The following is a 72,089-nucleotide window of genomic DNA, read 5'->3' as shown; positions in this document are numbered from 1 at the left end:
CAGTGTAGGGAGTATATCCTAACTATGGCTCATGACATCCCCCTAGATGTGCATCTGGGACAAACAAAAACATCGAGTAGGCTTGTCAGCCATTTCTATGGGCCCAATATGTCCCAGAAGGTGAAGTATTTTTGTAGCTCCTGTGTCACCTGCCAAGCCAGTGGTTCCCTTTGGAAGGGTTGGTGTGGACATTGTGGGTCCACTTGAGCCACCCACAGCCTCAGGGAATCAGGACATACTGGTAGTAGTGGATCATGCTCCCAGATGCCCTGAAGCGATTACCCTTAGGTCTACTACAACTCCTGCAGTTGCCAAGGCCCTGATTGGTATTTTTACCACTGTAGGGTTTCCTAAGGAGGTAGTTTCTGACAGAGGTAAAAACTTCATGTCAGCCTACCTAAAACACATGTGGAATGAGTGTGGGTTGACTTATGAATTCACCACAACAAGCCATCCACAAACCAATGGACTTGTTGAGAGATTCCACAGAACATTGAAGGGCATGATCATGGGGCTCCCTGAAAAACTCAAAAGGAGATGGGATGTCCTCCTGCCATGCTTGCCTTTTGCTTACAGAGAGGTACTTCAGAAGGGAGTAGGATTTTCCCCCTTTGAATTTCTGTTTGACCACCCTGTAAGGAGGCCACTGGCACTTGTAAAAGAGGGATGAGAGAGACCTCTCCATCAGCCTAAACAAGATATAGTGGGCTATGTGCTTTGCCTCCGCTCAAGCATGGCTGAGTACATAGAAAAGGCATCCAAAAACCTTGAGGCCAGCCAACAGCTCCAAAAGCAGTGGTATGACCAAAAGGCTGCAGTGGTAAAATTCAAACTAGGGCAGAAGTAATGGGTTCTAGAACCTATGGCTCCCAGGACACTTCAGGACAGATGGAGTGGCCCTTACCCTATCCTAGAAAAGAAGAGTGAGGTCTCCTACTTGTTAGACCTGGGCACTAGCAGGGCACCCAAAAGGGTGATCCATGTGAACTGCCTCAAACTCTATTGTGACAGGACAGATGTAACCATGCTGATGGTTACTGATGAGGAACAGGAAGCAGAGAGTGAACCTCTTCCGGACCTCCTCTCAAATGACCCTAAAGATGGGTCAGTTGCTGGAGTGCTCTATCCATACATCCTCACTGCCTAGCAGCAGGCTGACTGCAGGCAAGTCCTGCAACAATTTGCTGGACTGTTCTCTTTGACCCCTGGACAGACCTATCTGTGTACCCATGATGTGGACACAGGAGACCGTTTACCTGTCAAAACCAAAATATGCAAACAACCTAACCAAGTCAAAGAGAACATCAAAGTGGAAGTCTACAAGATGCTGTATTTAGGGGTTATTGAGCCCTCTGACAGTCCCTGGGCTAGCCCAGTGGTCTTAGTCCCCAAACCTCATTCCAAAGATGGCAAGAGAGAGGGATGAGGTTTTGTGTGAACTATAGGGGTCCCAACGCTGTCACTAAGACATATACTCACCCCACACCAAGAGCAGATGAACTGATTAACAAATTAGGTACAGCCAAATTCTTTAGTACCTTTGACTTAACTGCAGGGTACTGGCAAATTAAGATAGCGCCTGGAGCGAATGAAAAGACAGCATTCTCTACCCCTGATGGGCATTATCAGCTTACTGTTATGCCCTTTGGCTTAAAGAATACAACTGCCACCTTCCAAAGGCTGGTGAATCAAGTCCTTGCTAGCTTGAAGTCCTTAAGTGCAGCATATCTAGATGATATTGCTGTCTTCAGCTCCTCCTGGCAGACTCACCTAGTCCACCCGGGGAAGGTTTTGCAGGCCTTGCAATCAGCAGACCTCACTATTAAGGCATCAAAGTGTATACTTGGGCCACCTGGTAGGTGGAGGCCAAGTACAACCCTTACAGCTAAAGATCCACACAATTATGGACTGGGAAGCTCCAAAAACCCACACCAAAGTCAGGGCCTTCCTTGGATTTACTGGTTACTATAGGAGATGTGTGAAGGAGTATGGTTCCATTGCGACCCCCCTCACAGAATCGACCTCAAAGAAGATTCCAAAAAGGTAAACTGGACTCTTGACTGTCAAAATGCCATTAACACCATGAAGGAGGCAATGTACTCAACACCAGTTCTCAAAGCTCCAGATTATTCTAGGGAGTTCATTGTGCAGACAAATGCCTCTGAACATGGGATAGGAGCAGTCCTGTCCCAGACCAATGAAGATGGCCATGACCAGCCTGTTGCTTTCATTCGCAGGAGGTTACTCCCCAAGGAGCAGCATTGGAGTGCCATTGAGAGGGAGCCCTTTGCTGTGGTTTGGCCACTGAAATAGCTGAGACCATACTTGTTTGGTACTGACTTTATTATTCACACTGACCACAGACCTCTCAGATGGCTAATGCAAGTGAAAGGTGAGAGCCCTAAACTTTTGAGGTGGTCCATCTCCCTACAGGGAATAGACTTTTCAGTGGAACACAGACATGGGACTGCTCATGCCAATGCAGATGGCATTTCCAAGTTCTTCCACTTCGACAATGAAGACTCTTTTGCGAAAGGTTAGTCTCATACTCTATCATTTTGAAGGGGGTTGTGTAGGACAGCCCCTTATTGGCATGGTTACCTCCCCCCCACTTTTTGCCTGACATTGATGCCAACCTGACTGAGAGATTGCTGGGATCCTGCTAACCAGGCCCCAGCACCAGTGTTCTTTCCCAGAAACTGTATCATTGTTCCCGCAATTGGCACACCCCTGGCACCCAGTTAAATCCCTTGTAAAAGGTACCCATGGTACCAAGGGCCATGTTGTCAGGGAGAGTCCCCAAGGGCTACAGCATGTATTATGCCACCCTGGGGGACCCATCACCAAGCCTATGCACACTGCCATTGCAGCTTGTGTGTGCTGGTCAGGAGAAAAAGGGAAAGTCGACATGGCACCCTTCTCAGGGTGCAAAGCCCACAAACCACTGCCTGTAGCATAGGTAAGTCTCTCCTCTAGCAGGCCTTACAGCCCTAAGGCAGGGTGCACTGTACCACAGGTGAGGGCATAGCTGCATGAGCAATATGCCCCTACAGTGTCTAAGTCCATTCTTAGACATTGTAAGTGCAATGTAGCCATATATAGTACATGGGCTGGGAGTGTGTCATTACGAACTCCACAGCCCCATGATGGATTCACTGAAATCTGAGAAGTTTGGTATCAAACTTCTCAGCACAATTAACCTACACTGATGTCAGTGTTGGATTTATTGAGAAATGCACACGGAGGACATCTTAGACAAGCCTTAGAACACAGGCTTAGAACACCCCTAAATCCAGGATTTAAGGGCAACCCTGCACCTAACACCATCAGATTCCTAGTGACCTCACAGGAAGAGAGAAGAAGGACTGCTAAGCTGACCCCCCTCAGAGAAGATTGAAGACGCAAACTGACTTGGCCCCAAAGCTACCAGCCTGCCTCCAGCTTCCAAAGCCCTGCTAAAAGAAGGTGATGCATCCGGTAGGATCTTTGACCTCTTAAAAGCCTCAAGAGGATTTCCTGCACTTCAGAGGACCAAGAACTCCCGTGGACAGCAGCCTAGTCCAGAAGGAAACACCAACAAAGGACTCTAGAACCGGCTCGGATCCTCGAGTCCTGCCCACTCTGCACCTGACACCCACGGCCCGTGTCCTGGTGGCCCATCTGACTAGAGCTGGTCCCCAGACAATTCTGAGCAAGTGCCCACCCTGGGTTGAGCCCTCCTGTTCAACACGATGATGCCTGCGGCCTAAATCCGGAGGACCCCCCCCTAACTGCCACAGAACCAGATGAAGATTTCCGATGCCAAAAGGTACCCCTGCATTCACAGCTGGCTCTAGGGTGGTGCGACCGGTGCCACCGCAAGGGGTGCTAACTGTGGGAGTGGGCATCGTGTTTGCAAGTATAGTATAGTCTTAAAAGCCCCTAATGCAGCATTTCCTTGCCTTCATCAATTTTTGGGCGATAATAACATTGTCAAGAATACCCTGGCGATTAATGTGCTGCCTGGAGAGAGTTTTGGAGTTTTGTATAGTGGAGGTTTTAAGGTAGTGCAGGGGGGTCAAAATGCCTGCTGCAAAGGACATTTACCATGAGGATCACAAACTGCATATAATGCAAATAGGTCACTGGGTTACTGCTTTTGTCAGAGAGATTCTTTTGTTACTTACAGTTTATAAGTTAAACTCCTAATACAGAACAGTGAGCTATTAACTGTCATCAAAGAACAGCATGCGTTCCCCAAGGATCAGATTAGAGCTTTATTATTTGTTCCCAGTCCATCATTATCATAATGTTGCAAAAAGGGTTCATTTGGGTATAAATCAATTATAATTATTAAAGAGAACCCCCAATCATGTGTTATATTTTGAATTCTGAGTTTGTGCTTCTCCAGACAACGCACTCTTAAACTATACTGCCTATCAGTATGGATGACATGCGACTTTTACATCTTGTAGTGCTCTGTTTTAAGTAACATTTCTTGTACACTAATTTACACAGTTATGTTTGATTGACTCTGTGTAATGTGTGTGCACTGTAAAGTGCTCTGGCAACCTACACTGGAATGAGTGGTGCTACAAAACGAATTAAATACATCTGTGAGAGAGTGGCTGTGGAGACCTGAGAAGCACAGTTAAAGGGTGGTAGTGAGTGAATCTGTGGTGGACAGTGGTTGAGGTGGTCATGGGGGGGCGCCAACAAACACTGTCAGACAGGGTGCTACCAGCACTAAGGCCGTCCCTGCCTGCAACCGCAGCCTCCTGGCCTTGGGGAATCCGACCTTTGGTGCAACTACATCCAGCAGGCAGCCCTCCTCTGTGTCCAGCCTTTGGTTTCATGGAACCAACCCCCTGGACTTCATCTGCAGCATCTTTGTGGTCCCCTATGGTCCTCCTATAGGAAAGCATTGGAGCCCGATGCTGTGTTTGCACCCTGCACCTGGACGTCCCAGGCCACTGTGGGTGTGTGTTTGGTGCTGACCTGTGGCCCCCCTCTTGTGCTCCTCTAAACCCCCCAGGTCTACCCTGTGAAGACGGGGGTACTTACCTGGAACCAGACGTGATTCAGAATGTCCCCAGTCTCCATAGGAGCCCATGTTAAATTGATCTCAACTTTGACCTCTGCACCCTGCCAGCCTTGTGTTTAAGATGGTGGGTGTTGGGGTGAACTTGAACACCCAACTTGTGGACATCTTAACACCCGGAGACTGGAACTGTAGGTCTTGTACTTACCTTGAATCTGTGCTAACTCCCCCAGAACTGTTTCTGAAAATTGCACAGTATCAGCCTTTAAAACAAATATTTGTGAAAACCGTATAACTTACCAAATTGAAACAAAGCGGTATTGATACATATGTTGGATACTCACTTGCAAATTTACTTACCTGCATCTTGAATCTTGTGGTTCTAGAAATAAAGTAACAAAAATATATTTTTGCTACATAAAAACCATTGGCCTGGGGTTAGTCATTGAGTGTGTGCTTCCTTTATTGCCTGCGTGTGTACAACAAATGCTTTGCACTACCCTCTGATAAGCCTAATTGCTCAACCACACTACCACAAAAGAGAGCATTAGTATTATCTACTTTAGCCTCTGTTAAGCCTCTGGGGAATGCCTGGACTCTGTGCACACTATATCTCATTTCGGTATAGTATATACAGAACCAGCTTACATAAAACATAAAAAATATTAACAATTAAGGGACTGATTATGATCTTGGTGGATGGGATACTCTGTCACACAAATGACCGCTATCCTGCCCGCCGTATTAAAAGTTCCATTATATGCTATGGAACTTTAAGTACAGCGGACAGGATATCCATCACATGTGTGATGGAGTAACCCATCCACCAACATCGTAATCAGGCCGTAAGTTTCAAAACATTATATAAAGTACGATAAATTACTAAACAAATAAAATAAAATAAATGAAAAATACATTTACAAAAAATACAAATAAAAATATAAACAAACACTACACAATTAGAATTATTAATAATAAATATATTTAAACAATATTAGAAAATGTATTTAAACCTGAGAATAAAACATTCCCACTCCAGTTTATGCAGCAGAAGAGAAAGTGTTGAAATTCACAGGGGTAAAATGTACTATTCCCACTCCATTCTGTGCAACAGTAGGGAAAGCATAGATAACATATTTTAGCGTAGTGTGTAGAGGGTCGCTGGGAGGGTCGCTGGGAGTGTAAGAAAACACTCAGGGTGTCCAAGATACCCCACCCCAAGACCCTCTACACACTACACTTGGCCTGGGGTCCATTCATGGTTCGCATTCCACTTTTGGAGTATATGTTTTGTGTTGCCCCTAGGCCTATATCTTCCTAATGCATTCTATTGTGTTCTACATTGTTTGCACTACTTTTCTGTTACTTACCTGATTTTGGTTTGTGTGCATATAATGTGTGTATATTACTTACCTTCTAAGGGAGTATATCCACTGAGATACTTTTGGCATATTGTCACTAAAATAAAGTGCCTTTATTTTTAGTAACTCTGAGTATTGTGTTTTCGTATGATATAGTGCTATATGATATAAGTGGTATAGAAGGAGCTTTGCATGTCTCCTAGTTCAGCCTAAGCTGCTCTGCTATAGCTACCTCTATTAGCCAAAGCTGCTAGAACACCTCTATTCTACTAATAAGGGATAACTGGACCTGGCACAAGGTGTAAGTACCACAAGGTACCCACTATAAGCCAGGCCAGCCTCCTACATTGGTGGCAGCGGTGGGATGCATGGAATTGTCCCCCAAATACCAGAATGGTATTGGGGTGACAATTCCATGATCCTAGAAATGTTACATGGCCATGTTCGGAGTTACCATTGTGACGCTACATATAGGTATTGACCTATATGTAGTGCACACGTGTAATGGTGTCCCCGCACCCACAAAGTACAGGGAATTTGCCCTGAACAATGTGGGGGCACCTTGGCTAGTGCCAGGGTGCCCACACACTAAGTAACTTTGCACCTAACCTTCACCAAGTGAGGGTTAGACATATAGGTGACTTATAAGTTACGTATGTGCAGTGTAAAATGGCTGTGAAATAACGTGGACGTTATTCCACTCAGGCTGCAGTGGCAGTCCTGTGTAAGAATTGTCTGAGCTCCCTATGGGTGGCAAAAGAAATGCTGCAGCCCATAGGGATCTCCTGGAACCCCAATACCCTGGGTTCCTAGGTACCATATACAAGGGAATTATAAGGGTGTTCCAGTGTGCCAATGAGAATTGGTAAAATTAGTCACTAGCCTGTAGTGACAATTTTAAAAGCAGAGAGAGCATAAACACTGAGGTTCTGGTTAGCAGAGCCTCAGTGAAACAGTTAGGCACCACACAGGGAACACATACATGGCATACTTTATGAGCACTGGGGTCCTGACTAGCAGGATCCCAGTGACACGTAGGCAAAAAAACATACATACAGTAAAAATGGGGGTAACATGCCAGGCAAGATGGTACTTTGCTACATCCCCCCCCCCCAAGACTAACCTTGCCCAGATGAGTCTTCATTGCCTACGTGGAAATATCTGGAGAGTCCATCTGCATTGGAGTGGGTACTCCCAGGTCTATGTTCCACTGTATAGTCCATTCCCTGTAGGGATATGGACCACCTCAACAATTTAGGGTTTTCATCTTTCATTTGTTTTAGCCAAAGTAGAGGTTTGTGGTCTGTCTGAACAGTAAAGTGAGTACCCAACAGGTATGGTCTCAACTTTTTCAGTGCCCAGACCACAGCAAAGGCCTCCCTCTCTATGGCATACTAACGCTTTTCTCTAGGGGTCAACCTCCTGCTGATAAAAGCAGCAGGTTGATCCTGGCCCTCAGTATTCAGATGTGATAGCACTGCCCCAACCCCTAATTCAGAAGCATCAGTCTGGACTATGAATTTCTTGGAGTAGCAAGGGCTTTTTAGGACAGGTGCAGAGCACATGGCCTGTTTGAGCTCATCAAAAGCTTTATGACAGCTAGCTGTCCACAATACCTTTTTAGACATCTTTTTGCTAGTGAGATCATTAAGAGGGGCTGCTATGGAGCCATAATTCTTGACGAATCTCCTATAGTACCCTGTGAAGCCTAAAAAGGCTCTCACCTGGGTTTGAGTTGTAGGGGGAGTCCATTTCATAATGGTCTGGATCTTCCCCTGCAGTGGTGCAATCTGTTCCCCGCCTACCAGGTGGCCCAGATAAACCACTTTCCCCTGCCCTATCTGGCACATGGAGGCCTTGATAGTGAGGCCTGCCTTTTGCACGGCCTCCAAAAGTTTCCATAGGTGGACCAGGTGATCATCCCAGGTTGAGCTAAAGACAGCTATATCATCTAGATATGCTGCACTAAAAGCTTCCAACCCTTGCAGGACTGTGTTCACCAACCTTTGAAAAGTGGCAGGTGCATTTTTCAGACCAAAGGGCATTACTTTGAATTGATAGTGCCCTCCAATGGTTGAAAATGCAGTCTTTGGTTTAGCATCTTCTGATAACCTAATCTGCCAATACCCTGCAGTTAGATCAAAAGTGCTTAGATACTTGGCAGAAGCCAGTGTATCTCTGAGCGCATCTGCCCTGGGTATAGGGTAAGCATCTGTCTTGGTTACTTGGTTGAGCCCCCTACAGTCAACACAAAACCTCATCTCTCTTTTTCCATCTTTTCTGTGTGATTTAGGGACTAGCACCACTGGGCTAGCCCAGGGGCTTTCTGAAGGCTCAATCACTCCTAAGTTTAGAATGTTCTGAACCTCTTGTTTAATGCAGTCCCTGACACGGTAAACTGTCTCCAGTAACAATTGTATGCAAGTAGTGGTACCTGGTATCAGTTAGAAGAGTTCAGAAAACTGACTTAAAAGATTTATACAGTTATCTTTCGGCTCTGCAGTAAGACAATCTGCAAGTACTACTCTCTCCACTAAGCCATCAGCTTCAGTGGTGGAGAAGAGATCAGGGAGAGGGTCACTCTCTGCTTCCTGTCCCTCAGCAGTTGCCATGAGCAGGGTGAGATCAGCCCTGTCATAGTAGGATTTCAGGCGGTTGACATGGAGCACCCTATGGGGACTCCTGGCAGTGCCAAGGTCTACCAAATAGGTAACCTCACCCTTTTTTTCAACAATGAGATGGGGTCCACTCCAGTTGTCCTGGAGTGCTCTTGGGGCCACATGCTCCAATACCCACACCTTCTGTCCTGGGTGGTACTGAGTCAAGACAGCCTTCTGGTCATGCCATTGCTTTTGGCGCTCCTGGCTGGCCTGAAGGTTTTTACTGGCCTTTTTCACATACTCAGCCATTTGTGATCTTAGGCCAAGTACATAGCACACAATGTCCTGTTTAGGAGCTTTTAAAGGTTGTTTCCAACCCTCCTCAACAAGAGCAAGGGGACCTCTCACAGGGTGCTCAAAGAGGAGTTCAAAGGGGCTAAAGCCCACTCCTTTTTGGGGTACCTCCCTGTAAGCAAAACAGAGGCAAGGTAACAGGACATCCCATCTCCTTCTGAGTTTTTCAGAGAGTCCCATTATCATACCTTTGAGAGTTTTATTAAACCTCTCAACCAGACCATTTGTTTGTGGATGGTAAGGGGTGGTAAACTTATAAGTTACACCACATTCCTTCCACATTGCTTTGAGGTATGCAGACATGAAGTTACTACCTCTGTCTGATACCACTTCCTTAGGGAAACCCACTCTGGAAAAGATTCCCAGGAAGGCCTTTGCCACTGCAGGAGCTGTAGTGGTCCTTAAGGGGATGGCTTCAGGGTACCTAGTGGCATGGTCCACTACCACCAGGATAAATCTATTGCCTGAAGCTGTTAGAGGGTCAAGGGGGCCAACTATGTCAACCCCTACCCTTTCAAAGGGCACCCCAACCACTGGAAGTGGAATTAAGGGGGCCTTTGGGGTGCCACCAGTCTTGCCACTGGCTTGGCAGGTCAAACAAGAGCGACAAAACTCTTTTGTGTCCTCTGACATATGAGGCCAGTGAAACAGGGGAACAAGTCTGTCCCAAGTCTTACTTTGGCCCAAATGCCCAACCAAAGGAATGTCATGTGCCAAGGTAAGAAGAAACTCTCTGTACTGCAAGGGAATGACCAATCTCCTGGCAGCTCCAGGTTTAGGGTCCCTTGACTCAGTATACAAGAGGTTGTCTTCCCAATACACCTTATGGCTATCACTGACATCCCCATTCTGCTGCTTGACAGCTTGCTGTCTTAAACCCTCTAGTGTGGGGCAGGTCTGCTGTGCCACATTCAGCTCATCCCTAGCAGGCCCCCCTGCACCCAAAAGCTCAGCAGTGTCTGCTGACAGCTCATCTGGTGTAGGTTCTGCACAGGGAGAGGATTCATCTTCCTCAAAAGGGGAATCTTCTGGAAAGGGAGGGATAGTGGGCAAGGATTTACCCTTTCTACCCCTAGCTTTTGGGAGCACTTGGTCCATTGTTCCAGGATCCAAGTTTCCCTGTCCTTTTTGCTTTTTGGCCTGACCCCTTGTCAAAGCAAAAATATGCCCAGGAATGCCCAGCGTTGCTGCATGAGCCTCCAACTCCCCTTCAGCCCAAGCTGATGTCTCCAAATCATTGCCTAGTAAGCAATCTACAGGTAATTCAGTGGCTACCACAACTTTCTTTGGACCATTAACCCCCCCCCCCAGTTGAGATTCACAACAGTAATGGGGTGGCTAAGTGTGTTATTATGAGCATCAGTCACTTGGTACTGCTGACCAAGTAGGTGTTGATCAGGGTGAACCAGTTTCTCTATCACCATAGTTACACTGTCTCCTGTATCCCTGTAGGCTTCAACCTCAACACCGTTGATTAGGGGTAGTTGCTTGTACTTACCCATATTAAGGGGACAAGCACCCAAGGTGGCGAAGTCAATGCTACCATCAGAGACTAAAACAGCCTCTGTGGTCTCCCTAACAAGACCAACCCCAACTACACTGCCAATAGTATGCCCAGCTACACCCTTAGATTGGCTATTTGTAGGAGACTTCCCACCACCACTGCTATTACTAGGGGCACTAGAGGTTGCAGTTGGGGTTGTGGTGGTGGTGGGAGGTTTGGTGTTTTTTTTTGGACAAGTGGAATCACTTGCCCAATGGCCTTTTACTTTACATAAATAACACCAAGGCTTTTTCTGATTGTTAGAAGAGGATTTGGACCCACCACCCCCAGAGGATTGTTGTGGGCCTGATGAAGACTCAGAATGTTTTTTATCTTTGTCCCCACCCCTGTCAGAAGACTTACCATCCTTCTTCTTGCCACCCCTGTATGAACTTTTCTGTTCACTCTTGGTCTGACCCATTTGTCTGCCTTCTTTCCTAATTCTTGGGGAGATGTCAGATCTGAGCCTACCAAGTACTGGTGCAACAAATCAGACACACAATTGTTAAGAATATGCTCTCTCAGGATCAGATTATACAGGCTTTCATAGTCAGTCACCTTACTGCCATGTAACCAACCCTCCAAGGCCTTCACTGAACAGTCTACAAAGTCTGTCCAGTCTTGAGAGGACTCTTTTCTGGTGTCTCTGAACTTAATCCTGTATTGTTCAGTAGTTAAGCCAAATCTATCCAAGAGTGCAACCTTCAAAACTTTGTAATTATTAGCATCACTTTCTCTGACAGTAAGGAGCCTATTCCTACCCTTACCAGTGAAAGATAGCCAAAAGATAGCAGCCCACTGCCTTTGAGGGACAAACTGTACCACACAGGCCCTCTCAAGTGCAGCAAACCACTTGTTAATGTCGTCCCCCTCCTTGTAAGGGGAGACTATCTTATGCAGGTTTCTGGAATCTTGCTCTCTAACAGGATTGCTATCAAAAACACTGCTGCTGCCACCATGGGAAACCAACCCCAATCTCTGTCTTTCCCTCTCTACATCCAGGGATTCCCTGTCTAAGGCCAGCTGCTGCTGTTTAAGCTTCAGCCTGGCCTCTTCCAACCTCAGCTTTCTGAGTTCCCTTTCCATTAAGTTATCCTCAGGGTGGGAGGCTTGGGAGTGTTTAGATACAGAGGAATTTTGGGATTTGGCAGAGAGAGACCTGTCCCTAACTGGCTGGACTCTAGTAACCTGGCCTCTAGGAGTGAAAGGTGCCCTTCTAATGTGTGACCCCCTCCCACTACCAGTGTCACTAGGTGGCCTGCTAGGTGGAAGGTCTTTGGAAGAACCCTCCCCAGTCTCTTCAGGGAACTCCTCTGAGTCTGACTGGGCACCTCCCCTCCCACCTCCTGTTCCTGGGATGGGCCAGACTGGTTCTGGTCCCTTTCTAGGAGAAGGTTAAAGAGAAAGTCTTTGGTAGGATTCTTACCAATGCTTAAACCTCTTTCTATGCAGGGACCCCTTAAACTTTTAAAGTTTAAACTCTCATAAGTCGCTTGAACAATTTTGGGAGTGAGCTCTACTGCAGACATGATAGAAAAGGTTTAAGACAGTGAGAGAAAAAGTTTTAGAACTTTTGAAAGCACAGAGAAAAAAAACTTTTTCAAAGTTTTCAGAACTTTTCAGAAACTTTGTAGAAAGTTTTAGAGCAGAACAGTAAACTGTTTTGGTTCAATGTGTATATATTGAAATATTTGGTATATGTTTTTCTCATGAACAGTACCAATGACAAAGTGGTAAAGCAGTTACAAGTACTTATCCCACCGCTGCACCACCAAATATAGGAGGCTGGCCTGGCTTATAGTGGGTACCTTGTGGTACTTACACATTGTGCCAGGTCCAGTTATCCCTTATTAGTAGAATAGAGGTTTTCTAGCAGCTTAGTCTGATAGAGGTAGCTATAGCAGAGCAACTTAGGCTGAACTAGGAGACATGCAAAGCTCCTACAATACCACTTATATCATATAGCACTATATCATAAGAAAACACAAGACTCAGAGTTACTAAAAATAAAGGTACTTTATTTTAGTGACAATATGCCAAAAGTATCTCAGAGGATATACTCCCTTAGGAGGTAAGTAATATACACAAATTATATGCACACAAACCAAAATCAGGTAAGTAACAGTTAGAAAAGTAGTGCAAACAATGTAGAACACAATAGAATGCAATAGGAAGAAATAGGCCTAGGGGCAACACAAACCATATACTCCAAAAGTGGAATGCGAACCACGAATGGACCCCAGGCCTAGTGTAGTGTGTAGGGGTCGCTGGGAGTATAAGAAAACACTTAGGGTGTCCAAGATACCCCACCCCAAGACCCTCTACACACTACACTAGGGCTACTGTAACCCATGGGGCCCAATGACAACCAATGAGGAGTTTCACGGCGGTACTCGACCGCCTCCCGCCATGGCGCACAACGTCAGCATCATTCCCTCATTTTCACATGTCCATTCATACAGGACAGGCAGACGCCATTTCAGGGGGGGGGCAGGCCATGGCACCTAACTGTGTCACAGCACACATAGGCACCATTTGGGCCTATACAACAACATACTGTTTCAGTCACAACATGGAATGCACTGTACATTTTGGAAATGTTGAATACTGAACAGATGCTCATCGTTTTGCCCCTTAGATTACAATCGCTGAGGATGAATAGGAGATGGAGACATTACCCCGTGTACAGGCCCCTGGTTGACTTGGCAACAATGGAGGACAGGTACATTATCCTCACCTACAGACTTGAGAGGGCCACAATCCAAGAGCTGTGTGCCCAATTGGAGCCACACCGGATCTCTGCTATCGGTCACCCTACTGGGATCCCCTCTCTTGTGCAAGTCCCATCTGTGCTCCATTTCTTGGCAACTGGTTCTTTCCAAGTGACAGTGGGCTTGGCAGCAGGAATGTCACAGCCAATGTTCTCAATAGTGCTAACAAGAATGTTATCGGCCCTGATGAAACACATGCGCAGCTACATTGTTTTCCCCCAGGTGGAGGATTTGGCCACAGTGAAAGCTGACTTCTATGCAATGGGACATATCCACAACATCATTGGGGCAATTGATGGTACACATATTGCATTTCACCCCCCCCTGGAGAAATGAACAGGTGTTCAGAAATCGAAAGAGCGTTCACTCAATGATAGTGTGCCTGGTGTACCAGTACATCTCCCATGTCAATGAAAGGTATCCTGGCTCTCTGCATGATGCCTTTATCCTGAGTAACAGCAGCATCCCATATGTGATGGCACAACTCCAGAGGCACTGGGTGTGGCTAATAGGTGAGCCCATGGTCCCCACTCAGTATATGTTGTTGTATGGGTATGGGGTTGGCCCTAAGGGTTAGTGTCTGGTTAACAGGTATCCCTCGAGATTTGCAGGTGACTCTGGTTACCCCAACCTCTCATGGCTACTGACCCCTGTGAGGAATCCCAGGAGAAGGGCAGAGGAACGTTACAATGAGGCACATGGGCGAACAAGAAGAATTATAGAGCGAGTGTTCGGCCTCCTGAAGGCCAGGTTTCGGTGCCTCCATCTAACAGGTGGTTCCCTGTGCTACTCACCCAAGAAGGTCTGCCAGATCATCGTGGCATGTTGCATGTTTCACAACCTTGCCTTACGTCACCAGGTGCCTTATCTGCAGGAGGATGAGGCTGGAGATGGCCATGTGGCAGCGGTGGAGCCTGTGGACAGTGACGAAGAGGATGAGGATGTGGACAATGGAACATCAATCATACGACAGTACTTCCAGTGACACACAGGTAAGACACTGTAACTTCACCTTCCATTGCAGTTTTGCATTGGAAATTGTCACTGGCAGGCTGATATTTCCACTACTATGACCACTTACTGTACCCTTTGACATGTCTATTTACAGATATATATGCCCCACTCTGGCTCCTGGTGTATTGCTCGTAGCAAACTACAGGTCATACCTATGTATACATTACTATACAGTTGAATTGCAATGTCTACAGATTGTTAAAGACATAGTTCAATCACTTGACAGACTCAATACTTGTATTTTTTACAAGGATGTTTATTTATGTGCTAATAAGTGGATGGGGTATTGCTATAAGCTGGGGGGGTGGAGGAGGAGAGTCCAGGTAAGAGTTCCAGTCTATTTGCATCACAGGTGCATTGTCCAAGGGGGCATAGGATGGGAGCAATGGCAGTTCAAGGTGGACAGGGTGACAGAGTGGGACACAAGGGTGACAATCAGGAGAGTCTTATTTCCTGGTGGGGTCTTGGCAATGTTCTCTGGATTCCGCCTGGATTCTGGGACCGTTTGCGGGGTGGTTCTCCTTCTGCAGAGGGTGGGGTGGTGGTGGTCTGTTGTTGCTGTGGCGGGGCCTCCTGTCCACTAGCGTCAGCGGAGGTGGAAGGCTGTTTATCGGTGTGGCTAGTGTTAGGGGCCCGTTGGTGTGCCACTGCCTCCCTCATGGTATTGGCCATGTCTGCCAGTACCCCTGCAATGGTGACCAGGGTGGTGTGGATGTCCCTAAGATCCTCCCTGATCCCCAGGTACTGTCCCTCCTGCAGCTACTGGGTCTCCTGCAACTTGGCCAGTATCTGGCCCATCGTCTCCTGGGAATGGTGGTATGCTCCCAGGATGTTGGTGAGTGCCTTGTGGAGAGTGGGTTCCCTGGGCCTGTCCTCCCCCTGTCGCACAGCAGTCCTCCCAGTTTCCCTGTTGTCCTGTGCCTCTGTCCCCTGAACCGTGTGCCCAGTGCCACTGACCCCAGGTCCCTGATCGTCCTGTGTTTGTGGGGTTGCCTGGGGTCCTTGTAGTGGTGGACACACTGCTGATTGACGTGTCCTGGGAACAGAGGTATGGGCCACTGGGTGGGTGCTGTGCTGGTGTTTCCTGAGGGAGGGAGACTCTGTGGTGGTATGGGACTGTACCTGGGTAACCGACTGTCCAGAGGTCCCTGATAGGCCAGGTTGGTCATCCTGATCCAGGCGTGCAGAGCTGCTGTCATCACTGTGGGCCTCTTCTGTGGGGGGGACTGGATGTTGCTGGCACCTCCTCTCCGGTGACATTGTGTGGGGGACCTGTGGGGATGTAAATGCAGTGTTATTGTTTCTGCGCGTGACATCTTGTGCATGGGTGTGTTGCCCTGTGTGGTTGTGATTGCCCTGGCAGCTTAGGCGTGTGTGAGTGGTGATTTGGTTGGATAGGAGATTGTCTCAAGTGTGCATGCTTAGGTGATGGATGTCCATGCAGGTCTGTGATGGGTGTCCATGCATTGGTGTTGCATGCAGGGCTTGGTAGTAGGAGGGGTGGGTTGTGTTGGTGGGGTGTATGTGAGGTGGTGGAGTGATGGGGGTGAGGGTAGGGGTGGGGGTATGTGATGGCATGCAGGTAGGGGGGTGATCAATCTAACTAACAAACTCTCATATCCGCGGCTCAAATTAACTCATAATAATACTAAAACTGTACTCATTATTAAATGATACTAATCCATCACTAATTCTTGTTGGGTTCCGGAGTAGCGTGCTACTCATCGAAAAGCGCTTCGTCAGGGGTAGTAAGCGCTATATAAATACGATTACAATACAATACAATATAATAGTAATAGAGATTTGACTTACCAGAGTCCAGTCCTCCTGCTACTCCTGCCAGGCCCTCAAGATGCATGATTGCCAAGACTTTCTCTTCCCTTGTTGTTAGTTGTGAGGGAGGAGGTGGGGGTCCACCGCCAGTCCTCTGTACAGCTATCTGGTGTCTTGCTACCACGGAACGCACCTTCCCCCGTAGGTCGTTCCAACGCTTCCTGATGTCATCCCTTGTTCTGGGGTGCTGTCCCACGGCGTTGACCCTGTCCACAATTCTCCGCCATAGCTCCATCTTCCTAACAATGGATGTCTGCTGCACCTGTGATCCAAATAGCTGTGGCTATACCCAGATGATTACCTCCACCATGACCCTTAGCTCCTCGTCTGAGATGCTGGGGTGTCTTTGTGGTGCCATGGGTGTAGTGTGAGGGTGTGTGGGGTGATGTGTTGCGGTGTGTGCTGTGAGGTGCCTCGATGGTGTATGGGTGATGGTGCTCTGTGGCTTTGGTTCTGTGGGTGCTCTTGCTGTATATCTCTCTAGTGGCAATTCTTTCTAGTAGTAAAGGGTTGTGGGTAATGTGGGTGTGTGCTTTATATTGGTGTGGGTGTGTGGGTGTGGTGTGGGTATGTGTGTCAGGTGTGTGTAGTTTGAATTGTCCAATGTGGTGTTGTTTTGTATGTGTGTGTAGTTTGAGCGCGGCGGTATGTACCGCCAATGGTTTACCGCGGTTGAATGTCCGCCGCGGTGATTCGTGGGTCATAATGCTGTGGGCGTAGTTCTGTTGGCGTAACGGTGTGGGTTTTGCTAATGCCAGTTTATCACTGACCTTTGGCCTGGCGGACTTATGTGTGGGTCTGTATAGTGACGGATTGCTATGTGTGTGTCATAATATGGGTGGCGGCTGTATGTTGGCGGCAGTCGGCATGGCGGTAAGTGGGACTTACAGCCAATGTCATAATGAGAGCCATATTCCCTGCCAGTATGGATGACAGGTGACTCCTACCCTTTGTAGTGCTCATTGTCTTATGTCACATTTCATATACATTGATTCATAATGATTGTTTGATGTAAAGTGCTCTGATACTCTACACTAGGCTTAGTGGAACTACAAAAGAAATTAAATACATGTACAATTCAATACATGTGAGAGAAGGGTTATGAAGAGATGTGGGGTACCCTTGAAGGGTGGCATTGAGGGAATCTGTGGAGAAGGAGGTCATTGCCATGATGCCAACAAATATTATTGCACCGGGCACCACCAGCGCTAAAGCCTGCTGTGAATCCAGGGGAAAGGTTCTCAGTACATTTTTACTCATCTTGTTGGGATGGAGAATAGAAAGAAAGTATGAGGGGGAACCCAGGAAATATTCCTTGCAACAAGTTTTTTGAAATTGAATATCTCATTTCCGTTCAATCTTGCAATGCTCAAGATATCACAAAACGCAGCAATAAGAAGCACGCTACTGACTGACAGCATCATGTTTAAGATAAGACATCCTTCTTCCTTAGCCCTTCATTTGGAGTTTCTCCATGATGTGACATGGAAAGTGGTTGCTTTTGTGGATCTTGAAATCAATAAGAGTTACTGTTTTTTCAGGTAGTTGTTCACTGTAATTGTGATTTGGAAATGGTGATACCTCCCACCTACAATTTAAATTCTCATCTGTAATTAACAAACTCAGATACAGAAGCAAACATTGTAATCACATTATTATCAAGGAATTACCAGGTACACTGCTTTGAGTGTCGAATAGGTGCAAACTATAGAATGGTACATTTCTATAGCTTCTTCAATAGAAGATGAATTTCCTATAAATGTTTCTCTTCTACATCATGGGATCTTCATTAATATTCATAATCATGAAATACATCTGTCTGTGTGTAGGATCCTAGAATATCTTTTCAGTGAGAACAGTATCTTTTCACCAGTTACCTTTACATAATAACTATCTAATGCCAATTAAAAGTGTAAAGATCGCAGCAAACAACCACGCAAAGATAGCTTTTAAAATTATTTCTTTTAATCGAAGAAAATGCTTAAAATATGTTGTTTATTAGGAAGCAATTTCACGGACAAGGTTTTTGATACTGCCAATTCAAGAGTCATCATTGCTCCAGAGACCCATAAAGTTGTGTAGTTAGCATTATTATTCTTTTGGTTCTATCTAACAAGGGCTGTTCAATGCTGGTTGTTGTCCTTTAAACTTCATCCACCTGTAAATCTTAAAACCATTTTTTTCTCAATTCTTTTGTGTGTAGGTAAGACGCATCGTATCTTCAGAACTTTCTAGTTACTATGGGCCTCATTACAGGTTCAGCAGATGGGATAACCTGTCCACAAAACTTTCAGTGGGGATATCCCCGCCATGCTTGCTACCTCCCAGCCGGGTCCATTACGACTTTTCCACTGGGGTGACGGGTGGAAACCAAGGATTCTGCCCGTTAGCTATGTGGGAAAGGTTTGGCAGCAATTCTTCCGCCCCAGGGTGTACCAGCACCCTCACAATGCTCACTGTCTGCAGAGCTGACAGTGAGCATTGCGAGGGTGCTGGGCAGAGGGACCCCTGCACTGCTGATGCCAAGTGCATGGGCAGTGCAAGGGCACACTTTGGCTCCCTGCACCTGTTCTCTGTCACCCTTTTCATGGCAGTGATACCACCATGAAAAGGCTGGTGGAGAACCAGGTCGTAATCAGCAGGGTGGTGCTGAATGCAGCGCCACCCTGGCTGATTCTGACTTCTGCCATCGTCAGCCCATCAGGATCACTGATCCTGGCGGAGAGAGCGTTACCTTGGCAGTGTGACCACCAGGGTCATAATGTGACAGTGGGACCATTGCAGCAGCGGCGGTCCACACCGCCACCGCAAGGCTGGTGTTCTCAAGACTGCCAGCCTCATAATCAGGCTCTATATTTATCTGTGGACCCTTCTTCTTCAAAAGTGTCCCTTCCATGGTAAGAAAAATGGTAATAGAAACACAAAGACTGTGTCACGTGTTCGTAGATGTAATTTAGGAGACTGAATGAAAAGAAGGCACTTCACCCATTTCTTGAGCTACATCGTTTTGGAAAGCATGCTGACAGAAGGGCTGATTTGAGATCCCAACCCAGTAATGAAATCAAGTCAACATGTTTCCACCTCAGACATTGCTAGCATAAAATCTGCCACCTTCAAGGGTCCCTCAAGACCTCAGTACAATCCCTGCTACTATTGGGTACCAGCTTGACTTTGACATTCTTGATGTTGAGAACCTTGCCACTTTGGTAGGCAGCTAAACAATGTGCCACTTTTCATCATCGAGGCAGTGGTCGACACCAACAGTTTCCATGTCAAGACAAAGGCCACCAAGGACTTTGAAATCACTAGCCTTGATATGACACGCTTGTCTGACATCAAAACAATGCTCTACATTAAGAATTACCTTTTCACTGTCAGGGCATTGGAGTGTGGCTTTGTAGTCCATACATCACCTCAACCAATGCAATCCTACTGAATGCCTTCAAGCTCCAGGTCATGGGAGCTGTCATAATGCAATAATACACTAAGGGAGAGTATATGGGAGCAAGAAGAAGAACACAAACCGTACTCGACTCCCAAAAAAACAATACTGAATCACACATGTGAGTACGGGGTTCTTGTAACTTAAGTAGGTCGGTAGTGTATCAATTGTGACACTAGACCACTCGTGTACCTCGACTAGAGGTGAAATGTAGGTGAGCTGTAGAGTAGTGTGTGGTCTGTGAGGGGGATTTCCTTTACGGACTAGGTGGTCTCACACACTATATAGTGTCATGCTTCATCATATGACCACCTAGCCCCACCCAGGTAGGACAGTGCCACCTGGGCGGACTCGACCTCACTGTTAAAAGAACAGGAGGGAGTGCGTAAATTAATTTAATTTCTGGAAAAGGGGATCCAGCTATGTTAGGGAAATAAAAACACCTACTCAGATACCCGGGTGAATTTTAATAAAGGGTTCTGTGTGGTGTGTTTAAAAAGGAATGGGGAACCGGTGTGAGAGCAATGACTCACAAGGTCACCTATCTAAAAGAAGTAGCTGACATGTTTCTGCCCTTGTAATTGAGCTATGGAGGGTCTCTGGGCATTCATCAGGGCGTTGGATCCCTGTTGCATATGCTTTTTAAGCGCTGCACAAATAATCACAATAGAAAAGGGGTGGAGGAAGGGCCTACCTTAACCAAGGAAATACCTGGGGAGGACCCTAACACTCGAGGCTAGTGGCCTCTGGTATCCTGGAGAGGGAGCGTCCCCTTATAGTCAGACTTGCATCAAAGGTGGGCGCTCTCTGTGCGACTTTTCATCATCGAGGCAGTGGTCGACACCAACAGTTTCCATGTCAAGACAAAGGCCACCAAGGACTTTGAAATCACTAGCCTTGATATGACACGCTTGTCTGACATCAAAAAATGCTCCAAATTAATAATTACCTTTTCACTGTCAGGGCATTGGAGTGTCGCTTTGTAGTCCATACATCACCTCAACCAATGCAATCCTGCTGAATGCCTTCAAGCTCCAGGTCATGGGAGCTGTCATAAGGCTCCATTTAAGGAGCAGAACAAGCTAGAGGAAAATTGCATTTCATCAGATGGAGCAAACTCCAGAGGGCTGTCATCAATCAAATTAGAGACAAGTGTATTAGCTCAGAATCACATTGTGGGTACATACGCACCAGAATCTCCATGTTATATCCCTGCACTCTTTCTCCAATAAATGTAATTAGCATCTTTCTTTATGTATGTACACAAATATATGTGCAACACATCAACATGTCATCGGTAGCTTTGTATGGAGACATGTGCTATTGTTCACTGGCCCTAATTTTTGAAAATCTAATTGTACCTTATCTATGGAGACTGCTTCTATAATGACGTCTCAAATGCAGCTGTGAACATGCTTCACATAGGTACTACAGCAAAGCAAGTACAAACGTCTTCAAGTCCAAGATTGTGAAATCTCATCCCTCATCTTGACCTTTGATTCTAAAGGTGGTGGATCTTTGTAACTTATGAATGAGATGTTGCTGCCACCCGCCTACATGAATTCATCCTGCCATGCAAGAAATGGATATAGGACTCCAAAATAACCCACCACCAAATTCCATATCTGGATTCCCAATAAAAAATGCCATCCTCAGCTCTTTACCTATGGATAATGCAACAACCTTTCCAGGAACCATTTGCATCCTTGCTGCAGCTTAATGGTCTATTGTTTCAGTTCAAACAAATATGCATGGATCTCCCCTTCACAGGGTGCTCACTCTGGTATAAAAAACAAAGTACCAAATAGAATGGTTGTCCTACAGATTTAAAGAGTTTAACAACATCAAGCACATGTTGACAGGGTTAGAGTTTAACTAAGAGCAGTCTGAAAGTTCAGTGCTGGAGGAGGGTATTAGCCATCAAACTCAAACACATTTCTATCAACAAGGCACAAACAACAGAACATAAGGAACAAGCACTGGCAAAGCCAATAAGTCTCACGTATCCAAGCTATTGTTTTTGTAATGTGTTTTAGCATGGCTGCTGTTCAGTATGGCTAAAGAGTAGTGGCATAGAGGAGAGTGGCATAGAGTGGAGTAGAGTGGCAAAGAGTGGAGTAGAGTGGCATGGAGTAGAGTGGTGTAGAGTGAAGTGATGTAGAATGCCATAGAGTGGAAGAGAGTGTGGTAGAGTGGTGTAGAGTGGTGTGTAGGGTGGAGTGTTATGGAATGTCATGAAGTGTCATGGTCTAGAGTCGAGTGATGCAGAGTGGAATAGAGTGGCGTAGAGTGGAGGGGCATTGAGTGGAGAGGCATAGACTGGAGGAACATCGAGTAGAGTTGAGTGTCGCAGAGTAAAGTGTTGTAGATTGGAGTAGAGTGTCATAGAGTGGAGGGACATAGAGTGGAAGGAAGTACAGTGGACTAGAGTGGTGTAGAGTGGAATGGCATAGAGTGGAGTAGAGTGTTGTAGAGTGGAGGGTCATAAAACGGAGAGTTGTAGAGTGGAGTAAAGTGGCATAGAGTGGAGTGGCATCAGTGGAGTAGAGCGTCATGGATTGGAGTGTCATACAGTGGAGTGGCTTAGAGTGCCATGGCATAGAGTGGAGTCTCGTAGATTGAAGTATCATAGAGTGGAGTGTTGGGGAGGATGTAGAGTAGAGTGTTGGAAAGTAGAGTAGAATGTTGTGAGTAGCATAAAGAGGAGTGGAGGGGCGGTTAAGTGAGGGGACGTAGAGTAGAGCAGTGTAGAATGAAGTAGTCTGGAGTGTCCTAGAGTGGAGTGTCAGAGTGGAGTGCCATAGATTAGAGTGGAGTGGCGTAAAGTCACATAGAGTGGAGTAGACTGATGTAAAGTAGAGCAGAATGTCAGAGTGGAATGGCGTAGAGTGGTGGGTGTGCAGAGCGGAGTTGAGTAGAATGGTGTAGCATAAAATGGAGTAAAGAGCCATAGAGTGCTATAGAGTGGAGTGTCATAGAGTGGGATACAGAGAGTCGCAGAATGGCATAGAGTATTGTGGAGTTGAGTGTCTTATAGTGGAGTGGCTTACACTGTTGTGGTGTGTTTTAGAATGGAGTGTCATAGGATGAAGGTAGGGAGTAGAGTGGTGCAGAATATAGTAGAATATTGTAGAGTGGAGTGCCATAGAGTAGAGTTTCATAGTGTGGTGTAGAATGGAATGGAGTAGAGTGGAGTAGTGTGGAGTGGTGTAAAGTGGAATTTTGTAGAGCGGAATGCCATAGAATGGAGTGGTATATAGTAAAGTGACTTAGAGTGGATTGACATCGAGTAAGTTGTATAGAGCGGTGTAGAGTGGAGTGGAGTGGTGAAAAGTGGAGTGGCATAGAGTAGAGTGGAATGCCATAGAGTAGAGTAGGGTTGAGCAAAGTAGAGTGGAGTAGAGTGGCATAGAGCTCAGTCACATAGAGTGGTGCTGAGTAGAGTGGCATAGAGTGCAGTGGAATAGAGTAAAGTGGTGCAGAGTAGAGTGGAGTAGACTGCAGTGGTGTAGAGTGGTGCAGAGTAGAGTAGAGTGGTGTGGAATGCAGTGGTGTAGAATGGAGTTGCTCAGTGTAGAACACAGTGGTTTGGTGGCATAGAGTGGAGGGACACAGATGGGAGTCACTGAGTGCAGTAGTATAGAGGGGAGTGGATTAAAGTACAGAGTATGTAGAGTGGAATAGTTTGGGGTAGAGTGTAGAGGAATAAAGTTGAATGGTGCAGAGTGTAGTGGCATAGAGTAGAGTGCAGTGTAGTGTAGTGATGCAGAATAGTTTAGAATGGCATAGAGTGGAGTGGTGTATAGTGTAGTGCCACAGATTGGAGTTGTACACAGGAAAGTGCATTGGTGTAGAGTGTATTGGTGATGTAGAGAAGAAGGGAGTAAAGTGCTGTGGTATAGAGTGAAGTGGCATAGTGTAGAGTGGAGTGGCATAGAGTGGAGTGCTGTAGAGTCAACTGGTATAGAGTGGAGTGGCATAGCGAGGAGCAGAGCGGCGTAGTGTACAGTTGCATAAAGTGCAGTGACATAGCGTAGAGTGGGTCAGAGTAGAGTGAAGTGATGTAGAGTGGAGTGGTGCAGGGTAGAGTGAAGTGGTGTAGAGTAGAGTGGCATAGAGCCTAGTAGCATTGAGTAGAGTGGTGTAGAGTGCAGTGGCATAGAGTTCAGTGTTACAGAGTACATTAGTGCTGTAGCATTCAGGGACTTCGAGTGGAATGGTACAGAGTAGAGTGAAGTGGCTTATAGAGTGTGGTGGCTTGGAGTACATTGTCACAGACTAGAGTGGCGTAGAGTGCAGTGGCATAAAGTGGAGTGGAATAGAATTGAGTGGTATAGAGAGGAGTGGTGTAGAGTGCAGTGGCACAGTGAAGTGGTGCTGAATAGAGTGGTGCAGAGTACATTGGCATGGAGTAGAGTGGTGTATAGTAGAGGGGAGAGGCATAGAGTGGAGTGGCATACAGTGAAGAGGCATAGAGTGGTGCAGAGTAGAGTGGCATAGAGGGCAGTGACACAGATTGGAGCAGAGTGGAGTGGAGTGGTGCAGAGTAGACTGCAGTGCACAAACAATTTGTTTCCACCGCACTTCAACAAAATTACAAAAAAGTGCTTCATTTGTGCTTTTCTATTTCTGATATATTCTGAAATAATTGCACAATTCATTTATAGACATCTAGAGTTTGTTGTGAGCCAGCCAAACCCCTTTCATTTCCTACACCCAGTATCCAGCAAGATTGTCCCATAAATCTACTCACTTTGAAGTCAGAGAATAGAAAGTAAACACCAGGCTCCCTCGGAAGACAGAGTCTGAAATTTGACCTCTGTCTTCCAATGCACAGCAAATGTGACAGGATAAGAACTGTTTACAGAAAGCAAGCACTCACAGAAGAATACAAGAAGCTGTGGTGGACAAAGACGTGCTGGACAGCTTAAAACAAATACATCCAGCAAATAGAATGCAAGCGAATGTGAGGTACAAAACACAAAGCCAATGGTAAGCAAAGGGTGGAATGCATTCCCAGGAAGGCTTTCAAAATGTCTCTAAGATGTCTTGTAGTCTTTGACCTAAAAAACATTCTGTTCCTTTATTCAATTGCTAAACATTTGATTAACATAAATCATGATGTCAGAACCATGTTCAGAGAGCCACAGGGCAAGCAGGAGCTACTGGGCCCAACCGTGGGGTCTGAGGCCTTTTACTCCTGATGTCCTGGCACTGGCACTGGGCTCTCAGTGGTAGTGTGGGTCAAGAATTTCAAGGCAGCGGAAGGTAGGTGCAAGGGAAACACAGGCTCAAGACCCAAAATACATTCAGCAACATCAATAAATTAATGTACAGTCAAATACTCTCGTGTATGACAATAATTGTACTTATATGAGAACACAAAGTGAAATACAACACACACAAACAATATACACAGTGATCCTAATGTCAGCACTTTTTGTGGTCTTGGCAGGGTCCAGAGATCCACATCCTTGTCTACTGTATGTGGCTATTCCCTATTTACAATAGGTAACATTCAGGTTAGTCCCTGCTAACGAGTCCGAATTGCACAATGGTTTCTTAAAAGTCAAAGGGCCTCATCACAACCCTGGCGGTCAAAGACCGCTAAGGCTGTTTTGGCGATTGTACCGCCAACAGGCTGGCAGTACACTCTGGCGAATTACACAATTGACCGGCGTTTTCCCGCCATGGGTGTCCCGGCGGTTTTAATCCGCCAGGGCAGAGCTGCTTACAGCGCTGCCCAGGTGATTACGAGTCCCCTTCCCGCCAGCCTGTCCATGGCGGTGGAGACCATCATGGAAAGGCTGTCGGGAAGGGGAGTCGCGGGGGCCCCAGCCCTGCACTGCCCATGCACTTGGCATGGGCAGTGCAGGGCCCCCCCAGGCACAGCAACACCCTGCTTTTCACTGTCTGCAACTGTCTGAAAAGCGCAACGGGTGCAGCTGCACCCGTTGCAGGGCCGCAACACCGCCGGCTCCATTAGGAGCCAGCTCCCATGTTACGGCTGACATCCCCGCTGGGCCAGCGGGCAGAAACTCTGTTTCCGCCGGCCAGCCCAGCGGTGTGAGAAAGTAGCCTCTTTCTAGCCTTGTTACCCCCACTTTTGGCCTGTTTGTGAGTATATGTCAGGGTGTTTTTACTGTATCACTGGGATCCTGCTAGCCAGGGCCCAGTGCTCATAGTGAGGACCCTATGTTGTCAGTATGTTTGTTATGTGTCACTGGGGCCCTGCTAGCCAGGACCCCAGTGCTCATAAGTTTGTGGCCTATATGTGTTCCCTGTGTGATGCCTAACTGTCTCACTGAGGCTCTGCTAACCAGAACCTCAGTGGTTATGTTCTCTCTGCTTTCCAAATTTGTCACTAACAGGCTAGTGACAAAATTTACCAACTCTCATTGGCATACTGGTACACCCATATAATTCCCTAGTATATGGTACTGAGGTACCTAGGGTATTGGGGTTCCAGGAGATCCCTATGGGATGCAGCATTTCTTTGCCACCCATAGGGAGATCTGACCATTCTTACACAGGCCTGCCAGTGCAGCCTGAGTGAAATAACATCCACGTTATTTCACAGCCATTTACCACTGCACTTAAGTAACTTCTAAGTCACCTATATGTCTAACCTTCACCTGGTGAAGGTTGGGTGCAACGTTACTTAGTGTGTGGGCACCCTGGCACTAGCCAAGGTGCCCCCACATCGTTCAGGGCAAATTCCCCGGACTTTGTGAGTGCGGGGACACCATTACACGCGTGCACTGTTCATAGAATGTGTAACACATATAGGCCACAAACTTATGAGCACTGGGGTCCTGGCTAGCAGGGTCCCAGTGACATATAACAAACATACTGACAACATAGGGTCCTCACTATGAGCACTGGGCCCTGGCTAGCAGGATCCCAGTGATACAGTAAAAACACCCTGACATATACTCACAAACAGGCCAAAAGTGGGGTAACAAGCCTAGAAAGAGGCTACTTTCTCACACAACCCCCCCCCCCAAACGAAGGACAATAAGGCTAACCTTGGCTAGTTGAGTCTTTATTGTCTAAGTGGTGATAAGTGGAGAGTAGCTCTGCAATAGACTGGTTACTCCCTTTATCATTCACAATACGGTTACTTCCCTGTGGGGATGTAAACCACCCTGTTTGAAGTTTTTTAGCTAACCAACAATGTGAAGATGTATTCTCAGAGTTCCTATAAGTAAGTTTTAGTATAGAGCAGTGGGAATTGTCCACTGGACCTATTTCAAGTGATGAGCATGCCAGACAGGGATGCTGTCTCAGTAAAGCCATAGCTGGGCAAAAACTTTGTCCATATGGCTGTAAGAGAGAACAGGGATGCTGTTTCTCTTGAGTTTGAGCAGGGCAGGGATGCTGTCCTATGAGCTCCACGTTAGGGCAGGGCTGCTGTCCTAAGTGTTGTGAGGTAGTGCAGGGTTTCTGCACTAAAGTTTCTCTGGGAGGGTTGGAGGGATGTTCCATGTTAACTAAAATGGTGCCCTTTTCCTCACCAATATTAGTTATCCCACAGAGAGGTACTTTTACCTCAGGGAGTTCAGCTGTGCCAGCTGATGGTTCCCTTGGTACAGGTGCCACCCCAGGAGAGGTTTCTCCCACCACAGGAATGCTATCCTGAATGGCAGGGTGGGTAGGGGATACTTTGATACCCTTTTTTCCTGTTGCTGGAGAGAGATCCTGAGTTTTCAGGCCTGTTCCTCTCCTTTGCTTTTTCATTTCAGTAGAAATGAGAGGAAGCAATTCCTCAGGGATACCCAGCATGGCTGCATGGGTATAAAACTCTTCCTCAGCTCAACCTGAGGTCTCTAGGTCATTACCTAAGAGACAGTCTACAGGTAAGCTAGGTGACACTACCACCTGCTTAGGGCCACTAACGCCACCCCAACTAAGCTGAACTATAGCTAAGGGAGGAAACTTAGTGGAGTTATGGACATCAATAATCTTGTATTGTTGTCCAATGATGTGTTGTTCAGGAGGCACTAGGTTTTCAGTCACCAAAGTGATACTGGCACCTGTGTCCCTGTAGGCCTGGGCCTCAACACCATTTATTGAAACTGTCTGCCTGTACTTATCAATTGTAAGGGGACAAGCAGCCTGTGTGGCAAGGCCAATGCCACTAGGTGTGACAGAAACTGTATTGGGACTGACTACCCCAGTTTCTATGATGGACCCATAAGTGAACCCAACTACACCCTTACTTTGACTGTTGCCAGCAGTCCCACCACTATTACCAGTACTGCTAGGGGCACTAGAGTTTGATGTATTAGTGGTGGTTGGCTCAGGGGGTTTACCTGGACAGGACTTATCCCCTTGCCAATGGCCTTTATTTTTACACACATAGCACCAAGGCTTTTTAAGGTGTGTATGTTGTGAAGAAGAGGAAGAATTTGTTTTATTCCCACCCCCTGAAGAGTGTTTAGGATTTGAAGAAGGATCTTTGGTTTTACCTTTATCCCCATGCTTATCCTGAGATTTCTCACCATCTTTCTTCTTGCCATCCTTGTCACCCCCTGTATTAACTTTTCTGTTCACTCTTGTTCTGACCCATTTGTCTGCCTTCTTTCCCAATTCTTGTGGAGAGGTCAGATCTGAGTCCACTAGATATTGGTGTAACAAGTCAGACACACAGTTATTCAGAATATGCTCTCTCAGAATAAGATTATACAGGCCTTCATAGTCAGAAACTTTACTGCCATGTAACCACCCCTCCAAGGCCTTCACTGAACAGTCAACAAAGTCTATCCAGTCTTGTGAGGACTCTTTTCTGGTGTCTCTGAACTTAATCCTGTATTGTTCAGTGGTTAAGCCAAATCCATCCAAGAGTGCATCCTTCAAAACTGCAAAATTGTTAGCATCACTTTCTCTAACAGTAAGGAGCCTATCCCTACCCTTTCCATTGAAAGATAGCCACAATATAGCAGCCCACTGCCTTTGAGGGACCCCCTTGTACCATACAGGCCCTCTCAAGTGCAGCAAACCACTTGTTGATGTCATCCCCCTCCTTGTAAGGGGGGACTATCTTGTGCATATTCCTGGAATCATGCTCTCTAACAGGATTACTATCAGGAATACTGCTGCTGCCATCATGGGGTCCTAACCCCAATCTCTGTCTCTCCTTCTCCAGGTCTAGGGATTCCCTATCTAAGGCCAGCTGTTGCTGTTTAAGCTTCAGTCTGGTCTCTTCAACCCTCAACTTTTTGAGTTCCCTTTCTAACATGTTGTCTTCAGGGTGGGTGGGTTGGGAATGCTTGGATACAGAAGAGTAATTGGAAACAACAGAGGGGGATCTGTCCCTAACTGACTGAACCCTAATAACTTGGCCTCCAGGAATAAAGACTCCCCTACTGTGATGGGAACCTCCATTACTACCAACATTACTAGGAGTCCTGCTAGGGGCCAGATCTGGTACAGAACCCTCCCCACCTCCCTCAAGGAGATCCCTTGAGTCAGAATGGGAACCTTCTATTAACCTCTCATTTGAAGTGCCTGCTTGGGACTCATCATTCACAATAAGCATGTTATATAGAAACTCTTTTGTAGGGTTCTTTCCTATCACTAAACCTCTATCTAAGCAGAGACTCCTTAGGCTCTTGTAATTCAAATTGTCATAAGTAGTATTGACCATTTTAAGAGTAGAGTCTTCTACAGACATGATAGTAAAAGGTTTAGAGACAGTGAGAAGGAAGAAAAAGTTCCAGAACTTTTTAAAGAACAGAGAAAAAACGTTTTCTAACTTTTAGAAAACTTTTAGAAGTTTAGAGAAACTTTTCAGAACTTAGTAAAAAGTTTAAGAGAAGAAAAGCAAAACTTTTTGGTTAAATGTCCATACACTGAACTGTTTTGTATATTATTCTCTTATGAAAAGTACACAATGACAAAGTGGTAAGTAGTTACAAGTACTTATCCCACTTCTGCACAACCAATGTAGGAGGCTGGCCTGGCTTGTAGTGGGTACCAGAGGTACTTACACCTTGTGCCAGGTCCAGTTATCCTTTATTAGTGTAGAAGAGGTGTTTCTAGCAGCTTAGGCTGATAGAAGGTAGCTATGGCAAAGCAGCTTAGGCTGAACTAGAAGACATGTAAAGCTCCTACTATCCCACTGGTGTCATATGCACAATATCATAAGAAAACACAATACACAGAAGTACTAAAAATAAAGGTACTTTATTTTTATGACAATATGCCAAAAGTATCTCAGTGAGTACCCTCAGTATGAGGATAAGTTATATACACAAGATATATGTACACAAACCAAAATTATGCAGGTAATAGCAAGAAAAGTAATGCAAGCAGTGTAAAATTACAGTAGGTTGCAGTAGGAACACATAGGTATGGGGGCAACACAAACCATATACTCCAAAAGTGGAATGCGAACCACGAATGGACCCCAAACCTATGTGAGCTTGTAGAGGGTCGCTAGGACTGTAAGAAAACAGTGAGGGTTAGAAAAATAGCCCACCCCAAGACCCTGAAATGTAGGTGTAAAGTGCACCTACTACCCCCAGAGAGCACAGAAGTCGTGATAGGGGGATTCTGCAGGAAGAACAAACACCAGCAATGCAACAACAGTGGATTTCCGGACCTGAGTACCTGTAAGACAAGGGGACCAAGTCCAATAGTCGCGACAGAGTCGAGAGTGGGCAGGAGCCCAGGAAATGCCAGCTGAGGGTGCAAGGAAGCTGCCACCTGTTGGAAGAAGCTTGGAGTTCTGCAAGAAAGAAGAGGACTAGGAACTTCTCCTTTAGAGGATGGATGTCCCACGTTGCAATGAAGCTTACAGAGGTGTTCCCATGCAGAAAGACCGCAAGCAAGCCTTGCTAGCTGCAAGGGTCATGGTAGAGGTTTTTGGGTGCTGCTGTGGCTCAGGAGGGACCAGGATGTCGCCACTTAAAAGAGGACACAGAGGGGGCGCCCAGCAAGTCAGGGAGCCCTCACAAAAGCAGGCAGCATCCTCAAAAGTACCTGAACAGGCACTTGGAAGAAGAGTGAACTGGAGTCCATGCAAAGTCACAAAAGGGAGTCCCACGACGCCGGAGGACAACTCAGAAGGTTGTGCACTGCAGGTTAGAGTGTTGGGGACCCAGGCATGGCTGTGCACAAAGGAAATCCTGGAAGAGTGCACAGGAGCCGGAGCAGCTGCAAATCACGTTGTACCCAGCAATGCAGTCTCGCGTGGGGAGGCAAGGACTTACCTCCACCAAACTTGGACTGAAGAGTCACTGGACTGTGGGAGTCACTTGGACAGAGTTGCTGAGTTCCAGGGACGACACTTGCCATGCTGAGAGGGGACCCAGAGGACCAGTGATGCAGTCTTTTGGTGCCTGCGGTTGCAGGGGGAAGATTCCGTCGACCCACAGGAGATTTCTTCAGAGCTCCTGGTGCAGAGAGGAGGCAGGCTACCCCCAGAGCATGCACCACCTGGAAACAGTCGAGAAAGCCGGCAGGATGAAGCGACACAAGGTTGCTAGTAGTCGTCTTGCTACTTTGTTGCGGTTTTGCAGGCGTCCTGAGCAGTCAGCGGTCGATCCTTTGGTAGAAGGTGAAGAGGGAGATGCAGAGGAACTCTGATGAGCTCTTGCATTCGTTATCTGGTGAGATCCCCAAAGCAGAGACCCTAAATAGCCAGAAAAGGAGGTTTGGCTACCTAGGAAGGAGGCTTGGCTACCAAGAGAGGTAAGAGCCTATCAGAAGGAGCCTCTGACATCACCTGCTGGCACTGGCCACTCAGAGCAGTCCAGTGTGCCACAGACACCTCTGTTTCCAAGATGGCAGAGGTCTGGGACACACTGGAGGAGCTCTGGGCACCTCCCCTGGGAGGTGCAGGTCATGGGAGTGGTCACTCCCCTTTCCTTTGTCCAGTTTCGCGCCAGAGCAGGGCTGGGGGATCCCTAATCCGGTGTAGACTGGCTTATGCAGAGATGGGCACCATCTGTGCCCATCAAAGCATTTCCAGAGGCTGGTGGAGGCTACTCCTCCCCAGACTTCACACCTATTTCCAAAGGGAGAGGGTGTTACACCCTCTATCAGAGGAAGTCCTTTGTTCTGCCTTCCTGGGCCAGGGCTGCCTGGACCCCAGGAGGGCAGAAACCTGTCTGAGGGGTTGGCAGCAGCAGCAGCTGCAGTGGAGACCCCGGAAAGGCAGTTTGGCAGTACCCGGGTTCTGGGCTAGAGAACCGGGGGATCATGGAATTGTCTCCCCTCTCCATTCTTACACAGGAATTCTTACAGTCCCAACAACCCTCTATAAGCTCACATAGGTTTGGGGTCCATTCGTGGTTCACATTCCACTTTTGGAGTATATGGTTTGTGTTGCCCCTATACCTATGTGTTCCTACTGCAACCTACTGTAATTTTACACAGCTTGCATTACTTTTCTTGCTATTACCTGCATAATTTCGGTTTGTGTACATATATCTTGTGTATATAACTTATCCTCATACTGAGGGTACTCACTGAGATACTTTTGGCATATTGTCATAAAAATAAAGTACCTTTATTTTTAGTACTTCTGTGTATTGTGTTTTCTTATGATATTGTGCATATGACACCAGTGGTGTAGTAGGAGCTTTACATGTCTCCTAGTTCAGCCTACTGCATTGCCATAGCTACCTTCTATCAGCCTAAGCTGCTAGAAACACCTCTTCTACACTAATAAGGGATAACTGGACCTGGCACAAGGTGTAAGTACCTCTGGTACCCACTACAAGACAGGCCAGCCTCCTAAAAGCAGGGATCTCATAATGCGGCCGGCCCTCATTACAACATTGGCGGCCGCTCGGCGGTTAAACCTTGGGGTTGTAATGAGGGCCAAAGTGTTTTAGCACCATGAAGCAGAACTTTCCATGAGTGGGTCATTCAATCCCACTACAGTAACATAGCTAAGAAGGCCTGTTCGCCTTACTGATCATCATGACTAAAACACAGTATACTGCCACCATTGAACTTGTGCTACTTATCTCTGGGTAAGGGCAGTAGCCCTTTACCAATGCAGGGGTAGGGCTTTGTTTGCTTCTCATGGTCCAAAAGAAGATAAACTGTGAGACAGGCCTATGTCATGACAAACTGTGAGACAGGCCTAATTCATGACACACGCACATGACCTATGTTCGTTTATGACTAAAAATTAGCATAAGGGACCCAGGCATTTTTGCAGTTGGATCACTCAGGGCCGTGGTGTACTTCTGTCACCATACATGGAACTTTTCTGTCCCAAAACAAATCTTATGGAATGACAGAAAGGAACAGAAGAGTAATGGACAGAAGATATAGCAACAAATGGATATATTCTAAATTTAAGAATTTATCTCTCAGCAAGAAAGCACATGCTTCTACGATTAAGTGTCAGGTTTTGCGATGATTTAGAAAAGTGAGGGGTAAAAAATGTTCCAACAAATCAAAAGAACAAAAACAGTCACTCCTGCTATTTACTAATAGACAGTAACGGGCCTTAGGAGTAGTGCAGCCAGGGGTCTGTGTGCATTTGTATATTGTTTGTGAAATTTTATAATTAAACCTTGTGAAATGTTCACACCAGGGCATACCTTTAATAAAAAAAAGTCAATTGGGATACTGAAAAAAACTGATTTGAGCAGAAAAAGCAGAAATTGTCTTGAGAAAATAATTTGTGCTTAAAGTAGTCTCCCTCAGACAAAAAATATCCATTTTCGGATAACGTAAAATTAAAATACGTTTTTGAAAAGAAATCACAAATTTCACAAGTATTATGAAAATTTCACAAGACCTACAACAAGCTTACAGATGAAGAAAGAAGAAGGAATTCAGGATGTTTGAATTATACCACGTATCGCCATAACATCAAGAAATGGATTGAATGTGGAAGGAATCCCACTAGAGTATGTCCTAGATTGTCCTGGTTTAAGAAAATATCTCGGTTGTAAAAATCCAACAGACTCTCCATAAGTAATTTTCTTTGACTCAGGAGACCTAAAGACATGGCTAGTTAAGATTTGCAATTTTGTGGCTGTTATTAATTCTGATGTTTACACAAATGATGGTGAGTCCATATAAAGCAGGGGATGTTGGACCACAAATCAGTATGTGCAAAAAAGTATACCTCCTCTGCTGCGCTAATATCCCTGCTTGATAAATTAATAAGAAGAAACTTAGGGCTTGATTTAGAGCTTGGAGGACTCAGTCACGAATGTGATGAATATCCAGTTCGCCTTACTGTAAGTGCATTATATCCTATGGCACTTGTATTCGGGTGCACAGGATAGCCATCACAATTGTGATGTAGTAACCCTCTACCAGGTTTTTAAAAAAAATCTCTTTAAATAAGATCCTTGTCTGCAACAGGAAAAACATGCATAGCATGGAATAGTTTTGCTTCACTGCTCAAATGCATTAATGTTTACATTACAGATATGTGGTCAAAGAAGCAGTTATTTCAAAAAGGCACACAGGGATTAAAATAATCCTACACATTTTGCAACCTTTTTTAAGGTATGATGGCTTGAATGTTAGAGCACTTCCTAAAGGGACACTTACAAATTAAATGTGTAACACAATATATTGTTATACAGCTCCTAGAATCGTAATGAACATAGGAGCTTCCAGGACCCCACTAATGTGAACCCGTGCTTAAAATGGAAAAATAGAAGTGCAGGTACTCTGTACCAGAGTACCTGCTTGTTTCTGAGAAGTGCGGGTACTCTTCAATTAAAAGTATTACGTTTTTCTAGAGAAGTTCAGGTGCTCTCCGCTCCAAATAAGAAACTGCCAGCACTAAGTACCAGAGGGTGCCGGCCCATTTAAAGCACTGATTAGAACGCAAAGTAAACCAGAAACTGAGGACAAGTTTTAAAAGAGGTCTTTATGCAAGAAGCGTGTAGATGTACTCCCGTTATATGCTTCTGTATTTAATTCAAACTATTTTACTCTTAAAGGACAGTGTTAATAAAATTGGATTTATGTGCTTCCCGCCAAAGCAAGCAATTCATTTTGATGAGCAACATTCTGAACTGGACAGCACACAGCTGTTAAGTGGGTGGCAGTGGTAAACTTGTATAAGGCTGCCAAAAGCAGAAAGAGTGAGGACCAGCTGAGTAAAGTGCCTATAAGTCCTAGAGAAGAGCACAGAGGGGAGGGCTCTGAGGAGAGTATTGTGCTTGATCCTGGATGTACTGCAATGCTAGGCAGCAAGGTTTAAAATTAATCTTTTCTTTCAGACACAGCAAGTGCAAGCCAAAATAACTATTTCTATGCCAATCGAACACCACTAAAAAACTCGTCAAGAGGTCAGCGAGGAGCAAATTGCAGTAAGAAAGGTGAGAGGTTTGGGGGGTACTCAATAAAAGCATCAAGTGATTTCTGGAACGAAGAAACAAAAGTAGCACCGCTTTTGCCGCTGGTAAAAGAAACGTCTAACAGTAGCCCAGATTTGAGACTGAAGGGTTATATCGGTATCTGGAGGACTCATATTAAACTTTCATTGGCCCACAGGAACTTAAGATCTTCTCCTGTTTGTAAAGGCTTGGCATTCTGCCGAGAGGTAGCCCCATGCCCGCATGGTTCCCTCTTCCCCCTGGTATTATATATAGAACTCCTCAGTCCCAAGACCGTCAAGCATAGAGAAAATACAATGGAAGCCAGTGAGTACAAAACACCTTAGCCCCGCCCCTCCACTTCATCCATGCATTGCGCATTGTGCCGTTTCACCACCCCACAGTCTGAGGCCCGGGGCAGAATCCCAGACAGCCCTTTAAGACTCCGTTTAGTGTAGGGGACTTACGGGGACTGCATGGATTTCATAGGTCAAGAGATCGGTAAGTCATTTCACAGCAATAACAAGACTCCAAAAAAAAACACTGCACCCCACTCACATGTCTAAAACCGGTAACCAGCCAGCATTGTCTGGTGAGGAGGAGGTTTTCTTTAGTGACTGCACAGAGAGATATGCTGGTGTTCCCAAAGACAGAGTAGAGCTAATCCACTGGGGCAAATATAGAAGGAAACCTAAGGGCAGTGGGAATGCGAAAATGGGGAAGAGTGATACTGGTAAATGCACACTGCAGCACTCTCATGTTACCTGTCCCAGCATGCAAGGACACGGTCAGACAACATAATGTTTCTCCCAATTGTCACCTGTGCTGCTCTACCATTGGGATGATCTTAACAAGTGTTTGGTGAAGAGGGAAACAACGTGACACACACAATCTCAGCACAGCTGGTCTCCTGCGTCTTCTGGAAATACTTCAGTGTAGGTCTATAGCTCTATCTGGTATGAGAGCGTGACACAGAGAGAGAGTGCATCATTGCAACAATCGTTCGTGTGCCCTCTCTGCAAAATATCTACACGTCTGTTTTCGACTCCACATGTAATCTCATTCCTAGTGCTGCCACTTGAGGTCTCCTGGCAGGAGATACATACCTCGGTACAGATGGAGTGACACTTCGAGCAGTGCTTGTGAATGAACCCCCTCCTCTCTTGGTGACAAAGGTGCTGTGGCCTTCACCCGCCTTCACGCTTTGTATGGACTTCTGCCCCCACCCCGGTAGTCTCTCCGACCCCCCTTTCTGCACACGGACTTCTCTTGCTGTTGATAGGATTCTTTTCAGACACAATGAACCTTTGGCCTTGGTTGCTGAAGATGGCGGTGTGATTCAAGCTCCTCTGTTCAGCTGTCACTTTTCACTTCTTCAGTGTTACCTACGGAACCACCTTTCACAGCATGCTTTACATAGCTTTTCAGCAGAGCCAAGGACTGACAACATAACTCACCCTGAAGAGCCGAGCCGGCGATGCGCAAGTCAGCATTAACCCAAGAAGCAGCGCAACAAAGGCACCTTGTGCATGAAGGAGGCCTTCTTTAGAAAATGGAAGCTGGAGAGGAAAAGGGGGTGAGAGGAGCATGAGAACCTTGAGGACAGAGGGAGGAAAGGTGGCAAAAAGAAAAGCTGAGATATTGCATGGTATTGTAACATTTGTATAGCCCTTACTGCCCCTATGTAGGGCACTGAAACACTTTCGTACATGGGTAGCATGGTACTCGGTGTAGGGTTTGGAGTTGCAAGGGTGCTGTCTTTGCTTTGATCCTGTGTGCAAAGCTTTTCCAAACTGTGTGTGATAATCTCCAAGGTGCAATTACCTTGTAATGGGACTCAGCGCTGAGCAGAGAGATGGATGAAAAAGAGTAAGAGATAGGTGTATAGTTTCTGGTTTTCAGTAAGCTGACAGCATTGAGCAGCTCTGCAGGTCTCTTCTTACTTGATTACTGCATTGGGTTGTACATTCTGAGATACTGATTTTAAATGTTATTGTCCTCAGCTGACACAGATTGGAGGGAGAGGAGGTGGGGCAATCTGCTGAGATGGACTTTGTTCCTATTATCCCCTATATGATTGTCATTGTAAAATGTCAAGAAGCGGTCAAAGTATGTAGCTGGTTGGAACCTGCTGTAGTGAACTAAATTAGAGTTGTCTGTTGTCCAGAGGTGTATGACAGATCTCTTCAGTTATTTCATGCCTGTTCAGTTGTTAAAAGATGGTTTATTTCCATAGACTGGTACATTACTGTGTGATGCACATGACACATTTAGGTTCTGTCTTATAAGAGTTTGAGGGTGAAGCAGTATGAGGGAATAATTAAGCAGCCTGTTGGAACTATGGGTGGCTGCTGAACTGGTGATTATTATGGTATAGGTATTAATTTGGGCCAGGACAGTTATATATAAATTGATATTACTAAAGAATATCCAGGCTAGACATAGGCCATGTAGTCATAACCTAGCTGGACATAGAAGTTTATGCACTAGTTGGGCTGTTCCATAACTGTGGAGTATAGAATGTAGATTGTACTTGAACAAAGCTGTTATTTCCCTGGGTTCTATAGCAAGGTTGTGGGAAGATGTTTTTGGGAAACAGAAATATATTTGTATATATTTTTCTGTATGTAGTCGACTTGGAGAGTGCGACTTGTCACCTGTGAGGGTAGCCAGGCACTAACAGGATACAGGGGCCAGGGTGTGAGGTGGATAGCCAGGTTTTCAGTGATTTTCAGAACTCATGAAGAGCGGGGTAGGTCCTGAGGTGCCGGGAAAGGCTGTTCCAGGTTGGCCGAGAGGTAGGAGAAGGAGCATTCTCCTGATCCGCTGTGTCTATGTGGGGGTATGGGCCAGTGTGAGGTAGACAAGCAGAAGTGTCTGGAGGGTATAATCTAGGCTGGAATCTCCGGTAGTGGTCGACGTAGGAGGGTCCAGAGTTGTGCATCATGGGTGATGGACTTGAACTGGCATCTTTTCTAAGCCAGAAGCCAGGGGAGTATCCTGAGGTGGAGGAAGGTGTGGGTACGACGAGAGAGATCCAAGATAAGTCTATCTGCAGAGTTCTGAATGGTCTGTGGTCTTTGAATGAGGTGGGCCTTGATTCCTATATAGAGGGCATTTCCAAAGTCTAGTCAACTGGTGATGACAGCTTGGGTGATGATGCGTCTTGTGTTTAGGAAAAAACACTTGAAAATTCTATGTAGCATGCATGGATGAAGAAGCAGGAGGAAGACACTGCGTTGACTTGGGACCTCATGGTGAGTTTCCTGTACAGGATGATGCTAAGGTTTCTGGTGTGCTCAAGAGGAGTTGGTTTCTGGTGTGCTCAAGAGGAGTTCCTAGTTCTTGGGCCACTAGGAAGATCTCCAGAGGGAGCTGTTGCTGCCCAAGATCAGGACCTCTCTCTTGTCTGTGTCGAGCTTGAGGCAGTAGTACCTCATCCAGCTGGCGATGCTGGTCATGCAGTGGTGGAAGTTGGGTCTGGAGGTGATGGAGTTTTCAGAGAGGGAGGGGATGAAAGAAGGCGAGAATGAAAGAATACAAGAAAGAAAGAGAAAGAATGAGAGAGGAAGAAAGAGAAGGAAAGAAGGAAAGAGAGAAAGAAAAGGAATGAAAGAAAGAAGGAATGAGAAAAAAGAAATAGAGAAAGAAAAAAGGAAGGAAAAAGAAAGAAACATAATGATATAGTGAAAAAGAAAGAGGAGGGGGAAGGAATTAGGAAAGAAAGAAGGAAAAAAGGAGAGGAAGAAAAAAGTAAAAAGAGGATAACAATGCATAACAGATTCAAATGGACTCAGTCTGGTGTGCTTTGAAATAGCAGCAGTCAGAAAAGCAAAACACTTTAAAAGGAATTTACAAAAGCATTGGCAGGATGTGGAACATGATAAAGGTGGAATGTGCATCAGAAGCATCCTGCTTTCACTCAGGTTCTAAACACAAAGGCAGCACTACAATAATTATAAAGAAAACAAAAACAATGACACTGCTGGCAACTGGCTTGTGTGTGGATTTTCTCCCTGGGAGAGAACAAAAAGCAGTCACTCAAAGTGATGTTAACTGGTGGCTTAAGCAGGCTGACCCCCTGCCCCCTTGCTACATGATACAGTGGGCGGAGGCAAAACGTGACTGACACAAGACTAACGAATGAAGAGAGGTAGCTGAAAGCCCCTCATGCAAACATATTATACACATTTTAGTGAAATCAAAAGGTCTTGGCTAACACCAGACCTAAAAAAAGACAAACCAGTGGCAGTTAAATAAATACAACTAGGAGACTAAACGATGAATAAACGAGACTAAAGCATTTTGTACGTGAACAAGCACATCCTGTACGTTTTACCTGTGACTGACAGGACAGCGTACAAACATATGGGAAGGTAGGCAGGGACATTTATCATCCTGAACACCTGTTGGAAATGGAAATTTCAGAATAAAGAGCATTGAACATTTGCCTGGTCTACACAGGCAAACCAACACTGCGTAATATGTGTAACATGCATAATTGAAATAGGCAGATTTTGCATGGCAACAATTATGGGGTTTTGCCTGCACTTACCTGTTGGCTGGTTTCAAAACTTAAGGAAAAGGTAAACACACCCGCAGCGCCATGTTGGGATCAGAATGGGTGGGCACGGAGCATAGCAGAAGGGCAAGCCTTGTAACAAGTTACTACTGCAGTAAAGAAAAGGCCATTCACAGTGGATAGAAGGGCACAATGGCTGAGAGTAGGCAGGGACCAAAGGTGAGGCGGAGAAGGTATGGTGTAGCCACAATTACATTCTCAATGGAGAGAGGGAAAGGGACTGAGTGGTGGGTTTGACTAAAGACACCAATATTCTATGACTAAAGGCAGTATATAGTGCTTCTGATGGTACAGTGACTGGATGCCGGCGTTGCTGAAGGCTATGTCCTGTACCAATTGCCAAATGTGCAAGGTCCAGCTATTACACATTGGTTTGGCTCACTCAAGGATTAGGTACTCAAAGATTAGGCATAGGATATGGCTAATGGATGAGGCTTGCCTCAGTGCCTGATGAATACCACCAAAAACCATGTGCAGTGAGGTCTAGGGTTAAGCTGCTAAGTGCAGGGCATTGCAGAAAGACCCACCCTGCTCCTGCTGTACTTCCTTTGTACATGGGCAAAGGCTGTGTGCATTGAGTTTGGAGGATGTGAACTGGATGAACCCCATAGCCAAACAACATGTCCTGCATGGCATGTCACCTGCCAAAGCTGAAGAGAGTTGGATGAATGAGTGCACAGCCATTCTCTCCACTCAGCCATTTTAAGATGATTGCGATCCTAGAATGCTGGTGGCTCCTGGGTGAAATTCTATGACTCAGTAGCCGATTTTTCAATCTGAAATGATCAACAAAATAAAATAAAAAAAACCTTCAATCCCAAAACAGGCGCTGGGCAGAAAGGGGCTAGAACTATGTCATTTCTAATGCCTACTGTCCACTGTATAAGGCCAAAGACAATCTGCAGCAGTTTCTGGCGCAATCGTGCTGGGCGGAAGGCAGGACAAAAACTACACTCAGCGTCCGCTGCCTGTTGCACAAGGTTAAGAGCCTCTAATGCACTGCTTAAGACCATGTACAATGGGCTAGTGGACACAAGAAGTGGGAGCAGTGTGTGCCAACATTCCGTGCTTGTGACCAGTGTTCATATCCAACGGCCATGTACAGTGGGCTTGCAGGACATAGAGACTATTTGCAGTGTGTGGCCTGAGCCCCAGCACTTTATATAATGCCCGCCGTACATGTCCAAAAACCGTGCACGGGGAGTTGGAGGCACAATGACTGAGTGTAGAGCAAGACTTATTGCAAACCTCTCTACTGGATATGTCTGTCATACATGCATGGCGCATTCAGGCACATAGGGACTAGGTGCGGCGCATGGCAGGAATCAATACCCTACTCCCAGTGGCTGCTCTGCACAGAGACTTTGGGGCACAGGGACTGATTGGAGATCAGGGCCAAAGCACATCTCCTTCTGCAGGCAAACAAAAGGTGAACGGTCAGAGCCTAAGTGCAGTACTCATTGTTTATAGCCAAAGGTCGTGCGTTGCAGATTCTGCTCTGGAAGCAGATGAACTCGATGCAGGGCGTATCTGAAGGCCATGCCGAGTGCCAAAATGCATAGCCTTTCACCCATTTCAGTGCTTTCGGCACAGAATGCTGGAAGTTCTGGGTGCCTGGTGATAGGGCAAGGTACTTTTAAAAAAGCCTCTGAATTCACTGCAAAATCCATTATTAATGATATGTTACAAGTGGCCTTGAAACATATGGACAATGCTATCGGAGAAAAACAGACGTTTTGTGGTTTAACCCCTTCGCTGCCATGCCTTTCCCCCCTCCTGTGCCGAGCTTTTTTTTGGCTATTTGGGGCAGTTCGCGCTTAGGCCCTCATAACATTTTGTTCACATAAGCTACCCATGCCAAATTTGCGTCCTTTTTTTCCCAACATCCTAGGGATTCTAGAGGTACCCAGACTTTGTGGGTTCCCCAGAAGGAGGCCAAGAAAGTAGCCAAAATACAGTGAAAATTTCGTTTTTTTCAAAAAAATGGGAAAAAGGGGCTGCAGAAGAAGGCTTGTGGTTTTTCCCCTGAAAATGGCATCAACAAAGGGTTTACGGTGCTAAAATCACCAGCTTCCCAGCTTTCAGGAACAGGCAGACTCGAATCAGAAAACCCAATTTTCCAACACAATTTTGCCATTTTACTGGGACATACCCCATTTTTACGATTTTTTTTGCTTTCAGCGTCCTTCCAGTCAGTGACAGAAATGGGCATGAAACCAATGCTGGATCCCAGAAACCGAAACATTTCTGAAAAGTAGACAAAATTCTGAATTCACAAAGGGGTAATTTGTGTAGATCCTACAAGGTTTTCCTACAGAAAATAACAACTGATTTTTTTTTTGGCGTTTTGCAATTTTTCTCTACGTTTTCTCTGTAACAGAAATCACTTGATGCTTTTATTGAGTACCCCCCAAACCTATCACCTTTCTTACTGCAATTTGCTCCTCGCTGACCTCTTGACGTGTTTTCTCTGTAACTTTTTCCTGCAATGTCAGATTTTTTAAAGCAATATACCGTTACATCTGCTGGACTCTTCTGGTTGGCTTGTAGGTTCATCAAGAACTCTAGGTACCCAGAGCCAATAAATGACCTGCACCCTACCCTGCCTTGGGTTTTCATTCTATACCGGGTATGCAGCAATTCATTTGCTGAAATATAAAGAGTAAAAAATAGCATTCAAGAAAACCTTTGTATTTCCAAAATGGGCACAAGATAAGGTGTTGAGGAGCAGTGGTTATTTGCACATCTCTGAATTCCGGGGTGCCCATGCTAGCATGTGAATTACAGGGCATTTCTCAAATAGACGTCTTTTTTACACACTCTCTTATATTTGGAAGGATAAAATGTAGAGAAAGAGAAGGGGCAATAACACTTGTTTTGCTATTCTATGTTCCCCCAAGTCTCCCGATAAAAATTATACCTCACTTGTGTGGGTAGGCCTAGCGCCCGCGACAGGAAATGCCCCAAAACACAACGTGGACACATCCCAATTTTTTTACTAAAAACAGAGGTGTTTTTTGCAAAGTGCCGACCTGTAGATTGTGGCCTCTAGCTCAGCCGGCACCTAGGGAAACCTACCAAACCTGTGCTTTTTTTAAAACTAGAGACCTAGGGGAATCCAAGATGGGGTGACTTGTGGGGCTCTGACCAGGTTCTGTTACCCAGAATCCTTTGCAAACCTCAAAATTTGGCTAAAAATACACATTTTCCTCACATTTCGGCGACAGAAAGTTCTGGAATCTGAGGAAGCCACAAATTTTCTTCCACCCAGCGTTCCCCCAAGTCTCCTGATAAAAGTGGTACCCCACTTGTGTGGGTAGGCCTAGCGTCCACGAAAGGAAATGGCCCAAAACGCAAGGTGGACACATCCCATTTTTTTACAGAATACAGAGGTGTTTTTTGCAAAGTGCCCACCTGTAGATTTTGGCCCCTAGCTCAGCCGGCACCTAGGGAAACCTACCAAACCAGCTCATTTTTGAAAACTAGAGACCTAGGGGAATCCAAGATGGGGTGACTTGTGGGGCTCTGACCAGGTTCTGTTACCCAGAATCCTTTGCAAACCTCAAAATTTGGCTAAAAATACACATTTTCCTCACATTTCGGTGACAGAAAGTTCTGGAATCTGAGAAGAGACACTAATTTCCTTCCACCCAGCGTTCCCCCAAGTCTCCCGATAAAAATGGTACCTTACTTGTGTGGGTAGGCCTAGCGCCCACAAAAGGAAATGGCCCAAAACACAACGTGGACACATCCCAATTTTTTCACAGAAAACAGAGGTGTTTTTTGCAAAGTGCCTACCAGTAGATTTTGGCCCCTAGCTCAGCCGGCACCTAGGGGAACCTACCAAACCTGTGCATTTTTTAAAACTAGAGACCTAGAGGAATCCAAGATGGGGTGACTTGTGGGGCTCTGACCAGGTTCTGTTACCCAGAATCCTTTGCAAACCTCAAGTTTGCCAAAACAAACACATTTTCCTCACATTTCGGTGACAGAAAGTTCTGGAATCTGAGAGGAGCCACAAATTTCCTTCCACCCAGCGTTCCCCCAAGTCTCCCGATAAAAAAGGTACCTCACTTGTGTGGGTAAGCCTAGCGTCCACGAAAGGAAATGGCCCAAAACACAACATGGACACATCACATTTTTTCACAGAAAACAGTGCCTACCTGTGGATTATGGCCTCTAGCTCAGCCGGCACCTAGGGAAACCTAGCAAACCAGCACATTTCTGAAAACTAGACACCTAGGGGAATCCAAGATGGGGTGACTTGTGGGGCTCTAACCAGGTTCTGTTACCCAGAATCCTTTGCAAACCTCAAAAATTGGCCAAAAAAACACTTTTTCCTCTAATTTCGGTGACAGAAAATTCTGGAATCTGAGAGGAGCCACAAATGTCCTTCCTCCCAGCGTTCCCCCAAGTCTCCCGATAAAAGTGGTACCCCACTTGTGTGGGTAGGCCTAGCGTCCACGAAAGGAAATGGCCCAAAACGCAAGGTGGACACATCCCATTTTTTTACAGAATACAGAGGTGTTTTTTGCAAAGTGCCCACCTGTAGATTTTGGCCCCTAGCTCAGCCGGCACCTAGGGAAACCTACCAAACCAGCTCATTTGTGAAAACTAGAGACCTAGGGGAATCCAAGATGGGGTGACTTGTGGGGCTCTGACCAGGTTCTGTTACCCAGAATCCTTTGCAAACCTCAAAATTTGGCTAAAAATACACATTTTCCTCACATTTCGGTGACAGAAAGTTCTGGAATCTGAGAGGAGCCACTAATATCCTTCCACCCAGCGTTCCCCCAAGTCTCCCGATAAAAATGATACCTTACTTGTGTGGATAGGCCTAGCGCCCACAAAAGGAAATGGCCCAAAACACAACGTGGACACATCCCAATTTTTTCACAGAAAACAGAGGTGTTTTTTGCAAAGTGCCTACCAGTAGATTTTGGCCCCTAGCTCAGCCGGCACCTAGGGGAACCTACCAAACCTGTGCATTTTTGAAAACTAGAGACCTAGAGGAATCCAAGATGGGGTTCTGTTATCCAAAATCCTTTGCAAACCTCAAAATTTGGCTAAAAATACACATTTTCCTCACATTTCGGTGACAGAAAGTTCTGGAATCTGAGAGGAGCCACAAATTTCCTTCCACCCAGCGTTCCCCCAAGTCTCCCAATAAAAAAGGTACCTCACTTGTGTGGGTAAGCCTAGCGTCCACGAAAGGAAATGGCCCAAAACACAACATGGACACATCACATTTTTTCACAGAAAACAGTGCCTACCTGTGGATTATGGCCTCTAGCTCAGCCGGCACCTAGGGAAACCTAGCAAACCAGCACATTTCTGAAAACTAGACACCTAGGGGAATCCAAGATGGGGTGACTTGTGGGGCTCTAACCAGGTTCTGTTACCCAGAATCCTTTGCAAACCTCAAAAATTGGCCAAAAAAACACTTTTTCCTCTAATTTCGGTGACAGAAAATTCTGGAATCTGAGAGGAGCCACAAATGTCCTTCCTCCCAGCGTTCCCCCAAGTCTCCCGATAAAAATGGTACCCCACTTGTGTGGGTGAGCCTAGCGCCCACGAAAGGAAATGGCCCAAAACACAACGTGGACACATCACATTTTTTCACAGAAAACAGAGGTGTTTTTTGCAAAGTGCCTACCTGTGGATTTTGGCCTCTAGCTCAGCCGGCCCCAGGGGGGGGCAGAAATGGCCTTAAATAAATTCCCCCCCCCAGCCCCCCGGGGAGCGATCTTGCCTACGGGGTAGCTCCCCTTGCGTGACGGCGCAAAAAAAAAGATCCCCAGTGCCTAGTGGTTTCTGCCCCCTTTGGAGGCAGATTCACCTAAAATCGGCCGATTTGCCCCCAAGGGGGGCAGAAATGGTCTAAATACAATTTGCCCCTCCAGGGGCGCGACCCTTGCCTAAGGGGTCGCTCCCCATCTCTAAAAAAACAAACAAACAAAAAAAAAACACAATTTTTTTTGAGCCCTGGCACCTAGAGGTTTCTGCCCCCACGGGGGCAGATCGCCTAATAACAATAGGCCGATCTGCCCCTAGGGGGGCAGAAATGGCCTAAAATAATGTTGCTCCCCCCACCCCACCCAGGGAGCGACCCTTGCCTACGGGGTCGCTCCCCTTGCCTGACGGCGCAAAAAAAAAGATCCCTGGTGCCTGGTGTAATCGGCTGATCTGCCCCCAAAGTGGGCAGAAATGGCCTAAATACAATTTGCCCCTCCAGGGGAGCGACCCTTGCCTAAGGGGTCGCTCCCCATCTGTAAAACAAAAAACAAAAAAATCCCCAGTGCCTAGTGGTTTCTGCCCCCGTTGGGGGCAGATCGGCCTAATTAAAATAGGCTGATCTGCCCCCCTGGGGGGCAGAAATGGCCTAAAATAAATTTGCCCCCCAGGGGAACGACCCTTGCCTAAGGGGTAACTCCCCTTACGTGAATATCACGAACAAAAAAAAAACTCCCTGGTGTCTAGTGGTTTCTGCCCCCCTTGGGGGCATATTGGCCTCATAAAAATAGGCTAAATATAATTTGCCCCCTATGGGAGAGACCCTTGCCTAAGGGGTCGCTCCCCACACCTAAAACAAAAAACTAAACAAAAAAAAAATGTATCCCTGGTGCCTAGAGGTTTCTGCCACCCCCCTCGGGGGGCAGATCGGCCTAATAATAGGCCGATCTGCCCCCAGGGGGGACAGAAAAGGCCTTAAAAAAAAAAGCCACCCCTGGGAGCGACCCTTGCCCAAGGGGTCGCTCCCTTATACCAATTTGCTTTTTAAAAAACACATCCCTGGTGTCTAGAGGGCGTTTTGACAGCCGGATTGCTTTCAATCCGGCTGCCAAAACGCAGAGAGAGACTTCAAAGGGAAGGAAATAAATTTCCTTCCCTTTGAAGCCTCCCTCGGCTTCCCCCACGTGATCGGAAGAGAAATACAAAGCATTTCTCTTCCGGTCGTGCTGGAATCTGAGCTTCTTGCGTGATGGGGGAGGCTCTGTGACAATAAGTGACGTCACAGGGGGGTGGAAGGGGAAGGGCTTCCCCTTCCATCCCTGACTTGGGGGGGTGGGGGTGGAACCCCACAGAGGGAGCGCTAGCAGTACTGTGCTGCAGGACGTAACCATTACGTCCGCGGCACAGAAGGGGTTAATATCTGCAACCTCATAAACATTGAAATTTGCCAGTAAAGGCTTCTAAGCAACCTTATCTCAGACCACCACAATGTGCTGCCCCTGATCTCGCATGTGGCATCGCAGAGGGCATCACAAATGAAATCATTGAAACATCCCTGAGTATAGCGCACATTACATCAACATGGATGTCATTAATGATGTCAGTAAAGATATTTAAGCACACTACCGCAAATAATCCAACCTGAGAACTGGGGCTGAATTGCACATAGCCTTCAGCCATGCTCAGTGGGCACAAGTTGCTGAAGCTCAGGCAGTTCCTGCACTGAAGACACCTATCACATGTTTTGTTCCCATGTCTGGTGGGATCTGTTTGTAGTCCCTGAACTCAGCAGTCCATCCACCAGGCCTGTTCAACATGTCATTTAGAAAGTGTTGGACCAGGCCCTCTCTCCAGGGTCACTCCCAAACGGTTGTGCCTTTACCCTCCACTTTTTGCTGAATTATATTTGCTGGCTTTAGGACTCGTTGCATTTTACCACTGCTAACTTGTGCTAGAATTCTTGTGCTCTCTCCTTAAAACATGGTGGAATTGGCTCATACTCAATTAGCACATTTTATTTTATTGTAAGTCCCTAGTTAAATGCTTCTATGTGTATCCAGGGCCTGTAACTTAAATGCTACTAGTGGGCCTGCAGCACTGGTTGTGCCACCCACTTAAGTAGCCATCCAAACCTGTCTTAGGGCTGCAATTTTAGCCTGTTTGCGCAGTTTTAAAACTGTCATTTTGACCGGGGAAAATAAATCTTTTCCCAGGCCCACACCTTCCTTTTTAATACATATGTCACCCGTATGCTATGCCCTGGACAACCCAGAGTGCAGAGTGCAAGTTATTCAAAAAGCAAGACATACGTGCTCTGGTAGTGAAAAAAAGCTTTTTTCCTTTTTTTCCTCTACCTCTCTCATAGGATAACATTGGAGTTAGCTTATTACATTTAATAAGCTATAATTTCCAAATGGGAACAGGTGATCAGTTCATGTTTGGTGTCTTTGGAATCGCTCATGGTAAAGTTGGATTTTAAACTACAATTTTGAAAATGCCACTTGTAGAAAGTTGGCCTTTTCTTGTATAGCCATTTAGTATTGGTAGCCTGTCTCTGGGTCACATGACTGAGTGTAGCTGACAGTTGGGCTTTGTGTATTCCTCCTAGACAGCAACACACAATAGAGAGCTTATATGTGTCTGGATGGGCCTTTACTTGTAGGATGGGAAGGCACAGCCTTACTTACACTTGAATAGGCTGTGCCCAGCCTTTCGCACAAGGGGCTGCATACCCCTCCACGCCGACCCCGGTAGCTTGACTGGAGCCAGGACAGGGAAGACAGGATACCTGGAGACCTCTAGAGGAGATCTCTATAAGTTTCTCCCACCTTCCAGAGGGAAGGCACCATGTATGAATATAAGACCTCAGACACCACCTCGTCAGTACACTTCTGGACGTGTGGATACTTTGCCAGCACTGCTGTGCTGCCACTCTACTGGACTGCTGCCCTGAAGGACTGCTGTCCTGCTATGCTGTCCTGCTACCCTGCTGCCTGAGTGAGAAGGACTAGACCTGCACCTGTTGAACCCAGGACTCCAAAGTGATTCCAAGGGCTCACTGACTGACCTTCTGATTTGAGCCTCAGGGACAGAAGGCTCCAACAACCTTGAACTCAGCACCTGAACACTGTCATCTGTGAGTCAGTTCTGCCATGTGGTTCCACCCCCGTTATGGACCATTGGAAATGGGCCTACGGTGCTCTCCCAGCCTCTCTGGATCCAGCAGGACTGATGCATTGCCTCTGCTGGGCTGCGCAACCCCAAGCAGAACCAATTCATTGCCAATATTGCATAAATCGGAACCGTCTCTGCATGATGCATCCTTGACGCAGGCCCATCCACCCCTTGTTGACTACAGCCTTGACGACGAGGCCTTATTCCACATTGCAGCATCACAGCTCCTCAGAACTGATGCTTCGCCTCAACTGACTGACGCATCCTCAACCCTAGACTTCCCATTGCAAACTCTCATCAACGGGATCTTTGACAACAACACAGTACCTCGTACCATAGCTTTGATTCATTTTTGAACTGACACATCGTTTCTGCTGTGTGACACACCTTTGATGCGGATCCTTGTAATGCTCCACAAACCAGGATTTAAGGTACTTTGTTTAGCAGGCCTAACTAGGTCCCTGTAGCCGGCCTGTACTCCATTGCGGTCGGCTTGTGACTTTGTCCCGGTCCAACATGACCCTATATCCATAGTTGCTGCTTTGTGACTTATGGTATCATTTTACTAAAACCTTAATAAAATTAACATCTCCGGGCCTACCCAATGTTTTTTTGTCATTTTGTTTTGTTTATTAAAAATTACTCTATCTTTCTAAATTGGTCTGAGATCCTTTTGTGGTGCGTTTTCACTGAGTTACTGTTTAAAGTGTTGCACAACTACTATACACATTGCATCCTGAATTCAGTCCAGGGCTGTAGGCAGCGAAAGAAAGCTGCCATTTCAAGCCTCATGGGCACCTGCCTGCCCCGTGTGCGCTGGAGGTAGAAGGGCCAGACCTGGGGAGGGAGACAGAAAATTTACATTCCAACTTTGTGGACCTACTCATCTTAACCATACTCACGTAGTAAACAAAGACATGTACATCAGTAGTGGGCTACTTAGCACACAGGAGTTACCCACAGACAAGCCCAGGGAGCATACTAACACCTTAAATACAATGGACATCTGTCATGTGCATGAAGGCCACATACAGTGCTACTAATCGTGATGAGAGTCAACCTCAATTTAACAAGTATCAGCACTTCAAACAGGAGTAACCTTACATCTTTGGAGCAAAGTTACACTTACATAAACAACTTCACAAGTATCCATGGTTGAGACATACAGCTAGAGTCCAGCAAATTGTCTGATAACATATACCATTCCACCAACATGTAAATGTCAACTACAACACCTAATACACAAAGGAGTCACTGTAAACTGAGCTTGGCCATACTAAAATCCTTCAAAAGAGTTTCAGGATAGCAAAAGCAAGTATGCCAAACTTGGATCAAAAATCCTACAAATTTCAGTATTTACCAATGTACACATGATGTTGGCAAAAACAGTTAATATGTGTAAAGCTATCTGTATTTTACCCCCAGCTCTATCTTGACCACTGACTCAATTTTGTGCTTAGCTTAGCTTCATACACAGTTATATTGGTTGTGCAGGTATTTTTCCGTGCACAACTTATTCAACATTTGTTTCGTCCTCTCGGTCTTTCCCACCAAGGCAGGGACATAACATGGAAGAGTGAGGGAGAGATAAGGATGCACCAGAGAATGTTTATGGTATGGCAAGGAACAGCAATAATATGTCTTGCACTAGGAATGTAGAATTACCACAATTCTTACCTTCATGTATGATGTCCACCTTGATTAATCGTCATATTTGCCAATGTACAGTCCATACTTAACAGTGGGGACACCTTCTCACACCTTTGAATAAGTGCAGCAAGTATGCCAAGTTATTTTTCAGATTGAGATCAGACCCTCACATGAACTTTACATCTAGTTCACAACTCATGAATGATTACCCTGTTTCCCACCTGTCAGTCCCTATGTTGCACATAGAGGTAGATCCAGTGAACTAGGAATAGACATAGACCAAAGACCTGGACTACTTACCTAAAGGATGTCTGGAGTATGAATCAGTAGGTGGGAAGGATTGCCAAGCAGAGTACATATGGAGCAGTATAGTGGTACACATATAACACAGTCACATGTGCACCACAATATGCTTTAATATAAAATTGTTAGCAGAGGTGAGTTTTATGTCTCTCTACACCATAGAATGTTCACACCTGTTTAATATTGTTATCAACTGTACACATAGGTGTTCCTAGGGGACCATTTGCTGTTAGCACTTACCCCATTGTCACAGCCTAAATACTTACATATTATACACTGAACTAACAGAGGGTTGCACATGTGTGTAGTCAGTACCTCCCCCTTGTGGCTGCTGTACTGCCCTCAAACACCCATCCACCTCAGGGTAGGCCACCATCAAAATGGGGGCCATTGGGGGGGGGTCATGATTCAAAGGACACCCCTCCCTCTTTGGGAGGACATCCCCAACTGGGCCTCTGCTGTCTTCTGGGCCCAGAGTCTCAGGTCCTCCCACCACTTCCTACAGGGGGTGCTTCACTGGCTGTGAACCCCCAGGGTCTGCACTTGCTTGGCGATGGCACACCAGATTCCATTTTTTTGATGGGCTTTGACCTGCATGGATGACACAGAAAAAAGGAAAAAGTTATATCCTCGTGCACCATACCTACACAAGTGGTCATAACACTAGTGTCACAGCAAGTAAACAAACATTCCCTTCCTCTGTGTTCAAACTCCTTCCCAATTTTCCATCTGCAGCCAGCCCATGTGTGAAGTGGAGCCACCCATACAATATCCATGCCAGGTATTGACTAGACAAATATGACCATACCACATGATTATCCATAAGATGGCATGTCTCTATTAATATTTCTAACACCATTTCTAACACCATTTTTGCTGAACATGCTGCAATCTATGTTGTGAATATAGGCAGTTAGATCACATACTATCTAACTTGTATCACTACTGTATATCTGCCAGTGCACATGTACACATGTCCATAAACCCACACGGGTGCCCAATCCATCAGTACTGCACATTTCATGTACACCATCATATGCTACACCTTTCACACATTTGTATACCATTGGACTCACCTGCTGCTCTGGTACCCCATATAGCTGTTCATACGGGGTAGGCCCTCATCCACAAACTTTTCCTGCTCTTTTGGAGTGAAGGCTGGGTCCCTATCACCTGCAGGATGTGGCATGATAGCTCTCAGAGGCAGTACACAGCAGCTCAGGTAGTGGAGGTATTGCTGGCAGCAGTGTCAGGAGTCAAGTGAGGAATTCTGCAGAAGAAGTCGGTCACGACCACCACGTACATGACCGTCACCACCGGTGGCCATCGCCATTGGCCCAAGCCTGCCAAAGGCAGCAATGTGTCCCAATGGCAATGTCCACTGTGGTTGTATCTGCCTACCGCCATGACGACATCTGTTGGTGGAGGTAGCTCACTTCCTTATGTCCAGTACAGTAGGTCAGGCAGCTGCCATTTTGAGGCAATTGTATGCATGGGAAAGTAATGGAAGGTTTGTAATTTATTACAAAGTATGTAGTACTAACACGTTTTAAGTGCTGCTTTCATGTTTAGTAGTCTCACTGTGAATGTGAGTATTAAAAGCTATGTAAAAGAGGTATGGCTTTTAATGGAAATAAATTTCTATACGCAAGTATGTGCAAAGTATCCTGGATCAGTCCATGATTCCTTCATCATGCGGAACAGCAATATCCCACTGCTGATGACACAACTCTACACAGAGAGGGCCTGACTGGTTGGTAAGTCACATATGACGTGTCTGCAAAGTTTTTTTTCCTGCTAACACAAATGTGCATGTCCAAGATATATGTTTGTGTTGTTATACCTCTTCCTTACAGGTGACTCTGGCTATCCAAACCGTCCTTAGTTATTGACACCAGTGAGGTACCCAACCACACCAGGAGAAGTCTGCTCCAATGGGGCCTACAGAAGGAAAGGTGTGTCATGGAGCAGACTTTTGGGCTCCTGAAGGCAAGATTTTGCAGCCTGGACAAATCTGGAGGAGCCCTCCTCTACTCACCCAAAAAGCTATGTCAAATTATTGTTGCCTGCTGCATGCTACACAACCTTGCCCTGAGACGCCATATATGTTTCATACCAGATGATGGGGAGCCAGAAGAACCTGTGGGTGGAAATGCAGATTTGCCAAGTGAGGATGAGCCTGATGAAGATGCAGCTGGAGACATCAGGGCAGATCTCATCAATCAGTACTTCTACTGACTAAAGGTATGAGATGTGTTCTTAAAACTAAAAGTGAGATATGTCCTATCCCTTATCTTTTTTTATTTTTTTTATTTAATTTTTGCATTTATTGACAACAAAGACACACAAACACATTGGTGAGGTCATTAAGTACAAATTATAGTCAAATTGAAATGAAAGGAGTAACAAAGTCGTATATCCATCATACGGATACATCAATAAAAAAGGCATCATACCACCACTAATCGCGGTGTAAACAAAACTGCATCATTAAGACCTCCTGATGCAGATAATGAAGGGAAGGGAAGTAATATCAACAGAGAAAGAGCAAAAAGCAGAATGGGAAAGAATAAAAAGGAAAAGGGAGACTAAAAATAAAAAGCTAAAAAGGGGGGAATAAAGGGACATTGCAGCAGTTAGTTCACCAATATAAATGCAAGCAGTAGTTAGATAGCATGGAAGGGGAGCGTAACTATACATAGTCAGTGGGGAACGCTGGGCGACGGTATGTTCGATGCACGGGTCTCCACAAAGGATCGCAGGGTGGCCCATATGTCTCTCAGTCGGGAGCCCTCAGGCATAAGTTCCCAGTATATCATTAGTTGTTCCTGAGAATACGAAGCATCCTGCAACCATTCACAGCAACGAGGAGCTCGTTGACGCCCCCAGCGCATCGCGACCCTACGCTTGGCCAGCAGCAGCAGCAGTCCCACCAGTCTCCTGTGTGCAGCGGGAATCCCCTCACAGATCCCAAAAGCACAAGTTTAGGGGTGTGCGGCAGTAGTAGGTCAGTTATCTCCTCAATCTCCTGCAACACCTCCGTCCAGTACTCGCGCAGAGCCACACAGCTCCATGCGAGGTGCAAAAAAAACCGCATCAGGAGCCAGACATCTCTCACAGCGCGCATCAGCTCGGATACCCATACTCTTCAATCTACGGGGCGTATAATACAAACGATGTAAAAAAATTGAAGTGAATAAGGCACAGTCTGTAGTTAGGGAACAGCTCTCCTATATGCGCGCAGCATCTTCGACACACATCATCAGGAATGGTTTCACCCAAGTACACCTCCCGGTGGGCTTTAGCTTTAACCTCAGTCTCAGACACCACGTTCTGCATGGAAACATATAGCCTCATGATAAGTCTGCACGGGAATTACGTTTGATATATAAGTTCCAGTGCTGGACACACCGGCGGCATAGCAGGGAAGCAGGGGTAACGCGCACGGAGCATGGCGTGAATCCTTAGAAAGAATAGTCGGTGCAGTGCAGTGTCGTGCACATCACTAAGTGCTGCCTCCGAGGAGATGACCATCCCATCAGAGAACCAAGATCCCAAGGTAGTTAAGTTGGACTCACGAAGAAAACTGACAGACTCGGGCATCCTCCAACAACTGCAGGTCAGCAACATCCAGCACTGGCATTGAAGGTGCAAAAGGCTCTCGCATATCAGCGTGCCACAACAGCGCAGTCCAGACTCTCGCCGTACAGGCCCTCATGGTCTGGGTCTGATCAGGCCAACCAGCACCCGCGGTAGTCTATCAGGCCGCACAGTGTCACCAAAAATGGGCAAATTGTGCCTGCGCACATTGATAATAGAGTGCTAGATCCGGGGCCGCCAACCTCCCAATTCAAATGTAAGAGTCAGTTTTTCCCATGAGATTATGGGCTGCGGACCAGCCGAGGCCAGAGCCACAAGTGCGGACTTAAGCCGCTTCAGAAAACTCGCTGTAAGGACAAGAGATAGATTGATAAATAAATACAAAAATGTGGGCAGAATAACCATCTTCGCTATCGCTATGCGATCCATCAGCGAGAGCGGCAATAAATGCCACACCTCCACCTTATCTTCCAATCACATAATAGCTTTGCCGTAATTTGCTGACCAAAGCGTATTAATAACGTCCCTACTCAGCCAGATACCTAAGTACTGCACCGGTCCATCAGCCCAGCCGAGGGGGTATCTAGATGGAAACTGCACCATAGCCTCGGATAGAAGAAACACCACCGACTTGGACCAGTTGATGGTGATCCCAGAAATCTACCCAAAGCAAACTATCTCATCTAACAGAGCGTCAAGGTGCAGCTGTGGATCGCGAACATATCGGACGACATCGTCCTCATACATGGAGATTAATATTGGACGCAGTCGAAATGCCAATCCCCTGTGATTGTGGTGCTGTCTCAGGCGAGCCGCTGCAAAAAGCAGCAGAGAGAGTGGGCATCCTTGGGGAGTGCCCCTGGCTATCTGAAAGGGGTCAGAAATAGTCCCATTGACTCTTAGCCGGGCGGATGGCTTTGAGTACAGCAGGCGGATCAGCTGAATAAACCTAGAACTCAACCCCACTGAGTTAGCAAAGCAAACATATATGGCCACGCCAGAGAGTCAAAGGCCCTAGTGGCATCAAGGAACACTGCCGCCGCATGGTCATCAGGATCAATTATGTTAGATATCGCAAAATAGGTGTGGAGATTATATGAGGTGGAACGTCCCGGCACAAAGCCGGACTGACCCGGCACCACCAGGGAAGGAAGCAGAGGTTGCAATCAGGCTGCAATGAGCTTAGCCAGGATCTTATTGTCTATATTGATCAATGATAAGGGCCGATATGAATCGCTACAGCACAGGTCTTTCCCGGGCTTTGAAATAGTCACAATAAAAGCCTCCCGCAACGAGGCCGGTAGAACACCGGTCTCAAGAGCCTCCGCATACACCTCCAAGAGGTGCAGTGCTAATATATCTGCATATTCCTTATGGAAGGACGGCGTCAGGCCATCCAGCCCAGGCGCCTTTTTACCCGGTAAACTGCGTATAGCCTGGATCACATCGCCCACCGAAAAGGGAGCATCTAGATATAGCCTATGCAAATTCTCAAACCACAACAGGCTGATATCTGCAAAGTAATCAGTGGTGGATGCTGAGTTCAGAACCGAGGGTTCAGCATACAGGCACGAATAGAAGTCTGTGAGGATACGCTTAATCTCCTCAGTGCTGGCATGCCGCTCACCAGTCGAATCTGTCAGCTCTACAATATAATTACTTGCCCACAGCTTATGGAGCATTGTTGCCAGTGTTCGGCCAGCCCTATCACCCGCACCATATCACCTTGCCGTAGCGTTCTTCCCTAGAAAGCAAACTTCTCAAAAGGCAGTCTCCTCGTACTGTGTCATCTTTCCTCTCAGGGAAGCCAGAAGGTCCTCCGACCAGTCAGAGGCCAAGCGTTTTTCAGGATCAGCAAGCTAGGCCTCCAGATCTGCCAAATCCCGCATTAACACCTACAGCACTCTGTGCTGTTTAGAGAGGCAGATCCCACGGATTACTGCCTTGAAAGCCTCCCACACGGTGCCAGCAGAGGTCACAGACCCCTGATTCTCAGCAAAGTAGTGGACAATGGCGTCATATATCTCATCCCTAAATACCTGATCCCTAAGCACACCATGAGGAAGCCTCCACATAAAGGCATGACCGGGGCCTCCAGGAACAACCAACTCCATCATGACCAGCAAATGATCCAACAATGTACGGGCCTTATGCTCAATTGACTGGGCCTGGAGCTCAACATCCCTGGTGCCGAGCCATCTATCTATATGGGACCAACTACCATGCACATAATTGATGCAGGTACCTTCCCTGTCAGTTCCATGCTTTGCCCTCCATAGGTCCACCAAAGCACCCTCACCCATCACGAGAGACAGGGCCCTGGATGCCGCTACATGCTGTGGTCTAGCCTGGCTTTCACGATCTGCCACGAAGTCTGCACCACGTTAAAGTCGCCCCCTCACAGCAGGGACCCGGGCCCAGTGAGCCAATCAGCTGCCACAGTTCCCCAAAAAATTCAGGGTCAGCAGTATTTAGGCTGTAAATCGACACCAATCTGCATGGTCTATCTGGCAGTGTGCCTTGCAGCATAACATAGCGACCGTGCGGATCAACAAGTACCTTTTCAGTGCGCCACTGTAGCCCCTTCCGAATCAAAATCGCCACGCCTCGTGCATATCGCAAATACATTGCAGCGTGACACTCACCAATCCAACCAGCTTTTATCCGGTGTTTTGTGGCTTCCACCAGATGAGTCTCCTGCAGCATACAAATGAGGCAGTGCACAAGCGTCACTGTTTTTTGCGCCATCCCGGCAACCCATCTAAACATACATCTCCCCATACCATCAGAATGGAGGCATCGGCAGCATGCAGGGAAAGGAGCAGGAGTGACAGAAAAAAGACAGGGGGAGTAAACCAAGTACAGAATATTACCAACCCCCACCCACGCTGACCCCCCAAATGGGCCAGTACTACATTCCCTCCCATCTCCAAATACATATCCCACAACATAGTAGTAAACTATTTGAATGGACTCATCCAATGGGGCATCAGAGAGGCCATCCAAAAACCATCCCAAATGGGATGGAAGGGCAAGGGGACTCTCAATGCAGGGTATACTGCAGAACAGCCCGCACTAACATTGAAATCAACAAATTTGCAGGCCGCGCAGCACTGGGCAAGGTCACAGGGGCCCCAAACAGTGGAATGTATTCAGCCATTGTCACTTAAAGCATCTCCCTCTCCGCCAGCAACCCTCGGGCTCTCCGACAGTGCCTTTTTAGGTACAGATTTAGCGTATTTAGCAGCCAATTTCCGGTCAGTAAAGAAGTGCGGCTTGCCCATATGTTGCATTCGCAGTTCAGCTGGGTAAATGAGGGAGTATTTAGCATCGGTTTGGCTCAGAGTGCATTTGATGGCAAGAAAGCCTTACAGCCCACCTGCACCCCAGGAGTGTCGTCGGGGAAGATACTCAGTTCAGTGTTGTTATAAATCACAGGTCTACGCTCTCTGGACAGTCTAAGTATAATGTCCATATCTCTGTAATTCAAGGGATCTGTGGGCCCTCTCCACTACCAACACCTGGGAGAGCTCACCGGGGAATAGCGCAGAAAGCATGGTTTCAACATAGTCCTCCATGCGCCCCATGGCCGTCGACTCTGGGAGGCCCAAATGTGTATGTTATTATGGCAGGACCGGGCCTCAAGGTCCTTGTTTTTATTCCGGATCACCTCTCCATGCGCAGCAACATTTCTCCGTCCCCGCGGCGACCAACTTCCAAATCTGAAGCGCGTGATTCCAGCTGCTCAAAGCGAGCAACATGACCATCAACCTGTTCCTTTAAGCGATCCATTTGCTTAGTTAAATGGTCGAGCTTGGCGTCAATGCTAACCAGGCTATGCTTGAGGTGTAGGAACATAGGGGGTCATTCTGACCTTGGCGGTAAAATGCGCTTACCGCCGGTCAGAAGACCGCCATAACACCGCCGCGGGTGCGGGAAACCGCCGCGGTCATTCTGACCCGCAACAGGCAAACCGCCAAAAACCCGACATCCACAAAAGTCCGCCACACCAATGGCCAGCGAAAAACTGGCGATGACCAAACCTCCACCGTCACGCCAACAGAAATACGCCCATTCCATTCTGACCCACGAATCCACGCAGCGGTCTTTCAACCGCGGTATTCCATTGCCGGTACACACCGCCGTGGTCAAAATACACACACAGCTCCAAAACACTGCCACATTGGACATTTTGAAATACACACACCTGATACACATACAAACACCACTCCCACACACCCAACACAATATAAAACACACACCCACATCACCCACAAACCCCTACGACCACCATTTATTGATTGAAGCCAGAGAGAGACACCACCAGCTAGTACAGAGCATTCACAGGCACATAACACCATCAGTCACACAACATCCACGCACAAAACACCACACACCACCACACTCACCACACTCATCACCACAAACGCCACCCCACACCTCATCCACACCACCCCATGGCACCCCAAAGACACCCCAGGTTTACAGACGCTGAACTCAGGGTCATGGTGGAGGAAATAGTTCGGGAAGAGCCCCAGCTCTTCGGGGCACAGGTGCAGCACACCACCATTGCCAGGAAGATGGAGCTATGGCAAAGAATAGTGGACAGGGTCAACGCTGTGGGTCAGCATCCACGAAATCGGGACGACATCAGGAAGCGGTGGAACGACCTACGGGGGAAGGTGCGTTCCATGGTATCCAGACACAACATCGCTGTGCAGAGGACTGGCGGCGGACCCCCACCTCAACCCCCAGAATTTACAACATGGGAGGAACAGGTCTTGGCGATCCTGCATCCTGAGGGCCTCGCAGGAGTAGGCGGAGGAATGGACTCTGGTAAGTCGAATCTCAACTACTTCATCCCCCCACCCACCGGCATGCCAAATCATACCCCGCTCTCCCCCCCACCCCCATCACACATCCTCCTTGCTAATGTCTCACCATCACAACCCACCCATCCCAACACCAAGCCCTGCATGCGACCACAAACCATGGACACCCATCACCTAAGCATGCCCACTGCACATAACCATCCCCCCCAAACCACCGTCACAACAGCCCCCACAAGGGAATGCCAGCACTGGGGTACACGGGCACCCACCCATTGCACGCTATGGCACACACAGAAGCAATAACCATACTCTTATACCCCTGCAGGACCCGAACGCCACAACACCAACCAGGAGGGTCCAGAAATGTCCATTCCACCCCCAGAAGAGGCCCACAGTGATGACAGCAGCTCTGTCTCCCTGGACCCAGATGACCAGCCCGGCCCATCGGGGACCTCGGGACAGTCGGTTCCCCTCAGACAGCCACAGGCCACAGCAGACCTACCCCCCTCTGGGAACACCAGCACAGCACCCACCCAGCGGGCCCATGCCTCTGTCTCCAGGACACGCCAATCAGCGGTGTGTCCACCACTACAGGGCACCCAGGTTAACCCACCACCCCAACAACAACAGGGACCTGGGGGCAGTGGTAGTGGGCACACGGTCCAGGAGACAGAGGCCCAGGGAAACAGGGGAACTGGGAGGGCTGCTGTGCGACAGGGGGGGGACAGGCCCAGGGAACCCACTCTCCAAGAGGCCCTCTCCTCCATCATGGGAGCATACCACCGCTCCCAGGAGACGATGGCGACGGTCCTGGCCAGGTTCCAGGAGATCCAGGTACTGCAGGAGGAACAGTTTATGGGGCTCAGGGAAGAACTCAGAAACATCAGTTCCGCAATGGGCACCATCGTTGTGGCTCTCAATCAGATTGTCAGCACATTGCGGGACCATGTGGCACCACAAAGGGCCCCTGTCACTAGCATGGACCAAGAACAGGCTACCACCTCCGCCGGCGCTAGTGGACAGGAGGCCCGACACAAGAACAACAGGCCACCAGAACCCCACCCCCTGCAGAAGGAGAACCACCCCGCAAGCGGTGCCTGAGATCTAGGAAGAAGACAGAGTAGGATGCCAAGACCCCCACCAGGAAAGGATACCCCCTGATTGTCATCCCACTGTCCCACATTGTCACCCTGTCCAACCTTAAACTGCCCCTGCTCCACCTTCCACAGGCATATGGACAAAGCACCTGTGAGACTGAAAATCTGGACTCTGCCATGGACATTCCTCCACCATCACCCATCACCGAATTGCAACCATTTCCCAAAATTTTACACTTTAATAAATACACTTATTGCACAAAAATATTCTGGAGTCTGCCTGTATTTTTTAACAAATATATTACACAGCACTGTGCCAAAATGTCCAGTTACATTGTGATGACAACATACCACTGTCACACAGCTGTAGTCCATGGGGAAACAAAGCAGAGGTCACGAAGTGGGGCCCACATCTCTGAAATTGGAAGGGAAAGTCACAACTCAGTCAACATACACTGGGGGGAAACTCAGACAGTAGAGAGGCAGGAGACTTTAATTAAATGTAAAATGCCGGTGTTGATTCTTACCTGTATGTCATTGAAAATACTGCAGTATTACTGTGTCCCTGTTGTCTGTGTCGTCCTCTTCGTCTTCCTCCTCTTCACTCTCCGCAGGCTCCACAGCTGCCACAACACCACCATCTGGACCATCCTCCTGCAGGAAAGGCACCTGGCGTCGCAAAGCCAGGTTGTGAAGCATACAGCAGGCCACGATGATATGGCACACCTTCTTTGGTGAGTACATTAGGGATCCACCTGTCATATGGAGGCACCTAAACCTGGCCTTCAGGAGGCCGAACGTCCGCTCGATCACCCTCCTAGTCCGCCCATGGGCCTCATTGTACCGTTCCTCTGCCCTTGTCCTGGGATTCCCAACTGGGGTCAGTAGCCAGGACAGGTTGGGGTAACCAGAGTCACCAATAAGCCACACACGGTGTCTCTGAAGTAGTTCCATCACATAAGGGATGCTGCTATTCCGCATGATGTACGTGTCATGCACTGACCCAGGAAACTTGGCATTTACATGGGAGATGTACTGGTCAGCCAAACAGACCACCTGGACATTCATGGAATGATAACTTTTTCTGTTCCTGTACACCTGTTCACTCGTAATGGGGGGGGACCAAAGCAACATGTGTCCCATCAATTGCACCAATGATGTTGGGAATATGTCCAAGCGCATAGAAATCACCCTTCACTGTAGCCAAATCGCCCACCTCAGGGAAAACAATGTAGCTCTGCATGTATTTCAGCAGGGCAGACAACACTCTGGACAACACCTTGAAAAACATGGGCTGAGACATCCCTGATGAAATGGCCATTGTTGTTTGAAATGACCCACTTGCCAAAAAATTGAGTACTGACAGCACCTGCACTAGAGGGGGGATCCCAGGTCTGGTCTGGCTCCAGCTGGGCACACAGTTCCTGTATAGTGGCTCTGTCAAGCCTGTATGTCAGTATGACATGCCTTTCTTCCATTGTCGACAGGTCCACCAGCGGTCTGTACACAGGAAGATTCCTCCATCTCCTCGCAAGTCCCAGCGGACGGTGCCTAGGAAGGACAACATGGAGCACAGAGTCAATCAACCCACAGGTACGTTCCCACAGCTTGCACAGTACACGATTCTCAATGCATTGAATGGCTTGTATGAGTGTTGATGCAAGGCCTAGGTATGTGTGACGCAGTAGATATTAAGATATGGGGGCCCTTGAAATGGCGGCTGCCTGACCTGTGAAGTGCGACAGTGGGATGTGAGGTCAATGCGCTGGCGTGGCACACCGTGGCGGTAGGCGGTCGAAGACCGCGGCGCAAAGCCGCATTGGTTAACATTGAACCCTATGGGTTTCAGGAGCCAATGAGGATGTGCGCCGGCGGTCGCGGTACGTACCGCCGCGGTACGCACTGCGGCGGGCGTGACCGCCATTTTCTATCTGCTTAATCACTCGATACCTGATCATCCACAGGAGAGGACCTATACTGCAAGTGCTGCTGTGACCTCGGTCTGGAAGAGACAATGGCTGCTGCGACTGGGGAAAGGGCCCCTGCCTTCACTTCTGAAGAATTGGAGATACTCGTGGATGGGGTCCTCCCCCAGTATGCGCTACTCTACGGTCCTCCAGACCAACAGGTAAGTACACTGGGACCATGCTTTGTGGCCAATGCCTGGGTTGAGTGGGGTGAATGAAAGATGGTGGGGAGGGGAGCGAATGAGGCATGCATCAAACGAAAGATGAGAGCATGTGCCACATGGCAAGGGTGGGGATGGGGGGCCACTCACATCGAGCATGCAGAAGGTGATGTTTGTTTTTCTTTCTCCCCCTGCACATGTCACATAGGTCAGCGCCCATCAGAAAATCGACATTTGGCGTGCCATCGCCAAGGACGTCCAGACCCTGGGGGTCCACAACAGACGGGGCACCCATTGCCGGAAGACGTGGGAGGACATCCGCCGCGGGAGCAGGAAGACCGCGGAGGCTCTGCTGGGGATAGCCTCCCAACGTAGGAGGGGTGCCAGTCGTACTTTGACCCCCCTGATGTCCCGGAACCTGGCGGTGGCCTACCCTGATTTGGATGGGCGCGTGAGGACATCACAGCAGACACAAGGGGGTGAGTACAAGCACATTCTGCTAATTTTGCGCACATTGGAGGTGTCTGGGTGGGGGAGGAGGGCTGTGGGTATCCCTAGGCCAGGGCGTTTTCTGTAGGCTAGGCCCCTCCGTTAGGCATGGTCCTGTACCCCCACCCCCCACCTCTGTAGGTTGCCTAGTACAGCTAATCATGGCCCTGTGTCACCTATGTGTGGAGTTGTCGTCCATAGGCTTGTAGGCCATGTCCCACGGATTGAGTAGTGTACCCCAAGTGCACGGCGTAGTGCAGGGGGCTTCTGTGTCTGTCCTCTCCGCCAACGGTGTCGCCAATGCATGCACTCAACATGTCTTTGTTTCTCCACCCCCCCCCTTTTTTTGTGGTCTTCCTGTTCATGTGTGCATTAGCATCATCAGGCGGAGGAGAAGTGGCATCGGAGCACGAGGGAGCTGCATCTCACATGGCCATGGAGGGCCATGCAACTGACTCTGATTTCACCAGTGAGACGGAGGGCGAGGGGAGCTCCACAGCGGGGACACGTGGTGACACCAGCGACACAGACACGTCCTCGGAAGTGAGCTCCCTTGTGGTGGCGGCTACATCCGTGCCCACCGCAACAACAGGTACAGCCGCCACCCAGCACGTCAGATCCCCCCTCCCAGCAGCCCCTCAGCCTACGCCCCGTGCCCGCTCACCCAGGAACTTGGGCATCTCCTTCGCCCCAGGCACCTCAGGCCCTGCCCCAGTTACCCCTGCTGCCCTCAGTGAGGAGGTCATTGACCTCCTGAGGACCATCATTGTTGGGCAGTCTACCCTTTTGAATGCCATCCAGGGTGTAGAAAGGGAGGTGCACCGGAGTAATGCATACCTGGAGGGCATTCATTCGGGTCAGCCTGCCCATCAGCGATCGTTCAACGCTCTGGCCTCAGCACTGATGGCAGCCATTGTCCCTGTCTCCTGCCTCCCTCCTCCAACTTCCTCAACCCAGTCCCACTCCCCTGTACCTCTGCCTATCCCAGACACACCATCAGACCAGCCTGCACACAACTCAACACCCAAGAGAAGCTCATCCAGACATAAGCACCACACATCATACAAGCATTCACACAAGCAACATCCACATGCAGACATGACAACAGCCACTGACTCCTCTGTGTCCCCCTCCTCCTCGTCTCCCTCCTCCCTCCCTGTGACGTCTCTACTCACACTTGCATGCACAACATCTTCAGCCACTACGTCCATCACTAGCACACCCACCAGAACACTCCGCACACGTGCAGTCACCACCCCCACTACCATTTACACGTCCCCTGTGTCCTCTCCCAGTGTGTCTGTCACCCCCTCTTCCAAACCACACAAACGCAGGCAGCCAACCACCCAACAGCCATCCACCTCACGACAGCCTCCAGCACAAGCACCTGCACCCAAAGACACCAGACTTCACTCTCCTACAACCACATCCTCTTCCTCCACTCCCATACCCACTACAACTACCCGTCCCTGTCTTACTAAATTGATTTTCCTTTCCAACCTTGACCTCTTTCCATCAACTGACCTCCTCCCTCCATCTCATAAGGCTCCAATCAGCACCTCAGCCACCACAAAACCTGGACCTACTAAGAAAATAGTCCAAGGATTTTAGAGTCCACCACCTTCAAGCCCAGCTACTTCGGCTGGGAGTAAAGAGACGGCCAGCCCACCCCCTGCAAAAAAAGCAAAGAAAGCCAGTGCCCGGCGCGAGAGGCCAAAGACAGCAGGCTCCACAAGCACTACCCTGGCACCGTCAGGGAGTGGGGTGCCACCTGGCACACCGGCAAAGGGAGGAAAGGGCCACAGACGAGCAGGGAAGGGTGGCAAGGGCAGCACGCCCGACAAGTCCGGCAGCAGGCGAGCTGCCCAGGAGGGCCCCGCCAGCCCCAGCCAAGCTGCCCAGGAGGGCCCTGCCAGCCCCAGCCAAGCTGCCCAGGAGGGCCCCGCCAGCCCCAGCCAAGCTGCCTAGGAGGGCCCCGCCAGCCCAGCTCAGCTGCCCAGGAGGGCCCCGCCAGCCACAGCCCAGCTGGGCAATGAAGGAGCGCCAACTCAAGCAACGCTGAACATGGCAAGGACTGCCAAGGCAAGCACCGCTGAACAGGGCACCGCCATCTCAAGCACCGCTGAACAGGGCACCGCCATCTCAAGAACCGCTGAACAGGGCCCTTCAAGTCAAGAACCGCTGAACAGGGCCCTTCAAGTCAAGAACCGCTCCACAGGGCACCACCGTCTCAAGCACCGCTCCGCTGGGCCCTTCAACTCAAGCACCACTCTGCTGGGCCCTTCATCTCAAGCACCACTGAACTGGGCCCTTCATCTCAAGCACCGCTCCGCTGGGCCCTTCAACTCAAGCACCGATCCGCTGGGCCCTTCATCTCAAGCACCGCTGAACTGGGCCCTTCATCTCAAGCACTGCTCCGCTGGGCCCTTCAACTCAAGCACCGCTCCGCTGGGCCCTTCAACTCAAGCACCGCTCCGCTGGGCACCGCCGTCTCAAGCACCGCCCCGCTGGGCACCGCCATCTCCAGCACCGCTCCGCTGGGCCCTTCAACTCAAGCACCGCTCCGCTGGGCACCGCTGTCTCAAGCACCGCCCCGCTGGGCCCTTCAACTCAAGCACCGCTCCGCTGGGCACCGCCGTCTCAAGCACCGCTGGCCCATTGGCAGAAGGGGCAGGCCCGCAACTGTGTCGGGCAGGGCTGCACGAAGCACTCTGGGGACCATGCCTCCTCCAGAACCAGTGGAGTCTGTAATCCACTTGTGAGACTGTGGCTTTGCACTCCCCAGGATGGCACAATGGGCAATCCACCCACTGTAGAGACTTGTGAGACTGTGGCTTTGCACTCCCCAGGATGGGACAGTGGGCAATCCACCCACTGTAGAGGCTTGTGAGACTGTGGCTTTGCACTCCCCAGGATGGCACAGTGGGCAACCCACCCACTGTAGAGACTTGTGAGACTGTGGCTTTGCACTCCCCAGGATGGCACAGTGGGCAATCCACCCACTGTAGAGACTTGTGAGACTGTGGCTTTGCACTCCCCAGGATGGCACAGTGGGCAATCCACCCACTGTAGAGACTTGTGAGACTGTGACTTTGCACTCCCCAGGATTAAACAGTGGCCAGGGAGGCCCCTCGTGGATCTGGCGTCGTGGACTCATCTGGCTGAGGTGCCCCCCCTTCCCTTCCCCCTGAGGTGCCTGTAGTTTTGCTATCTGATGCCCCTGCAGTGTTCTCTCCATTGGAGCCGGGTATCGTGTGTGGGCTTTGCCCATGTGTTTAAGCCCATTGGCCCACGAACAATGGCTGATACCCAATTTGGACTGGACAATTTACATATGTATATATAGTTAGAGATGTTTGATATATTTTTTTACTTAGCCGTACAATATACTTAAAATTTCAGGATCATTTATTTTTGTCTTTGCATTCTTCCGGGGGGTTTGGGGGTGTCACTCTGAGTTGTTGCTCTGCATTGATGTGTATGTAGTTGTGGGTGAGGGTGAGGGTGGGTGTGTCACGTATGTGTGTCCCGTAATTTTTTCCCTCCCCTGTGTCGTAGGTGCAGTACTCACCGTTGTCTTCTGCGGCGGCGTTCGTGCTCCTGGTAGAGGAGCAGGAAGACAATATCTGGTAGGATGTGTAGTTCGGGTTCCATGCTGTCCAGATTCCTCGTGGAGTGTGTAGAGGTGAGCGTTTTCAGTTCGTAATGTCTGTTTCCGCTGTGTTTTTATCGGCGGGGCTATCGCCCCGGAAAAGGTGGCGGATTGGTGGGTTGTGATAGGGTGGGCGGTACATTGTCTCCCGCCTGTCTGTTGGCGGTCACCGCCGCGCTGTTTGTTTGTCCCGCCGTGGCGGTCGGAGTGTTAAAGTGGCGGTCTCTGTTGGCGGTTCCCGCCAGGGTCAGAATTCCATTTTTTTTACCGCCTGCCTGTTGGCGGGTTGGCCGCCGCTTTAACACCGACCGCCAGGGTTGGAATGACCCCCATAGTCTTCACAGAGGACACAGAAGTCTCCTCCTCAAGCGGCAGGTCATCCGTCGACTGTCCAGCCGGGCTGCTTTTCTTTTTCCCACCATCAAAAGTGAGCTTAGGCTGCTTCTGGTCCACTTTCCCCCTCCTCTACGCAGCCAACCAGGCCGGCGTACAACTGGATGCCACTGCACCACACCAGTAGAAGTCACTTGGTAAGTAGGGCCACCAAAAGCCAGAAGCTCCACGCGGGCACTCACTCCCATTCGTCGCTCATATCACAGCAAAGCAGGAGGGAGGAGTAGGTGCGCCCCTCACCAGAGCCAGGACCGCGTCCATCACTGCACAGCTGGCCGCAGTCATAGAAGCCAATTACATCAGCCCACAGCAGCAGCACTCCCACCCACAGGGCCACGCGGCTCGAGTCCCATGGCTGAACAGGCCCAGCAGGTCACCAATAGTGGGGCCCCAACCGATCCAGAGAGGCCAAATCCAGGATCGCTGGCAGGCCTCCTCCAGGGGGCAAAAAAGAAAAGGCGGGGCAAATCCACACCACAGATGCTACAGGGGTTGCCCACACAGTCACAGGACGCCATCAGCTCCCCCCAATGCCACCAAAACACGGTGAGGGCGAAAGGAGGCACCAGCCCCCAGACCAGGTACAGGCCAGCACTCCCACAGGAGCCCGCAGCCTGATCTACCCACAGACCTGGCCCCGTGAGAGCAGGATTGCCAAGCGCCGGCCGGGCAGGCCTCCCTTTCGCCTCCGGCCCCCGTTCGAGGAGGTAAGATAATAAAAGTAAGAAGGGGCCGCCCCCGCGTCACTCACCCGCTCGCCCCTTGGCAAAGATGCAGGCAAGCACTGCAGAGGCCCACGCGCACTGCATGCCTACTCAGGCCCACTCAGCAAGGCCGAGCAGGCCAGCGTGGTCTCTAGCACCCGACTGGCACTCGGCTGCAACCAGCAGCCTCTCTAAGCCCTCCAACACAGCCCCGGTAAGTCTGAGGAGGTGGATAGCTGCTCCGGAGGAGAATCTTGTTGGATTGGTCCCCGCCAGGCAGAGCCTCACGGTGTGGAGGCCATCTTGCGGGATGGCCAGGCCACGCCCCCATCCCTTATCTTTGATATTAACAGATTTGCAGAGTTTCTGTTTGGCTCATCATCAATGGCAAATCACAGACAGTGTCAGAGGCAGATGGGGGTTTGCAGGCAGACATGAGAAGTGGACATGTATGAAACCAGGTACTAATTAGCATGAGTATGTGGAGTGTCACTTATATGGCCTACTGTCAGAACACTGGGATGGAACTGTGTTTTTCCTACAAGACTACCTGTTTGGTACTGGAGGTGCTCAAACAGTGCCATGTGTGTGTACATATGTGTCGGATGCAAGTAAAAATAGTTGTACCAGAGCCTCTACCATCATAATGGTTTCTGTTTTATGTGACCTACCTTGTACATGGCTGTCAGTATGTTAATACTTTGCAGACCAATGTACATGTTTCTGAGGACTGACATAGGTGAGTGGCAAGCCTACAGGTACCTGACCATGGTAAGTGAAAGGTTCCAGGACTGGAGACATCAGTACTGATCTCTGTCTGTATCATGGGATATGATTGTTAGAAAGCTAAGCTGTGGGTATGTGATAAGGGTTTACCTGGTGTAACAAAGGACCAATCTCTTTGCCTCCTGGCTTGAAAAAGAAATGATATGTCCATTACTTTGGTATCCTGTGGGTTATTAGTGTTTGACACTGAAGCTGCCATTCTGATGCCACCAGCAGTAGCAGTAGCAGTAGCAGTACTACCCTATCTACTGATTCCCAGTCTACTGATACATGTGTGGAGATGTACAATACAGCTTAGTTTGGTTATATGTCAGGTATATTCCCAATGTAATGAGTCTCCTGGTTATATAGTGCCTGTATGATGTCCATAACAAAGGTTGTACAATACAGAAGGATATATTGTGACAAGAGGTGTCATACATGACAGTTGTACATGGTTGATACATGACACAGTACCTGTATTAAAGTTGTATTTCTTGGGAAGTGCAAAATAATATGGGTAAATTGAAACTGAAATAACAGAAAACAAATAGTGAATGGTTGAGGCATGGTGGATGAAATCATCAGAGTAGCTGCTACACCATTTGGAAACACAAGTCCAGTATCTTTGCACCATAGGAAAATGGAGTTGGGTATCAGAACAGTCAACAGTGTGGATCTGTGGCATACAAGGGGCAACAATCAGGAGAGGTTCACTTCCTGGCAGTGGGTTTGGTCTTGGCATCTGCTCTTCCTGGATGTCTGGGTGGATATCCACATTTACGAGGGGTTCCTCTGCTACAGAGGTTGGGGTGTCTGAGGCATGTCCTTTCCCTGGCAGGGCCTCCATTGCACTGCAGCCGCAGATGTTGAAGTGGCTGATGACTCATTACTAGTGGCAGAGGCCTGGTGTTGTGTGGAAGACCTACTCAGGGTAGTGTTGACGTCCCTCAGCAACCCAGCAATGGAAGCCAGGATGGTATTTTGTGCCTGCCACTGCTGCGTGGCTTCCTGGTGGTTGCCCCTCTGCAGCTGTTGGATTTCACCTATCATGGTGAGTACCTGTCCCATTATGCCTTGGGAATTTTGGTAGACACCCAAGACTGGGGAGATGGTTTCCTGGTCCGTATTGTCCCTTTGAGTCCCCATCCTCTGGCCCACACCATCCCTCCCACATACCCTAAACCCACGTGCCTGTGCCCCTGGCACAGTGTGCCCACTCCCAGTGATACAACAAGTTATGTTTAACTTTGAGTAGTAGTGATGTTGTGTGAGATGCACACACTGCCTTTACATGCTCCCCTGAAACGGCAATGACAGCTGCTACCAAATCTTCATTAGAACAAAGTGAGACTCAGATTTTTCATTTCCATACACCATGCTCAAATCTGTTTAATTATGTTGGTGGTTTGTTGACTGCTGATACCCTCTTATATTGTCTGACTAATGACATGAGTGATTACATTTGTTGTCTAGTAAAGTGTTTGCCATTATATATCCAAATTAGAAGTGAACTATGCACAATGGTGTCAGAGTTAGCACACAGTATAGGAGACAGCAGTTGACATTGGCCTCCATCTGGATGTACTGCAAGTGCACCCAGTTTGGGATCTAGTTCTCCACACCAGATGAGTCAACTTCACCTTTAGCAAACTTTCTCTAAGGCCAGTGTAATAGGCACTCAGCTGTAGCTGTGTTTTGCTGTTAATGGTAGTGGATATGGGTGATTGCATTGCTGTCATTGCCATAAACTGTTTAGTAGTAGAACATTCATGATGGGTTACCTAACCTTTTAGATTCACATGCAAGACATCTCAAAATAAGTGCACTGCACTGGTTTTCTTTATAGTGGAATAGTGCCTTCTTGGAGTTATAGTGCTGTCAGTTCCCAGTACTTAACATGCCATTTCCAAGGACTGTGGTGCCAGGTGAGTTTAGTAGACATTTGGCATGCCAGAGAGTGGTATTTCTATATTTGGCACAGAGGGATGGTGGGTGGTTTGGTGTTAGAGGTGGGGAAGAGTGGTGAGGGAGCATGCAAGACAAAGGTTTTTGATGGCTTGAATGTTGTGGGGGCTTACCGCACTCCACTTCCTCAGGTATTCATGTCAGGCCCTCAGGATGCAGGATGTCCAAGACCTTCTCCTCCCATGATATGAGCTGTGGGGGAGGAGGTGGGGGCCCACCGCCAGTCTTGAGGACCGCCAGCTGATGTCTGGATGCCATGGAACGTACCTTCCCTCTGAGGTCATTCCACCTCTTCCTTATGTCATCCCTTGTGTGCAGGTAGCTGCCTACAGAATTGACCCTGTTGACTATTCTTTGCCATAACTTTGAAAAGGTGTGGCTCTATCCTGACAATTTCATACACCATCCCCATCAACTCACTATCTGTGAAACGTGGGTATTTTTTGTGGAGACATGGTAGTGGTGATAAAGATGATGAGGTAGAGAAACAAAAATAGGTAGAAGGAACTGTGATGAGGTGTACGTGCTGTGATATGAGTGGGTGATGGTTGTTGTGTATTGTTTGTGATGGTAACTTGTGTGATGTGTATGCTGTGAAGGTGTTGGATGTATGCATGGTGAAATGTATATAGATACCAAATTAAGGGGGTCATTCCTACCAGGGTAGGTGACGGAGGAAGCACCGCCAACAGGCTGGCGGTACTTCCGGGGGCATTCTGACAGCGGCGGTAAAGCCGCGGTCAGAAACGGGAAACCGTTGCGCTTGCAGCGCCGCCATGGGGATTCCGACCCCCTTACCGCCATCCTATTCCTGGCGGTTTTCACCGCCAGGAACAGGATGGCGGGAACGGGTGTTGTGGGGCCCCCTAACAGGGCCCCATTAAGATTTTCAGTGTCTGCTATGCAGACACTGAAAATCGCGACGGGTGCCACTGCACCCGTCGCACCCCTTCCACTCCGCCGGCTCCATTCGGAGCCGGCATCCTCGTGAAAGAGGGTTTCCCACTGGGCGGGCGGGCGGCCTTCTGGCGGTCGCCCGCCAGCCCAGCGGGAAACTCAGAATGACCGCTGCGGTCTTTTGACCGCGGTACGGTCTTCTGGCAGTTCCCGCTTGGCGGGCGGCGACCGCCGCCCGCCAATCTAGGAATGACCCTCTAAATCTGGGATTGCTATTTCTTCTATGTTGCTGTCAGTGGCATTCTGTTTGTAAAGGATTGTGGGTTATGTAGGGGTATGTTTTATAGTGCAGTGTGTAGGTGTGTCGGGTGTGTGGATGTGTGTCAGGTGTGGAGTATTAAAACTATCCAATGTGGTGTGGTGTTCTGTTTAATGTGAGTTCAGACCGCCGCGGTTCGCACCGCCAATGGTTTTCCACCATGGAAGAACCACTGTCATGATTTGTGGATAGTAATCTAATAGGAGGATTTTTGTCAGGCTGGTGGTGGAATCACCTCTTTTCTGTACTCCGGTGTCCTGGCAGTTTCGGAATTTTGGCTGTTTTTTGGCAGACTTCACAGTGTTTCTCTTAATACGGTGCTTGGATGACCACCAACATGGCGGTCTTTTGGCAACCGACACCGCTGCAGTCTTAACGTCAGACCACCAAACTCGTAATGTGGGCCTAAAAGTCTGCTAGATGCAGGGAAGATCAATAATACAGTGCCAAAGTTATTAGCAAATTTATGATTCCCTTTCTCCCCTTTAATTTTGCTTCGCCACCAAGTTTTTTTGCACCTGCATCAAATCTGAGATTCCTGCACTGGGCTCAACTTC

The sequence above is a fragment of the Pleurodeles waltl genome, chromosome 11 (genome assembly GCF_031143425.1).
Source record: "Pleurodeles waltl isolate 20211129_DDA chromosome 11, aPleWal1.hap1.20221129, whole genome shotgun sequence".
NCBI lineage: Eukaryota > Metazoa > Chordata > Amphibia > Caudata > Salamandridae > Pleurodeles > Pleurodeles waltl.
This window is presented reverse-complemented; position numbering follows the sequence as displayed.